General features: G+C 30.1%; 8 protein-coding genes and 1 long non-coding RNA gene across 13 annotated transcripts in view; 6 read left to right on the top strand and 3 right to left on the bottom strand.

The window, feature by feature from the left end:
* The window catches only part of LOC105635792 (uncharacterized), a 5190-nt gene extending 2322 nt beyond the window's left edge, over positions 1-2868 (top strand). Inside the window, exon 4 of the mRNA XM_012218897.4 lies at positions 2531-2868. Coding sequence (XP_012074287.1) covers positions 2531-2638 — 108 coding nt within the window. The 3' untranslated portion in view covers positions 2639-2868. The remainder of the gene's footprint in view (positions 1-2530) is intronic.
* Positions 2869-3679: 811 nt separating this feature from the next.
* On the top strand, positions 3680-5093 carry LOC105635790 (Glutaredoxin family protein). Its single transcript, XM_012218896.4, has one exon. It carries the CDS (start codon positions 3954-3956, stop codon positions 4692-4694), a length of 741 nt encoding a protein of 246 aa, XP_012074286.1. The 5' UTR covers positions 3680-3953; the 3' UTR covers positions 4695-5093.
* Positions 5094-13953: 8860 nt separating this feature from the next.
* On the bottom strand, positions 13954-18036 carry LOC105635789 (structural maintenance of chromosomes flexible hinge domain protein). The gene is made up of 4 exons (XM_012218894.3): positions 17185-18036; positions 16336-16491; positions 15500-16174; positions 13954-15269 (listed from the first exon to the last, which is right to left on the bottom strand). The coding sequence occupies exons 1-4, from the start codon at positions 17536-17538 to the stop codon at positions 14148-14150; spliced, it is 2307 nt and encodes a 768-aa protein (XP_012074284.1). The 5' UTR covers positions 17539-18036; the 3' UTR covers positions 13954-14147.
* Positions 18037-34030: 15994 nt separating this feature from the next.
* LOC105635788 (ubiquitin carboxyl-terminal hydrolase 8) lies at positions 34031-41909 on the top strand. Of its 3 annotated transcripts, XM_012218892.4 has the most exons (13): positions 34033-34401; positions 34865-35065; positions 36993-37140; positions 37442-37498; positions 37597-37689; positions 37900-38253; positions 38341-38481; positions 38636-38806; positions 39119-39376; positions 39834-39982; positions 40072-40617; positions 40736-41009; positions 41415-41909. In XM_012218892.4, the coding sequence occupies exons 1-13, from the start codon at positions 34085-34087 to the stop codon at positions 41523-41525; spliced, it is 2820 nt and encodes a 939-aa protein (XP_012074282.1). In that variant the 5' UTR covers positions 34033-34084; the 3' UTR covers positions 41526-41909. The 3 variants fall into 3 exon arrangements, with proteins under 3 accessions (XP_020535657.1, XP_012074282.1, XP_012074283.1); XM_020679998.3 differs by lacking the exon at positions 41415-41909 and having other exon boundaries at positions 34031-34401; positions 40072-40652; positions 40736-40888; XM_012218893.4 differs by lacking the exon at positions 37442-37498.
* Positions 41910-44914: 3005 nt separating this feature from the next.
* LOC105635787 (protein YABBY 6) lies at positions 44915-48038 on the top strand. 2 transcript variants are annotated; one of them, XM_012218891.4, is made up of 6 exons: positions 44915-45073; positions 46265-46393; positions 46480-46597; positions 46742-46790; positions 46937-47012; positions 47716-48038. In XM_012218891.4, exons 1-6 carry the CDS (start codon positions 45002-45004, stop codon positions 47758-47760), a joined length of 489 nt encoding a protein of 162 aa, XP_012074281.1. In that variant the 5' UTR covers positions 44915-45001; the 3' UTR covers positions 47761-48038. The 2 variants fall into 2 exon arrangements, with proteins under 2 accessions (XP_012074281.1, XP_089573972.1); XM_089717846.1 differs by having other exon boundaries at positions 46739-46790.
* Positions 48039-51246: 3208 nt separating this feature from the next.
* Positions 51247-52912, top strand: LOC105635786 (dihydroneopterin aldolase 2). Its single transcript, XM_012218888.4, has 3 exons — positions 51247-51489; positions 51716-51919; positions 52420-52912. The coding sequence occupies exons 2-3, from the start codon at positions 51723-51725 to the stop codon at positions 52622-52624; spliced, it is 402 nt and encodes a 133-aa protein (XP_012074278.1). The 5' UTR covers positions 51247-51489; positions 51716-51722; the 3' UTR covers positions 52625-52912.
* Positions 52913-53213: 301 nt separating this feature from the next.
* On the bottom strand, positions 53214-57655 carry LOC110009660 (uncharacterized). Of its 2 annotated transcripts, none has more exons than XM_020679994.3 (7): positions 57499-57655; positions 56908-57042; positions 56517-56599; positions 55619-55783; positions 54408-54518; positions 53752-53818; positions 53214-53672 (listed from the first exon to the last, which is right to left on the bottom strand). In XM_020679994.3, the coding sequence occupies exons 2-7, from the start codon at positions 57029-57031 to the stop codon at positions 53392-53394; spliced, it is 831 nt and encodes a 276-aa protein (XP_020535653.1). In that variant the 5' UTR covers positions 57032-57042; positions 57499-57655; the 3' UTR covers positions 53214-53391. The 2 variants fall into 2 exon arrangements, with proteins under 2 accessions (XP_020535653.1, XP_020535654.1); XM_020679995.3 differs by lacking the exon at positions 57499-57655 and adding an exon at positions 57350-57492.
* A 713-nt stretch (positions 57656-58368) lies between these two features.
* Positions 58369-58833, top strand: LOC105635785 (agamous-like MADS-box protein AGL61). Its single transcript, XM_012218886.4, has one exon. It carries the CDS (start codon positions 58369-58371, stop codon positions 58831-58833), a length of 465 nt encoding a protein of 154 aa, XP_012074276.1.
* Positions 58834-63813: 4980 nt separating this feature from the next.
* On the bottom strand, positions 63814-65982 carry LOC149498115 (uncharacterized). Its single transcript, XR_016319454.1, has 3 exons — positions 65663-65982; positions 64789-64873; positions 63814-63985 (listed from the first exon to the last, which is right to left on the bottom strand). It is a non-coding gene; the product is annotated as an uncharacterized LOC149498115 (long non-coding RNA).
* Positions 65983-71312: the final 5330 nt, after the last annotated feature.

Below are 71312 nucleotides of genomic sequence, written 5' to 3'. Positions count from 1 at the left end.
ATAGGTAAAATTACCGAGTGAATATGAAATAAACATAGAAATACATCCCAATGTCCAAAAGTACCGCAATCCAGGCCTATGCATTCAGGATTGTGGTGCTATGAGGGGTCTAGTGAATTAGGTAACTGTGGTTGGACTAGTAAGACTGAAATTGCAGTGAACTAGTAATACTACCTAGTCTTCTTCTAGGTTCCTTTCTTTTTATGAATATGTGGAAGTTTAGAAAATGATTTCCTAATGGGAAGATACTTTCCTTGAAAATGTCTCATCATCTATTTGGTTTAATCATGATGAAGAAGTAGATGTTGATAGCTAGCAACCAATATTGAGAGGCCAAATTTTAACAGTTATGAATATTCGTTTTGGACATGTGACTTGTTAAGAATCGCACATCGACTAAATATCAAATCCACAAAGGGCATATAAGGGTGGCAGATTAGCTACTAATTGGTTAGTACTAATCTTTTACCGTTAGTTGACCTAAACTCAAGTAAGTTCACATCGTACATTTTCACCTTATGGTTCTGACCTCTTACTTAATTCATCTCTATCCTTTCAATTTGTAATATGGTATTAGAGCAGGTCCAACCAGGTTCAGTTATTCCTCAGTTCATGGTGTTGCCATTGCATTTCAATTTGGGCTCTCGTCTGGATGTCCAGCCCAGCGAAGCCCATTGAGGGCAAAAAGCCCAATTTAATTTAGGGGGAGGATTTCAAGTTTCAAGTGTCAACCGAAAGTCCAATCACGGTTACACTTAAGAAGGAGTGCTAATAATCCCACATCGACTAAATACCAAGTCTACAAAGAGCATATAAGGGTGATAAGCTAACTAGTTAATTGGTTAGTACTAACCTTTTAATATTGGTTGGTTCAAGTTCAAGTAAGCCCACATCATACGTTTCAGCTCATGGTTCTAACCTCTTATTCAATTCACCTCTACCCTTTCAATTTGTAATATGACTTATTAATTTTAAAGCACCTATTGCTAGATTTTAAAACAAACACTAGTTCGACCATTATATTTATCAAACACTTAAACCGGCAATTAAGAGCTCAAATGCCAACTGGTAACTACTCATCCAAATGGATCCTCACTTGATCTTGAATTAATAAAAGTCTTTTATTGGCCAATTTTATTTACTATAAAGGTGAAATATTTTTCAAAAAACAAATGGTCTTTGTTGCAGAGATAATGAACTTGGAATTTATTGCCCATTGGTAATTTATTATGAAGCATGGCTGATAACCTTAGTTAATTTATCACTCTCTTAATGAGTGTTTCTTATAAATTTCCGTTTTTATCCACACAGGCAAAGAAATACAGATGCATAATGTAATTTATGTGCATGCACATTAATCGCACTGGTTGCTTTGTGTTTAACAGTCATGATGTGCAATCAGTTTAGCTGTAAACTGACGCTGATGATTTTAGGCTTAGTATGCTTTATAAACTTTATTCCTCTTGGAAAATTAGCTAAGTGTGATGTGAACTGCGCAGAAGATCTAATTATTAGGGTTTAAATAAGCCAAGTGACTGGTCGGTCAGCTGTTTAATTTTACTTGCTGTTCAATTTTACTTGCAACATTGATCAAGTAATTTATCACGCCAGTCTTGAGAGACATGGTTTCTTAAGGGTGAAACCCCTAGGCAAGCTGGAGAATGTATTGCTCAGGATTGGCATTACCAGTCAAATATCCTTTGCGAAAAGATCCATTCTGTCCCTTTTCTTTTACCGAGCAAATTCCAGATACATATACAATTACCATGGTTGGTTTAACAGCCTCTCTTGTTAGCTTAAGATTCTTATGGCTCACCATTACTTTGTGATGTCAACTAAAGAGTGGTAGCGAGGTTCATCATTTTTTTTTGAGTTCTTGTTCTTTGAGTCTTGTATTGATCCTATATATGAAGCTTTGCATTATTGTTGCAAAATCCATATCTTGTCCGCAATTATATATGAGTAGACATTTCAGTTTGTCCATTTAGTCCGTCCAGAAGCCTGGCCCATTTGATAACAGTTTGATTCTCCCACATCCAGAAATTGGAACAGTTTTTAATGGTGAAGACGCACATAATATCCTTGCCTTTACTCTTGTTGTATATATTTTTTTTCCTGGTTAATTAATTGAACATCTATACTGTGGGAACAGCTAAATATAGACTATTATCATTCTATGTAGTGAACATTTCTTTTGTCCATCTTTGACTTACTTGAATAAGTTATTGGCTTAAGTTACATACAGAAAGTGTAGGTTAATATTTTGCTTGAAGCAAGTATGGTTGCAGGTTAGTTGCATCAATCATTATTAAGGAATAAATTGAACATGAACTTCACCAATAGCCTATTGATTGTGCCCTAGATGCTTTTCAATTTGACTTTAGTAACTGAAAGTGCAAGCAACGTTTGACATGTTATATCTTCGATCTATGGACTATAGATTTAAATATTGTATAGTTTGTGTACTTTACTGAAAGAATTTTACTTCTCTCTACCTTGATTATTGTCTAATGGTTTTTGTTATCTGCAGGGTTCATACTCCCTTACTATGAAAATGTTCGATGGTAACAAACGCCAGTTAACTTGCATTAGCTTCGATTTTAGCATTGGGTTTGCATCACCCATTGCAGATAGTTAGGTTTCTGAAGATGTGATTTAAAGTCTATTTACTATCACTGTATGAATAGCATGTACAGAGAAATCTTTATGCGATGTATGTTACAAGCACAGCTACTTTAACTTTGCTGCTATGGTTCTGTCTGTAAGTTGTGAGTTTTAAGCTTTATCAAGACGAGGAGAACTCATGGCTCTTGCTATATGTTTATTTTAGTTATCGTTGATATGTTATGACTGCAATTTGCATGATAATAGGCTGTCTGATCACTCTTATAATTTCAACTTTGGTCTTTCTTTTCTTGAGAAGATTGCAATTGGTAATCAGATGAATTATAATGTGCGCCACAAATAACAATATGCTCAATAGTAGGCTCCATAATGTTTATGATCTTGTTCGCTTTGATTAAGTGAAAACTCTATTTCCTATTAATCGTACGGTTCAGTAACATAATATAGTTTTTATAATAGTTTATCAGAGGATGGAATAACTTTTTATGAAATATTAAACACGCTAATACTTAGCATTTCATAGAGATAAATTATATTTTTTAATAATTATACATTTTTTTTTTTTCATATTAAACACTTTTAATTTAAAGTGTTATGTAAATAGTTACTGTATTAAATCAGTTAATACTGCTAAGAAGAAATTATTTTTGCCTGAAAAACGAAAACATTAACTACAATTGAGACTTGACGCAACTTTCCAATTGATAAACATACATAATTGATGTCTAGAGGACTCGATTGTTGAGAACAAAAAAGTGGTAAAGCAAAAGTCTATTTCTCTCAAAGCTGCTTTTTCATATTCAGATTAAACTTTGACCTTTGGCTCTCTTTGTCCGAATGGATTCAATTCTGCTCCTCCAGAAACCACTCCATTGTTTCCACACCACCAATCAAACTTTTGCCTAATTAAGGCATTAAGGGCATTAAAGACAAGATAAAAATTAAAGGGGTAATTTTGGACATTCCAATTAATCATTTACACCTTCTTTAAGGTATTGCCTTCCATTCCTTACAGTGGTGAGGCACCAAATTGTTGGTATAAGGTCAGTGCATTACAATGGGACACAAATGGAGACCACATTAGCCTCCCCCACAAAGTTATGCATTGATCAATTTCATATATAACTTTAAAAAGCAACCAAACAAAGAGCTTTTCAGTTTTTCATTTTATTTTTTCTTTTTTCCACTTTTATGCTATTGGAAACCAAAAGAGAAAACCTTCTCAACCTCCCTGTCCTCTAGACTCCTCAGTAGTCAATTCTCAACTAAGTTTCTTTCAACCTTCTATCTCTACAACTGAAAATTTTTTTTCTTGTTATTCTTATCACATGCTATCCAATTCTTTTGTGACTCAACAAACACACAAAATGAAATCAATGAAGGGTACTTTACTCCTCAAGAAAATGAAATTCATTCAAAGCTTAAACACACTAAAACATACCCTAGTTCCTCACCACCATCAAAACCCAGAAGTCATAACCAGTGCTCTCAGTGTATCAGAACCTATTAAAGATTTCAAAGACAAGGAAGAAGAAGAAGTAGGCGCAGAATTTGAAGACAAGGACATAAAAAATAATCCACTTTTAAACTTTGAAGAAAAATGTCCTCCTGAAGGAAAAGAATGTGTAGTTCTTTACACAACAAGTTTGAGAAGTATAAGAAAGACATTCGAAGATTGCCAAGCAATTAGATTCTTGCTTGAGAGTTTTAAAGTGAAATTCTATGAAAGAGATGTTTCTATGGATTTGGAGTTCAGAGAAGAATTATGGAGGGTTTTAGGTTGCAGAGTAATCCCACCAAAGCTTTTTATTAAAGGAAAGTATATAGGAGGAGCTGATGAAGTTGTAATCTTGCATGAACAAGGTATGCTAAAGAAACTTTTTGAAGGTATACCATTAGTCTTGAATAATACTCTTTGTGCTTGCTGTGGTAATAAACGGTTCGTCGTTTGCTTCAATTGCAATGGTAGTCGCAAAGTCTTCGTTGATGGAGAGAGTGGTAATGAATTGTGTATTAGATGCCCTGACTGCAATGAAAATGGATTGGTCAAATGCTCTATTTGCTGCTGAGCAAAAATCTTGGTTGTCTATTACTAATCAGTTTGGCATAGTGGTATTACAGTTGTTTCCAGGATTGTAAGTTTCAAGTATTTTTTTGGCTGGCTATTAACTTAAAAAAAAAAGGAAAAGAAAGAAGAATTCTTGGCTGGCTATTAGAAATATACATATAAATATGTTTCCTTCTGCTAATTAATAGCTCCGTTTCTTTATTTTGTAATGCATTATCATCTTCTTTAACTATTTTTTTAAGCTAATTTCAATGTTAGGAATGATCAAATCTTTGTTGTTTTTTTTTTTTTTAAGTCGTTAGGTAAGTGAGACCATGGGCAGTGTACATTTTAAGTGCAAAGAGTTTGCTGCTGAAAATTCCAGCTATATATATATATTGGTCCCTAATTCTGTTTTCAATCTTTCTTTGTTTCTTATTTTTATTTTTGGCATTCAATATTTAAAATCTAGCTTCCCCTTTTTATTGTATTCTAATGGATGAAACATCTCTTAAGGGTGTGAGAGTAAAAGTTTGATGAAGTGCACTTTCTTAGAAAGGCAAAAAGCCTTTATGTTTTATGGTGTGAAAAGATTGCACCTACCAGTTATACATACGGTAGGTTATACCTTTTTATTATATTCTAATGGATGAAAATCTCTTAATTGAGAAAAAAAAAAATGGAAGGGAAAACACAAACGCAAACCTCAATAATGATAAAGGGTTAAGGATGATAATAGTTGGTAGAAAGAATCTATTCAAAGGATTATAACAAGAATATGTGGAGCCTAGTGAAACTGATATTGAAATAGAATTATTATTAAGATAAGTATGGAATAATGAGTTATGAAGAAGATGCACATGGCTGATGGCTCTTCCTTCCTGAGTATAAGAAAAAGGTTACTGATTGGCATCAAAAAAGGTTGAAGGAAGGTGTGAACTCATTATGAAGCATCCATTGCCAAAACCTTTTTCTGGAGTCAATGCAGCTTTTTTGCATGGTTAATTAGGGTAATATCGTAATGTTTTCTTTTCTTTTCTTTTCTTTTTATAATGTAGCTCAACTACTAATTAAGGTGGTATTGATATTCTTTTGAAACATATATGCTTCAAACAACAAAGAAAGATTATGCTTTAAGCCAAACGAAATTAGCAATAAGAACTAATTATCTTGAATTAAAAAACTAGTTGAGTACACTATATATATATAAAAGTTGAGTCCTAAAAACTTACATGGCATCATTTTAGAGTATTAAGATGCTTATGTGGCAATGTTAATCTATTGAGTTGGAAATAATTTTTATATTTTAAAAAATTATTTTTAATATTATTAATAGAAATTTTAATTAATATTATTAATATTTTTAGTTTTTAAATAATCAATAAAATGAATAATATCATTAATATTTTAAAAAAATTTCACTTTCTTTTTATAAATAATTAAAAATATCATTAATATTTTCTCTTTTATTTTCCTTTTTTTTTTCTTTTCTATTTTTACGGAATTTGTATAAATATCTATTTCAATATAAATGAAACTATATAAAAAAAATCACATTATACTTTCAACAAAAAAGAAATGAATTCCTTGCAAACAACACAAGACTGTTTTCATGGCATTTAATAAATTTGAGCTTGATCAATGTGGTGATTGCGGTAAAATTATAAAATATATTCAGTTCTCAATGATCAACTAAGGTATGATTAAATTGATCTGTATGTTTTCTTTTGTGAAAGGAGATGATAGTATTTCTCACCCTATTTCAAATCAGGGAAAACTTTAATGAAAATTTTTTTTATGTTTTTAATCTTTTTTGGATTTATGCACGTATTTTAGACTATTTATTCAAAATGAATTCAATAATAAAAGATATTTATAAAAATATTTTAAACGTACTATAATATTTCTAGAAAAGAAAAAATTCAAGATTAATTATAAATTTGATTTATGTATGTATATTTTGATATATTAATCATTTGCAAGAATCTCCAAAAAATATTTTTTTTTATTTTATTTCTTTGGAAATTAATAAGTGTAATATATTTTATATTTGTATTATTGAAAGTGATTATTTTTTATAATAAAAATAGTATTTTTATTTTTAAACATCGTATAACATCCGCCTGCGAAACATGAGAAGAAGACTAGTATATATATATATATATATATATATATATATATATATATATATATATATATATATATATATTTGGAAATATATATATATATAATACTTGATGAAACCCAAATTATGGCGACCACTTGTAAACTGATTTCACATGCCGTTAGGTTAAAACAACAATTTCTGAAGTGATAATAATAATATTTAACATGAATATAAATAAATAATATGGTATATAAATATTAAGGGATTTTACTATTTTAGTTTAATTGTAACAGTGTCACAGTTAAGTATCATCATGATTCTAACAAATGATTATATATGTCTTTATACATGATTGATTGATTGATTGATTATAAAAATAAAAATATTGTTTTAGTTTTTCAATATGTTAGTTATTAATTAATGCAATTGTTAATATTTTTAAATGATAAATTGTTGTTTGTTTTATAAAAAGAAATTTTCAAATATATATAAACCCAACCGAACACAACAACTACGCTTAATGAATTCTATATTCCTAAACTCTAAATCAAAAACACATCTCTCTCAAGTCTGACTAAAAGCAGCATAATTCATACGGTTGTGAAGTCCGTTGGCTGGCAACTTCTCCTGATAGGTATTATCATGGATGGGTTACGGCTTGAATTTTGCAATATCCATATCCAATTTTACAATAAAAAATAATATTTCGGATAGCCACCCGTCTTAAATTGAATTAAATTCAAGTCATATTGAAATAATATATATGTATATAATCAATAAAAAGAGCTTACTTTTCACATAAAAAGAGAATAAAATTAATCAGATCAGGCTCGAGTTTAGTTCGAGTCGAATTTATAGATATTTGTACCACTCTATTTATAAATTGATGAAGTTTTATTGGGTACTCAGATCGGGTTGAAATGAGTATCCCTATCCCCCGGTTCCATAGAAGTTAATCAAACAATTCAATCTGGGTCAATGCTCGGGCTGATTCACTTGCAAATTTTGCCGAGAGTTTTTTTCTTAGGATTCATAATCTCACGTCCCTTTTTGCACAGTAGTTATCTTGTTGGGTTTTTTGAACTTTACTCTTCCTTATATACATAAAAAAAAACTTTCGCATTACAACAGAATTAGCAAAAAAAATCTATTCGGAGCTGCACGATACATAAAAATTCAGGAAGTCGCTAGAGAAATTTCTAAAACAATTGCTAATTAACATGTTGATGGCACAAACTTTTAAAGAAAATCTAATTTGTTCATAAAAATTTAATTAAAGTATCTAATAGTCAACTTTGGGTGCCTTCAAAAGCTCACTTGCAAAACCCTAAACTTCCGTGAGAATGGTCTGACTTGTGGCCAGCCTTGGACGGAAATTTGGTTTTGGCTTTTGGTCTGGGAAGGCAGAGCAATGTTGTGGATGGGTAGAAGATTTGGTTCAATTTGAGCCTACTTTGGATTCAACGTGGAAGCTAAGGACTTATTATGCCTTGTAAAAACTGAAAACCAACTAAAATTCATGTTGAAGTTGTTTTATTGAAAGATTGGGTTTTTCTTTTTCAATTCTTTACAAAGAGAGTTAATATAACCAACTAAAATTCATGATGAAGTTGTTTTATTGAAAGATTGGGTTTTTCCTTTTCAATTCTTTACAAAGACAGTTAGTATAAATAAATATTATTAATGATGTTGAGTGTCACTTAATTAACGGTGAATTCAACCGTTATTAAAGTGTTAAAAAGGTATTCCTGTGCCATTGAAACATTTTCATTCTAGCACCTGGAAAGATATTGTTTGCAGTTTGTCTTCTTTCTTCTCATACTGCCTAGCGTATTGGTAATGGGCAGCATATTAGTTTGTGGTATGATTGTTGGTGAAGAGCATTTTCGTGTTGCTTCTATTATAGTTTATGGTGTTTGGGATTTTTCAAGTTTGCATACTTTGATTCAGGATCATATTCGCCTGCTCATTCAGTCTATCCCAGTTTTGTCTTTTGTTTCTCTTGCTGATTCTATGATTTGGAGTTTTTCTCCTAATGGTGGTTTTATGGTTAAAGTTGCTTATGCTGCTCTACTTCATGAAGAGTTTTCTTCGGTTTCTTCCAATGTGGTCTTATGCTTGGATTTAGAAAATTGATGGGTTACCAAAGTTGAAGCATTTTGTTTGGCTAATTGCTCATAGACGCCTCCGCACTAATGTTTTGTGTTTTGCTCGCGGCTTAGTTGCTGAGGATTTGTATGGTATTTGTCATGGTGGTTGTGAAACTTGTTATATTTATTACGGGATTGTTCTTTCATTCGACCTTGGTGTTATTTTTACAGGTGCATAAGGATTTCTTTGTTATTGATGATGGGATCTTATGGCTCTGTTCTAACTTGGACTGTCTGTCTGTTGGACCTTTTAGCTTACAGTAGAAGCATTGATTTTTAGCCAGTCTTTTGGTGGTATTGGAAGGCTTGCAATTTGAGGTTCTTTACGAATGAGACTATGACTTTGCCTCGGTTGACTAGCTATGTTTTTAAAGTGTCTATGGACACTTTGGCTTCGATTAATTCGATCTTGTCCAAAAAGTTGCTACAAGTCGTGTTCTTGTTGCTTGGATTCCACCTCCTGAGGGTTGGGTGAAACCTAATTATGATGGTAGTAGTTTGATAACCTTGGGTTGGTGGTGGCCTATTTCGAAAGCATCTGGGCAGGTCGTTTACAAAAAGAAATAAACTTTGTAAACGTGCAAGAATAATAGTATGATTTGGATTCATTATCTAACTTTTTTTTATGCATTGATTATATAACTTCTCTTTCTTTTTTTTTTTTTTTTTTTTTGTTTAATTCCTATGTCCATGGTATCCATAAATTTACAGTTATTTTTATTAATTTTTCTAATAGGACAATTGATTTTGTTTTTATTAATTAAAATTTCCCAATAATAGGAAAGAGGAGAATTATAATTTCTTTTTTTAAGTAATTTTTATCACACAAGAAGGAAAAAAATACTATTACCTATGTCCCAAAATATAAATCGTCTTTAGGTATTATTTTGTTTCAAAATACAATACGTTTTGAGTATTTTAAGGAATAATAAATGACTCTTTTTCAATATTAACCTTATTTACATTATATATAATAACTACATTCACAAATCATTCTTGATTTTGATATAAAAGTAATTTAATTAAATTATCATTAATTTTATTATAATTTAAAAAAAATAATAAATTTCTTAAGCCGTAATTTAAAAATATTAAACTATTTATATTTTGAAAATATTAAATAAGGAGACACAAATCCAGATTTTGCTGTAATCCTCCAAAAAGACTTATTTTATGATCAACGAACGCGCAATGCCAAGAAACAGACAGAAAGGAAAGGAACATAACATAATGTGCAAGTAAAATAACTGGACCCAAATGGAAAGCAGTGAAAATGGGACCAGAAGTTTAAAAAGCCAATCCACAGTTCTCATTGTAGCCAGCCTTGCAGGAGGCTTATTTTACCTAATTCAACATTCGTTCAAGTGGGTCCTTGCTTCATGTGCTATTGGCTTAACTAGCTTAAAAGGCTAAAACTTTTCTAAACAAATTAATTTTTAATTCTTTAATTATGTACTTTTAAAAATTAATTCAATAATTCTTCTAATTATTATTTCATTAAAATTTTCATTCAATAGTCTTAAAATGTTAAGGGGTGTCTTGTTGTCAGAAACTCACGGGAAAATAAATTGAGAAAGTTGAATTCTGATATTTGGTTGATGCTTTCTCAGAAAAGAAAATTGAATTTCTGAACATGTAATCTCTATTTCTACTTTTCCACATAAATAAAGAAGTACTTTTATGTTTCAAATGATGGAAAAATTAAATTCTTATATATAATAAGACATTTATTTTATAATAACATTTACAATTATAAATTAGATTAATACTTGGAATATAAACCATGGATTTGAAAATATTTAAATGACTTTCTACCTTTGAAGCAAGTTATATTTATTATTATTATTATTGAGATTTAAAGAGACACATCAATTACTTTTTAATGAACAAATGAAGAATAAATTTATAGAAATCAATTAAAAATTTAATACCTATTTATATAATTTTTTTATTGTACATTCATTTAAATTATTTTAAATATTAATTTTATGCATCTAATAAAAATTTTAATTAATTAAACTATTTAAATAGTTCAAAATATCAATTCTTAATGTGAAACTAATTTTACTTGCAGTTCATAAAAAAGAGTTGTATAATTCTAAAATTTCAATTATCAACTTTCTAAATCTCTCTTTATATATACATATTTCTATTTCTATATTTTTGTTTAATCTATATGTTCTGTTAAAGTCCTAATTTTATGGTATTTACATCGAATTTTCCAATCATATAATTTAAAGTGAAATTGGTTATTTATATTTTCATATATTATTATATAATTATAGTGCATTTCATAATCTCACTTTTAATATTGTATATGATTTTTTTAATAAAGAATAAATTTAGAATTATATATGTAGTTCCAAAGATAAAGAAAAGTTACTCTAAAAAAATAAAAGAAAAAGTAATAACATAAAAGATTATTTTGTTTTAACAAAAAAGAAAAAAAAAATCAATGGCCTAACTGTTAGTTTATATGTTGAACTGTAATTTAAATAGAATTCTGTATCGATATATTTTTTAACATCTGTATATTAGTAAAAGCTGAAAGTGAAAAGGATATGTGTTTGATGATTAAGTAGAAGCATTGTTTTATAGTGGAAATTTAGGGGTAGTTTGTTATTATTTTTTGTTTTTTGTTTTTCATTCTTGAAAAAAAAAAAAACTATTTTATTGATTGATTTTTAATTTTTGAAAATTATTCTTTTTTTTAATTTTTCTATAAACATTTTTATATACAAAATCAACTCATATATATAAAAGAGATAAAAAAAGAGGATACGATAATAAAATATTTAAAAGGATATCATTTTTCATTTAAATATAAAAAATTTATCTAAAAGAAGAGACGTTCAGGAAAGGGATTTGTAGAAGAGAGACTTGTAAGAGAAAGAGAAAGAAGAGAGAAGCGTATCAAAAAAAAATTGCGTAAACTATAATTTGTAGTTTCATAAAACACTTTTTTTATTTTTTTTAAACGATTTTGAAAAAAGTTAAAAAGTAAATTTAAACACTTTTACAACCAACATATTTCTTTTTTTTTTAACTAAAATTTTACGAAACCTATAAATCACGACAGTAACAAACATGACCCTAGTTATTGAGATTGCTTTTTATTATAGGAAAATCAAAATTTTACAAATATATATCTGTAAGACAATTGTTTTGAACAAAACAATTTGATTATATTTGTAAGAGATCCCCTCATCTGATGCCAATTTGAATATTAATCAACATTAAACCGAACCACTTATTAGGTTCGGTTTTGATTAGGACCGACTAATGCACATTCCTATTATAATTCTTCCAATGGAATTAAAAAAGAAGAAGAAAAGCAAAGCATTAAAAGTATTCTCTGTCCTGTAAATGGGTTCCTGATGTACCATCTGATATGTTTAAAATATTGTATTCGAAGTTTGTTTGAATCGCAACATTGCCTTGTGCAAATTGCAGATTTGTAACATATCCTACATCCACAGAAACTCATCTGATGGTCAAAAAAAAAAAAGAAAGCACAAAAGATAGCATGTCTAGAAGTGAATGCAAATATTAAAAAATGAAAAGATTAACATTTGCAAGATTTAAATAACTTTTTAACAATGATTTCAAGTTTTCAGTATTTACCATTCTCTCTTTTTGAAACTTAATTGTATATTTATGATTGTCCTGGAAGTGACCTTTTCCTAGTTTTCTCACAGAAAAATAACCCAATTCTGCTTGTGGAAAACTACAGTGTATCCTGAACTGGGGTAGGCATTTCATGGATGATAACGTCAAGTTGCCCTACATAAAATGATAATGCTTATTCTAGTACCACAGCGGAATTCCATTTTTAAAAGATTTTGTAAATTGTCTCAATTTTAATACTTAGAGAGTGATTGCCTCTTGGCAGTTAATGCTTCAAGTAAGGATGTTTGTGATTTTTCTTATATTGAAAATTTGATCGCAGATTGTAGGATGCTTATTTCGAGTATTACTCTTATAGATGTTAAGTTTATTAAGAAATCAGTGAATCAGGTTCCTCATACGATATCGTTGAAGTGAGGTATTGTCCCTCCAATTTTAATTGATGATGTTCTTCGGTTTGATATTAATGATAATACATAAAGCATTTGATCTTGTCAAAAAAGTAATAATAATAATAAAATATTTATAAAATGGATTCCACTTAATCCATCCAAATTCAACTTGTGAACACAGATTTTATTCAAAGGTAAGTTTGCAGCAACCTCATGAAGCCCTGAACTAGAAAATTCTCTTACGTCAGTATATGGTCCATCCAGTGCACAAGGCAATAAGGTCGCACAAGGCAGTAAGGTCTCACCAAACACAATCTTCCAAGAAAAGATTATTTTTCACATCCTGCAAATGGTCTCTAAACCAATCCAGAAATGGTCTCTAATACATGCAGTTGGTCCTCACTCCTCACTATGAGACATGCAAACCATACACGTCTCTGCATCCGCTCATTGTCAGTTAGCAACCCAGATAATGACCAGCTGCTTACTACATGTTCTGTAGCAATGGGGGGAAAGTTTTGAGCGTGCAAAATTGGGTTGGAATTTTTACTCAAAAAGGAAGCAGTAGTTGAAAGATTCTTGTCATGTCGTAAACAACTGCTTTTTGAAGTTACTCTGCACAGCTTACACATTATTATAGGAAAGGAATATGGGATCCTAAATTTTAAGCCTCTTAGATTCTCACTACACAATCTTAAAGGCAAAAAGAGAGAGATGACATTATTGCCCTCGTATAGGAACTTGAAATCTGAAAGGAGCTGCAAAATGCTTGGATGCATATGTATTATCCGCATACAAGTCTGCAAAAGTAGTGAAAATCTTAAAGAGAATTTTTTGAGAAATGTTAAAAAGTGAGAAAATTGGAAGGGTGAAAAGGAAATTACAGTCTCTGTTCAAAAAAGAAAAAGAAATTGCAGTGCTTTACAGAACAGCACCTTTTACCTGGAAATTAGATATCACAACTAGTCACTGATATTGACAAACAGATGTAGACAATAAGCCAACTTTAAAAAAACAAGAAAGGCAAGTTCCATTTCAGCAACAGCTTAGAAGAAAAACAACCTTTTTAATGTCACACTCCTCAAAAAGCTGAAATGGGTTCCTCTTTGTTAATCCCATTCAAATTTCAACATCATATGAAGTCCAGTAACAAATTAATATGTTAGGCTAATCACACTCGCTAAATTTACAGAAAATCTTTATGCCTGTGCATGGAGCTCAGTTATAGCAACATCAACTGATTCTAGTAGTGCTGTCATTGCATCTGTCGGAGGAGTTTTGGGAAGTGCTTGTAAGTGCTGGGTATAGTGGAACTCAATCTGCAAGCGGTGATGAAGAGGCGTTGATGCTAGTAAACCTTTCTTAATATCTGCTTGCAATTCCCGGATTGGAATTGCAGCCAAGAAACTCTTTATATATTCCTTGCAAGAGTCCTTACCTCGGCAGAACACCTCCCCCTCTTCGTCATCACTCTTCATCGGTTCCTCATTTTTGATTACTAGTGCCTCTGATGTAGAAGCCTCCTCCTTTGGATTCACCTGCTGATTCTTAGGTTCAGCAGCAGTTGCCACAATATGTTGATCAGCAATCGTTTTCTCATCAGATGGCTGAGGAACATTTGGCAATTTGCGAATTATTGTGTTACTATCAAATTTCAAAATGTAGGCTTGATTGCATCCTTCGTACAGCCTCTCGCCTAATGTGTCAATGATGTAGTAAGCTTCTGGTTCAACTTTGAGAATGAAAAAATGATCGTTCCAACTAACAATGTAGACCTGAGATTCATCGTTGCTTGGACGTTCTGATCCAGTGCCACTAATCTCATCCCAAATGTTATCAAAAGACATGGCACCCTGCAAAAAGTCAAATCTTCCCTCGTCCATCCCATCTGGATGGAAAAATCCAATAAAGGACTTGCCAGGAACAACAGAAAGAGAGCGTATTTTGGCTTGGAGGACTGTTTCCAGGTCAAAATGCTTGTCAGGGAATTGCTCCCTGTAGGTCTCATTCTCACAGAGGTTCCTCCATTCAAGTGATCCTTCTCTGATCAGACTATCAAATTGGGATTTGATTGGCATGACATTTTGATTGTTCTGAAACCAATCGGCAATAACAGCAACAAGAGCTGTGCATGCACTTTCACCTGCTGCTTGTTCACTTCGCTGATCAATTGAAGCAAAGAAGACGTCTGTTTGAAGCTTCATGTGTCCATCACGGCTTATTATTTCTTTGTGTTCCCAACTGCCTATGGCAAAATTGTCATCTCCAAAATCAGAAACTGATGACCGATTTGCAGACAAATCCTCCTCTGCTTTGTGAGACTGCAAAATAGTTAACAGCATTTAGAGCTGGAACTTATTCTAATTGGATGCAAGGATTTAACAATCCAAAAGGCCAAGGAATAACTAATCATAATAATGACCTAATTTACATTCCAAGATGCCCAATGAGATTCACTTTTTTTTTTTCAAACAAAATAAGTACAACTAAAACCATAAAAGATATTATTAAATTAAAATATGAAAAACAAGACATGAATAACACTTCTTACCCCAAGAGCACCAGCATCATCCGAACTAAGTTGCCGACGATCGAAGTCAATATCATCCCCACCTTCTTCTCCATAAGCTTTTTTCAACAATGGTTCTCCTTTGGCCTTAGGAGACCTAAAGCTCAATTTCCTCTTCCTCCAAGACAGTATGGTGCGCTTTGAGCTTTGCAACAGAGATGGTTCAGAGGATTCATCAGTCTGTGAACAACCCACATCTGACTTGCGATTGCTGTAGTAAACCCAATCCTCATATTCACCATTTTTTTTTATATCAGAGTAAAATGACCCACCAGCGCAATTTGCATAAGCCAGTGTCCCATAACTGAATGACTTCCTAACGCTACAATCCTCTTTAAGGTCATCTGATTCTCCTCCTTCAAAATCATCGATTGAGTCCGAGTCAAATGGATAGTTATATTCACCATCCTCACTTCTTGCAGAGCACCTTCCTTCACTTCCCTCTTCCTCACGGCAAGCCTTTTTTGCTTTTCTAGTAGACACATACTCCGTAAAAATTTTAACCTTCCTAAGGCCAGCTTTAATTGCAGAGAGCTCATCCTTTTCAGTTGACACAGTTTCTCCTGATTGAGGTGGTGATGAGACAGGAACTATCGCTCTCTGTTCCAGCTCTGAGGTTTCAGGAGCCGTTCTCAATTCCAATAAGCTTAGTGATATCTGCATGGTTGATACAAAAACTACTAAGAAAGTGCAAATTCTGTGAAAGGGAAATGTAATCAGCATTCCAACAGAACAAAAGCTACAGGCACTGGACCTCATAATAAAAGGTACAAACTTTTAAGCTTAACCAAAACAATGAGTGGTGAATGGATACATACACAGAGCAATGGACGAGTCTCAGCAGCACCAGTAGGGAGCAAGAGGGGGAGGCTTAATTCCAACTCTTTTTGTTCGGCAGTAGTAGCAAATTCAGCAAGGTTCAGCAATGCAGTACCAACAGCAGGAACCTTGTTTTTTGGCCCTCGGTTCACACCCTGAATCAGAAAGAATCAGCTAAGTTCTCCCAGAAAAGGTTTTGCTATTTTGGCAGCAACCAAAAAAAAAAAAGGTTCAAAGTACATAAACTTCAAGGACTCATCACAAAAATATAAATACAATGCAACATAGAAATGAATTCCAGAAACCAGACCAGAATTAAGAACCTCTAATCAAGAACAATAAAGAATATAACCCAAATAACAGAATGAATTCCAGATCCAACCAACCAAGCGACAATAAGTCCAACCCAAAAAAAGCCCCCAAAACAGCAAAACCAATTGATCATCATGTCATAAAGTTTTGCATTACATGGATTCAATTTCTAATCTTCAACAATAAACAGGAAGATAAAACTATCTGTCGAACTAAATCCAAAAGGATAATAGTTCCAAGGCTTTACAAAGTCAATTGAGGAAAAATAATTCTACTAAATCCAAATTTTATAAATTAAGAATCATTCATCCATTCAAATTCAATAGAAAATATAATCACCAAAGAAATCGATAACTACAGAATCAAACACCAAATTCTTCAATCAAAATCCAAAAGGAAAAAAAAATTAAACCCAAATATTTATATATTTCCCATAGTTCATGAAAATAATAAAAACAGAACCAAACATCTTTTGTAGTTTGGAAAGAAAAATAAATAAAAGTAGTAAAAAATGAAAAAGAAAGTACTAAACTCACATTGAAGACGGTAAAAGCGATCTCCCAAGGGTGAAACACATTCTCCTTCTGAGGCGATAAAGTACACAGACTCTGAAACTCCTCATCCCATTCAACGACCCCGTTTTCTTCACCGGCAAACTCCACTTCTTTCGTGAAATTCCTCTTCACCGTCCGCCTTAACGAACTAAACGCAAATTTAGGACCTTTCCATCGAATCTCGACGGTTAATTTGTCAGACTTGTTTTCCTTGTCTTCTCCTCCACTCTCCCGCACCAGATCCCACCCTTCCATCCTTCGAACCACTAGCCTTACCTCGTACTTCCGAGGACCCAACAGCGGCCATGGCCGCCATCTCATCATCTTTACCACCATGCCTCAAAATCTTCAAATAAACAAAAAAATGCACAAATTACTAACCTCAAAATCTCCGAATCCTAAATAATTCCAAAAATCTCCAAAATTGGAGTTTTTTTTCGTCTATCTCAGTCCACTTGACACAGGCTAATGAAGAATGAAAAACCCAAATCAAAACCAAAAACAAAATCAGTAATTCACCGCTTGTTTCTCGGGATTTTAGAGAGAGTATGCCGTTATCTGTGGAATGTATTTTTAAAGAAATAAATGAGCTATACTCTGAGAGAGAGAGCGAGAGAAAAAATAGAAGGGAGGGTCTTTATCTAGGAGACAAAAGACTACAGTGCGCGATATGGGGTTAGAGAAAACTAAAAAGAAAGTTAAGAAGTTAACTAGGGTTAAAAGGTAACCGGGGTGGTGGTGGTGGAGGTGGTGGCCGTGGCTGTGGCAGTGGTTGCGGTGGCAGAGAGAGAGAGAGTAGGGTTTGAGTTTGAAGGTATTCCGAATGTAACGGCGTATCCAACAGCTACTTAGTTGACTTTGATTTTAGTCTTTATTTTATCCATTTCCTATTGTTGGATGATTTATTTTTTTATTTTTGGAATTGGACGGATAAACAAAATATTAGGATTTTAGGATCATATTAGGGAGTTAAATTTTGAAATTTTAGAAAGATTTTTATGATTCTTTCCTTAGAAGCACAATCACTTACCAGAATTTAAAATTTTACAAAAATCGCTTTCCGAAATAAAATTAATTTTAGAAAAATTGAATTATTATTTGTTGGATAAAAAAACAAATTTTACTGTAGAACAATATGAAAATAATATGTTGGATAATATATTACATTAATAATCTTAGCTTAAATAATTTCTTTTAATAAAAATACTTGCATTTTATAAATTACTCAAATCATAATGAAGATCATCAATAAAAAATGATAAATAATTTATACTACCTCAGTCTCATTTTGTTTGTTTGTTATTATTTTTTAAATGCCCTAAAATGTTTGTAAGGTTTCTAAATTTATACGTGTAAACAATCATTTTTCTTATAATAACATTTATGATCTTTCGCTAAATAAATGACTTTTATTAATATTTTAATAAATTAATAGTAAAAAATGGTAAAATAATTTTTATTGACTAAATTCTTAATATGCGTGTTTTATCAAACCATGCAAATAAAATGGAACAGAGGAAATATTTACTTAAGTTATAATAAGAAAATTGTAAATAAATATAAATAATATGTAAAATTCTCATATTAACTAAAAATGTCAAAATCTTAAAGGAAAACAATTTAAAAATTGTTTTCAAAATTTTAGTTAAATTTTGAAAAATTAAAAAATTATTTTCTAATTTTTCAAGTAGAAATCTGACTTATTTGAATACAAAACTTTATTTCTCAGTTTTCTTGAAAATTTTTTCTAAAGAACTACTCTAATTTTCTATAAATAAACACACCCTAAAAAGAAAAATATTCTAGAAAACTATTCCGGCTTTCAAAAAATAAAATGCTTCAAAGTGATATTTATGTCTGGTTGAAGCACTAAATCTTTTTTTTTTTTTTTAAATCAGTAAAATGAACAGGGGTGAGTATTCTAAACAGAATTAGTTCCATCTCAAGGGGTGAGAATCCTAAACAGATTTAGTTCCATTTCGATCTATCTAAATATACTTTTACGGTCATTGAATTTTGAACCAAATAATATAAAAATTGATCCAAACTGAATTAATTTAATTAGATTTGGTTTGATTTAGATTCAGTTATTTCAAATTAAATTAGATATTTTAAACTTAAAAATAAATATGATTAATTATATATATTAACCGATCAAAATTGAGAACCAAACAATTTTAGGTATCTAAACTAATTGGTAGTCAAAATTTTAAAATAATTATTCAAATTCGACTGAAATGAACTAATTTGATTTAATTATTGACTAGATACAGAGAATTGTCATTTATTGCTCCCCTTGTCTCAAAAAGATATTTCATCTTTTTTTTTCAGTTTGATCCAAAATATAGTCTATTTTTCCTTTTGCATTATAATTTATCTTTAAATTGTATATTACACCTTTATTAAATTTTATTTTATTTCCAATAACCCTCATTAATTCTTATTTATTATTCCAATATAATAATTATTGTATTATTTAAGATGAACATAATAGAAAAGTTATATGAATAAATGTCTTTTTAACTATAATAATCGATATTTTTTAATTTGTATGAAATAGAAAGTGGATTGAGACGGATGAAGTATTAGTATGGAAGAAAACTTTAATATAATTAAGCATAGACCATTGTGCCTCCAAACATCTAAACCTAAATCAACAGTATTGTTAAATAAAAAAAATTAAGTAAAACAGTAACATTAATGTGAAACCAAACCAAATCAACATCTAATGCTCCTCTTAGCCAAACCAACAGCAAAAGCTCTAGTCTTTGGACTATTAACATCTAGCCATTGGTCATTTTCAACCACTCATTAAAATTAACAATTAATCCAAATAAATCCTCAACTTTTTTTTTATTCAATAAAATTTAGTAGAGAGTTGTTATAATGTGAAATTGATTTTCTAAATTATAATAAAAAATAATTACTAGTATTTCATAATTTCAAAAATTGCATTGGTTAACTTCGAAGTATGTAATCAATCCATTTGACATCATTTAATGAAAAGAAAGAAAGTAAGACAGAAATAGTAAATAGTAAATGGTAATGATGACGAATGGGATTAAAAAGTGAAAGTGACAAATGGTGAGGGTTAGGTTTGTTGGAAACATAACAAAAAGGGTATTTTTGACAAATGCTATTTGCTTAGTTAGACTTGAGTATAGTATTTTTCATAATGACCTGGACAAGATTTTGTTTGGTAAATGACAAAATTAAAGTTTTTATCTTCTGCTTAACGCAAATTCTTTGTTTGGTAATTATTTTTATTCAAGGATCATGTTAATTCCCAATTTGTTAAATGAATTTATTATTATTTTTATTTTAAAATATGCTTATATTATTCTTCAAATTATTATTAATTATAGGCAAATAAGATTTGATAATGTTATTTTTGCAAATGAATATTACTTATAGTTTATTTATTTATTGGAGACTAAATGAATTGAAATAGTGGCATATTAGTAAATATTTGTATTTTTAAAAATAATTTATTAAGCCATTGCACGCAGAGTATGTGGTTTTTGTCAAATTAATATATTTGTGTAGTTTTAACATTAATATTAATATTAATATTTTGTTGACCAATTTTGAGAAAAAGTCAACAGTATTAATTATTCTGGAAGGAAGAAAAAAAGCTGAATTCTTTGAATCTACTTCAAGAAATCTTAATGTTGTTATGGATAAAAATTGGCTATTAATAGTGTTTAATGATTCCTAATTTCAGCCATCATAACTTATTTGGTGAACAAATTATTTTATTTTTGCCTTTATTTTTTAAATTTTTCGTGTTATTTTTGCCCATTCTACTAAATTTAGTTGAATTTTATATTCTACTCATGCATTTGTCACCAACCATCAAAAACTTCATGTTGTTGGCTGTATTATGTGTAAGTATCTATTATAGTCGTGTTTAACTATAAATTTTTAATTAATTTTTAGTATTTTGACCGGTCAAAATTTTGATATTGTTTGATAATATAATGTTTTAAATAGTTGTTAGAAATTAGAATAACGTTTTATGAAATAATGTGTAATTTTTAGCGTTTTATAAAAAGCTACTAAAATAACTATTAAAACAAACAATTAATTTTACAATCCTGTATTAGGGTGTTAGGATTTCTTTTTAATTAGTATTAATTATTACCTATTAGGCTTATATTTGTTTTTAATGGTTACAACTCAATATTCATCTTTAACCAGTTATTAACCAAATAATTAGAAGAGGGAAGTAAAAAAAATTAAAAAACAGATTGCAACTTTTTTTTTTTTTTTTTTGTCATTAGTTATTATATATAATAATTATTATACACTCTTCACTATTTACAGTAGTTATAACAGTCTCAACTCATCAAGGGCCGTAAAATCCATTATCAAGCCCGTTAAAAAGCATTACAACCGATAAAGGGAATAATACAAATTATATTTAAATCATTACATAGATAAGAATTGAACCTGAGACCTCTAAAAACATCTTTAAATTTATGTCATATCTTAATTCAGCGTTGTTCTAGTTTAAAGTTAAAAGTTAGATTCTTATTTTTTAGAAAAAAATCAAATTAAAAATTTCATTAAGATGAAACCATATGCATAAATGGATTATTAAGTCAATTTCATCGTCATTTTCATTTCTACCAGTAATGAGAGGGATTAATCACAAAAAGAACTGATTAAAAAGTCAGCTGGTCCACTTAAATTAAATTTGTTCCCACATACAAATTCAGAAAGAGAATGACTTGCTGGTAACGGGCCTTTGACTTGCACGTGCACCACATGTGAATCGTGTTGTATCCTGTGGATATTTTTGCTTCAAAAGTTGGGTAGGGATCGCTCATATAATAGGAGAAGATAAACCTCCTTTTGGGCAATTCCTTGTGTGAACATCATAAAGAGCTTAACACCCCATATGGGACTTAAGACTATTCCATTACCCAAGTTTTTCTTCATTACCAAACAATTTCCATGACAGCTTTTTTTGTTTTTCAGCTTTTGTAAGAAATTTGTTTTCCAAGGGTTGCCAAATAATGATTTCTTTCTATGTATAAATTATTTCGTGTTTGATACCAATAATTTATGTTTTGATCAAATTAGGAAAGTGATTACTAAATGAGAAAATAATTCAAGTAAATAATATTCAGATCTGATATGAAAATCAAATTAACCTATTTAGTGAATTTTTTTAAAGTTTGATTACTGATGTGATAACTATATCTAATTAACCGAATTAATTTTTTAGTCCGAAACAGGTGATTTAGTTCAAAATATATGATTAAATCAAATCCATATTCATTTTTGTAATATTGGATTATCATGAAATTGCATTGAGTCAAACCCGCCGTTGGCTCCTAACCTTTTTATGGAGGACTAAATCATCATCATTGTTCCTTTTTTTTTTTTTTTTTTTTTTTGAGGGGAGACATTAGTTAGGTTGAGTTTCTGGGCATTACCTAACTTATTTATTTTACCATAAGCCAAATAAATAATTTAATATCTTTTTTTTACTATAAAGTTTAGTTTCTTTTTTATATTGTAAGAAAATTGTGTTTCATGAAAAAATCAATTTTGAGCAGTGAGAAACAAACAATTTGACCATTAAATTGTTAGTGCATGACGTGAATATCAACCTATTTGCTTCCAAAATAGTAATAAAGTTTCAAGAAACAAGACAACTGCTCGTTGGATTGGACCTAATGATAAAAACATAAATGACATGTTCTACCAATCTTTTTTACTTAAAAATCGATGTCATTCGAAGAATTTATAATTACAGAAAAGAAAAATAATATATATATATATATATATATATATATATATATATATATATATATATATGTGTGTGTGTGTGTGTGTGTGTGTGTCATGAAACCTATTTTGACAAGGTCTTGTTATTTAAATTTATATATCATTATCCCATACATATTATACACATAACAACTTGCAACCTATGACGGTATGCGACCATTTTATTTTGAGATTTATAATTATTTTTTGCTTTGCAAAAATCATATAAGATATTATATTTTTTTTATCACTTTTTAAAATTCAACAACTATGTATATCGATTTTAAAATTTCAAACCTCAATAGCAATTTCTCTTTAAAATATATTGCATTATGAAATTCTTTAGTTTGCAATTTTGCACTAACTATGTACCAACATCATTGAGTTATCAATTTTGAAAATAACGAAGAAAAAAAAATACATATATAAAATGTTAGAGTTAATGTCATCTCAAATTCTAATTAGGAAAGAAATCTTTGAAATTGTTAATGTTTTTTACTTGATATAAGTAATTAATTTGGTTAGGGTAGATGACTTTTACCATGATTTTTTAGCTTGATTCCTTCTAGTTTGGATAGAGCTATGTTAGAAAGATTTTAGAATATTAGGTTGCAGAATATAATTAATCGAATTTCTAATTTTAGAAAATAATTTATTGTCAATTATAAATCTCTATATTATAGTGAAATTATCTTATCATTTTGATTAATCAACATGGATTAGACTTACCCAAATAATGTCAATGAGCTCACCATACACTCAACCAATAAAATTTTTTTTTTTTAAAAAAAAATTATTCATATTTTTTTTTTCCTTCGTCACACGTATCATTATTTTAGCAAAATGCCCATAGAGCAGGTCTAGACAAATTACTCATAGTAGACATGGATTATAAAGGCTGAACTGTGTTAATTTTTGTATTATTTTTATTTACTAATTTCTTCACATGATTTTTCAACCTTATATTTGCCTAACATAAACCAGCATTTTAAGAAACCTTTGCAAAAGTTTTTTTTTTTTTTAAATTTTTGCAAAAGTTATTAAATGTCATGTTAAGCTCTCAGATTTGAGGTGTAGTAAATTGTGAATTAATCCGTTCTTACGGTAAATTAGGAGTATATGTACTAGATTCAAGATAATCGTGTTAGGATAAAGATTACAAATCATATATTATCTGCTAGTTAGAATTTATTTCGGAGTCTAGTTGTATTATTTTAATATATTTTATTATGGTATGTTAATAGTAGACACTGATGTGTCTTCTTTCATCTTTTTAGAGTAATAGAACTGAATTTGATCATCCTGTCCTCTTACCCAAGACAATATTTTTGAGTGTCGTCTGTTTAAAGAGATAAATTCTCAGTCTTATTGCGATCGTCCTCTCTTGAATATCGCGTTCTAACAGAGTAATTGGTTTGTGGGAGCGGATGTGCGATCTTTTTCAGGGCAATCGTCTCCTTATTAGGGAGGGATGTCCTGTGTCTATACTTCTCTTCCTTAGGCGATCTACGCTGTCGGGCCTCATAAGTTTCGTCCAATTTTGTGTATTTGTGAGCTCGCATCATAAGTTTGGCGAAGGTTAGGGAAAGGTCTATACTTAAACTTTCAAACAGTTTGTTGTACCTTCAATTCTTTGCCATATCATTGACGGCCACCTCATCATTTAGGTTTGTTAGTCTGGTAAGTGGGATCGGTTCGCCGCTAAGGTGTGGAGCCTCCGGGATGCGCTTCAACACGATAGTGAACTGAGAATAAGCTTGGGCCAAGGCAGCCGCTATCTGGGGATCGGTAGCTGGCGAAGGGGCGAATGTGGATTGTTGGTTGGCCTCGCCATAAGTGTTGTCTTGACCTTCCGTGTTAAGGCATTCAGTGGAGTTTTTAGCCATATGAATTGATAAAAACTGTGGAATTTTTAGGGTTGGAGGTGTGTTTTACACCCACCGCACCAATTGTTAAGCTCTTAAAAATTTAAAGTGTAGTAAATTGTGAATTAATCCATTATTGGGATAAAAATCAACAATAATCTAAAATATTTTGAGGGAAGATGGTGATCAATCTTACCCAAGACCTTATATCCCGCACCACCTACACGCAATAATGTCCAGCTAGTTAGTTATTTATGAGTCTAATTTTATTATTTTAATACATTTTATTATTGTATGTTAAGATGTGGCAATAGCAATAACTATTTTTGAATTCTAACCACAAATTATAACCATAAACCAAAGAAAGGGACAAACAACAATTGACAAGTTACAAATAGTAGTAAGAATTTTCAAAATTTATTCTTAAAAAATAACTCATGAATATATAATGCAATTAAATGTATTAAATTTAAAAAGAAAAATCAAATTTAATCTCGACAGATATGTTATTAATATATAAATTTCAATCAAGAATACCCATTTTTGTCACCTACGCAAATAAGTTGCAATTTTCCTTTTAGGGGAAAAAGATTAAAATTAGCACATAAAAACCCTATGGAGTGTGTTGGCGTTGTAACCTCCATCACAATCACTATATATTTCAACAATATATTCCAATTAAGGATATCTATCCTTAATAGTATCATATTAATCAAAAAAAGATTCTAATTTTTATTTAAATTTCTAATTATTTTAATCAATTCATAAAAGAATTAATATTTCTAAAAAAGCAACAATGTGACAGCTGGATGTGATTCAGAATGGCCATGGAATCATCCCTTCCAATGTTTTGACCAATTCCTAATATATTATATTATTATTTTATAAAATATTTTCTGTTATAAGTAATTTTGTTACCTTCTCATTTCCCCCTGTCCTTTTCCTTTTGATACCCTCACCAATGAGTCCAAATGTGGAAATTCCAATTGCCATTTTGTCAATAAAGTGCAAGTGAGACCCTATCAAAGTTCTATTTGTATAGTGTTTTTTTTTTCCCCCTAATAAACAAATAAAAGCAAAAACCAACAACCAATTTCATAAAAATTAATTTTGTACCCTTTTCAAATTTAATGTAAGATTTAAGTATTAATAAATTCGATTTATTATAAACATAAATTTATAAGTTATTAGTTTAATAATTATATGAATAATATATTAAAAATAATTGTAAGTTATTTTAATATAATTTTAAGATTTAATGGTTTACAACCTCATTTTTATATGCCTTTAAAACCGGATAACCAAACTGAAAAATCAAATTGAACCTGTATTATTTTGGATCGATTCGGTTTGAGTTCCAGCTAAATTGGGTTTTCTTTGAAATGGTAAAAAATTATGTTTTTATGGATAAGTTCGGTTCACTTTTCTATGAATAAAACTCAATTATATTATTGGATTTGATTCTTCATGCCTATTTGGTTCGATTCAATTTTTGCTTTTTTAAAGTTCAGTTTTTTAGGGGTGACTGGGTTGATTTAAACTGAACTTTCACCTCTACTTATAAAAGTTCAATCTTGTAGTATTAATTAATAGAAAAAAGAAAAAAAAATAATAGTGGTATAGTCAAGCCCCACGTGGCACCACCATATTTTAATTAATTAACTAGCACTATCAACTTTTTTTAGATAAACAAAGTCCTAAACTTTTGATAATTAACTTTAAAATCAGGTGCACCTTTATGAAATATACAATGTGTGGCTGAGAGCCATGCTATTGGTTAGAGAAAAAAAAAATGATAATGACTTGAGATACAACCTTCAATTCAATTATAGTCAATGTTTTATATATATTTTTTAATTCGTTAAAAGATTTAACGGGTCACTTTGGATTATATAAAAAAAAAAATAATTCTCCTCTTGATTTATAAAATTAATAAAAATTATTTTAATTGAAAAAAATTAAACTTAAAATCTCTCACTGTTCATGTAATAAAAAATCAGATCACATAATTCAAACCGCCAAACTGATAATTTTATGCTATTAGTTAAATATTTTAATGTTAGCAAAAGAGTTTGTTATTCCTAATTTACATATGATTTTTGTTTTTTATTTTAAAAATGACTTGTTCTAAAATCAAAAGTGGCTTAAAATACCAAAATGCATAGACAACGTATTAGAAAGGGACAAAGTTGGAGGACAGCCACATACATGAAGAAGAATGCGATCCAACCAATATCCATATGCATATGCACTGTATCTGCACAATAAAAATTTCAAATTAAAATTACGGGGGGTATATTCTCTATACATTAGCCAATTGGAAATAGACACGTGTACTACAAACCTTTGTAGCAATGTTCTCTTTCTCCTCCTCATTCTTTTGGGAAAGAAATAAATTGGTGTATGAGTTTGTCAAATTAATATATGAAGGCTCCTATTTTTAAAAATTAACTATTAGATCTCTAATTTATAATTTTAACACTTTAGTTCTTCCACTCAAAATAGAACTTTTAACCGTCAATTGACTGAGAAATTGATTCACAAATTATAGTCAAATAGCTATAAAATTTTTAATTTGTTATTTCCGCTAACACTTTGATTCTTTTCTTGTGATTTTCGTTAATACTTTGGTAATCTACTTTAGATAAAAGACTAAAATGTTAATAAATTCATAATTTAAGGACTTTATAATTAATTTTTGAAAATAAGGATGTCATACATTAATTTGACTATAACACAGGTGTCAATTTATCTTTTTCCCTTATTTTTTTTCCTTTTTTTTTATTACCGAGTCCTGGGTGGCTTTTTATATCTACCAAATTATCCATATTTTTATAATTAGTTGTTTTTTTTTAAGAAATGTTTTGTTTTTTCAAATAAGAAATACAAAATTTAGAATTATTAACTTTCTATAATACACCCACAAGTTAATTTGGTAGGCAAATGAATTTAATTGAAACAAGTTAATATTTTTTGATACAAAAGGAAAAAACAAATAAAAAAACCACTCGATTGCAAACATAAATCATACCTAACTTGATTTCAAAAAAAAAAAAAAAAAAAAAATCATACCTAACTTGGTTTAAAAAAAAAATCATACCTAATTTACCATGAAAGAGCCAACAATGAAGATCAAATGAGAATAATCAAGATAATCAAAACCCATAAAATATCAGTATTTTCATTAATTTCCTGACGAATATGAGTGAGCAAAACATTCCAATTAATAGCTAAAACAACTTCAATTTCCATTTCTACGATCTAATCTTCCAATTATTTAAATTGGAGATCTCAAATTCTTGTCACATTCAAAATAATTAATGTGTAATCAAATAATTACATATATAAAAATATAAAGGGATTTAATCTAAATATTATTCAGCAAACTTGGAAGATAAGATCATTAGTTGTGATGATCTAGAATTTGTTCATCAAAAATTAGTTTAGCACATAAAATTAAACCGACTATGAGCTCAGCCTATTTCTATATTAGATGATTGCGGTCAGAAAAATTGTTGTCTCTATTTTAGACTGTAGAGCATATTGTTCACTTTGGCTTTGCTGAAAAAACAATTCCAGGAACAGTATATAAGGTTCCCAAATCTTAAATCACTTCCTTAGATTACATTTTGCATGCAAACAAGCTAGAAACTGTCAACTAAAAAACCTGAATTGAAGCAAAACGGTCCCATAGAAATTTCCTGACACAATATTCCTTTAAGCAAAGGGAATATTGCTCAGCTCTATGATTTCAATTTTCTGTGATTATAATTATTTGGTTTTGCAAAACAAGCTCAAAATATTGACAAAATACAAAATTCTCAAAATATAATAAAAAATATTGACAGGCTTAATTAATTTACGTAAATTAAGAAAACGTTATATTAATAGTTTGGTTTGCTTTGTAATGTCAAAGATGATGATTCAAATCTTGATAGTTTTTAGGGGAAATAACTATTTTGTCATTCAGGTTTGGTCATAATTGTAATTCGTTTCTCTTTTTTGGTATATATGATATTTAACCTCATTAAATTATTTATTTCTTTTGTTTAAAAAGTATTCTCTTTATCCCAAAATATAAGTCTTTTCGGGTGATTATTTTATCTCAAAATATAAGTCATTTAAAATATTTTAAAGAGTAATAAACGATATTTTTCTAATATTATCCTTATTTTACATTAGATACAACAACTACATTCACAACTACATCAACAACTGGATTCAATCAAATTTTATGAAATATATATATTTTTTTATGATACGTACTGTACAAATGGTGTGATTCGATTTTTTTTTTTTTTTTATTTGCTGCTCTTGCGAGAATGTGAAGATTTTTTTGTTGGGGGGAAATTATGGCTGGAAATGATCAACTTACATAATGATTTTGTGGCTATATTTCTTCACTATGTTTCTCATTTGTGGTTAATATTTTAAAATGGGTTGACAAACAGGAGAAGGTGGTGGGATTTTTGACCTTGAAATGGAAGCCATAATTAGAGGCAATATTAGTGGGGAGCTAGAATGGCTAATAGGGCCACACCACACATACATTCCACCTTGGTTAGGAGTTTGAAGGGATCCCATGAACACATAGACACGTATTTCTTTCATTTGCTACAATTGTAGGCCAAACATTAGGGCACCATTTGCCATATCAAAGCTCCACCATATATATACAATTAAAGTAAAGTTAGTGCATTTGCCTTTTCCTATTTCATTCAAAACCAAGTACAACCACTCTTGATTTATGCATTTGTCTAATCAAACTCGTATAAGTTTTGATTTGCCTAATAAAGCTCATATATAGTTTTATGTCCAAGTATATTCTCTCTTTTTCTTTCTTTTCTTTTTCTTTTTTTAATATCGGGGCGGTGTTCAGCCCTTATAACTGACTAGCGGATAGACATAGTTCTTAATCTCCACCTCGGGTCCAGGCAAATGTCCTCTTCATATGAATTGGGCAAATGTCTAATACTACATGGGGGTTATGATCAATGAACATTATATTCTCTATTAGTTAATGCACTTATTTGATTAAGAATAATTTTTCATGTTGGTATCTTTTCATTGTGTTTTTTAAAGACTAGATGCATATATTCACTTTTGTACTTTATTAAAAAATTTTAATATCTTAAACTTTGTTAGAGACCTATTATACCATTGAAGTTGCGAATTTTGATAATATCTTAACTTTTATATGTAATAATAATTTTTTAGTGTTTTTCACTTTTATATGCAAAATATTAATTTGATGTGTTAATACAACTTTTAGAACAATAAATTTTATAATTTTCAACTATCCAATAAGTGTTTAATAATAAATTTGATTATATTAATGAAATAATTTTACACATTGAAGTGTTTAATTGATAAAAAAAAAAAAAATTCAGAGCGTCTCAAAATTTTTTACGTAAATGATAGAAGTAAAATTTATGCACTTAACCATTTTTCTAACGTGCAATGAAATGTGAATCTCATATATAAAAAGTTGAACCCAAAAAACTCCATTTTCTAAGATTATTTTAATAAATTAGATTATTCATCTCTTCAAAATTGGATTTAATTATAATAATTTTTTACAAATTAAAATTTTGGAATTTAGAATTCTAATTTTTTTAACCACACACTTAAAATATAGAATTCGATTGAATTTTGCCATAGTGTTAATTTGCACTATCCTAATAATAAAATGAGATCAATGGGTGAGTGCTAAAATCCGATCCTCACCAATTATAAGTCTCCCTCTTTAATGTTTAAGAATCTAGTAATAACTTATTTTAGATTTTCTTTCTATAAATTATTAAATGATGGTTGATGTAGTTAGATTTTCTTTCCATGAATTGTTATAATTTAGTTGTTAAGAAGGTGGCAGAGGACAAATTTGGTTCTAGAAATTTGCAGAAGCATGCATTTTTATTAAAGAGACATTAATGCAATTCATGACAAGCTTCTTCTCCTACATAAATTGTCTTCCAAGTTCATATACCATCCAAAAGTGGAACATACACAATGGTCATGGAAAAGATAGGGCAAACAAATGAAAAGTGGTAGGTTTGTGAAAGGGGTGAACAAAGCATGTGCTATTCACTGCCTAATTGCCTATTGTTGCCTCCCAAAGGGAAATGGAATCGAACGAGGAACATGATTATTGAGTTTTAGACTCAATTACACTCCATCTATATTTGCTACTAATATAATAAGAAGTACTGGCTTATTGATTGTAATTTATATTTGAAGACATAAAAGTAGTTGATTAATAGTTGAATGAAATAGTAATTTAGTAGAAATTCTTAGGTAGATTCGGTCCGTCCACCACGTCAGCTATAGACCCACTCAATAAAATAAAGTCACATCAGCAACTTATTTTTTTACTTATTCTCTGTTAATTCTTTTACATTTTCCATTTGATTAGAGATAGAAAACCTAGTTGCTTGGTTTAGGAGTTACTCATGTGGAAGGGAAAAAAACAAGCTATTAATGTGATTTTATTTAATTGGGTGGATATATAATTGACATGGGAGACCGAGTCTATCTAAGAATTTTTCATAATTTAGGTTTCGCAAAATTAGTTGTTTTAATAGTTGTTAGCTGTATGAGTAGCTTTTTATAAAATATTAAAAGCAAAACATTACATGGGTTAATCTTTTATAAAACACTACCTTAACATCTAAAAGATAGTTCAAACGCTATGTTACTGAATATTATAAAAAATAACGTTAGACAAAACGTTAAAAGCTACTTAAAAAGTTACCCGGAACACAATCTTAATAAACTAATATATGTCTTATAATATAAGAGGTTTAAAGTTTAAATTTTAATGACCACCATATTAATGCATGAATGTATATATAAAATATTATAAAGTTCTGGGATTTCTGGATAAATTGATCCAAGTAATGATGGATGGACTTAATTATTGATTTTGACTATGATACATTAGTCTTCAAGCTAAGTTCATGGCATATATGGAAGAAAACAAAATTTGAAAGGAAAAAAAGAAAAACAAAATCAATGCACATGCGCAAGAATCTGAAAAGAATCAAGACCATACAACACAGTTTAAGTCAATTGCGTTACATCAATGGAAATTGTTGTATGATTTTCAAATATCACAAAAGAAATAAAATCTTTGGGTAGCCCATTTTACATACAGGAAGACAAGAACAGCAACAACATAATCACATATGACATGTCCATTATTATTACATGGGGCAGGGACTCATAATTCAACTCATTCTAGATGAAGGATATTCCATCCCTAATAAGGGATTTAAATTCAAAAACATTCATATATATAAATTATCAATTAAACAACCTTTTTAGCTTATTGTTTTTAGTTGTTACCAAAAAAAAAAAAAAAAAAAAGGACAAATCATTAGTTGGGTTGGGATCATTTGGGCTTGCTGGAGTTGGATTTTCATAGGCCCATTAAACATATGGGCTGGGGTTATTATCCCCAATTCAGGTTCACAACAACAAACTCTCTTCTATGCTTCTAAGGTGAAAATGGAGGCCCAAGTTTATGTCAGAGATGAAGTTTCTTGTCAATAAAACTGTAGGGAAGATTTTGGTGAATGATAATCAGTCTTTTATCCTTTCCATCAAACCAATAACATGGAGGGAAAAGACCACTTAACATTTAAGTGTTTCAAATTGTACAGTTGGAATCTACCATGGTACCAAACATGCACATTTGTCTATTTCATTTGCCACGTTAGAATGGTTATATTTCATACTTCCGTGTCTCGTCAAATAATGAGCGTAACAGTTACAAAAAATGTAAGTTAAGATATATAATAAGTCTTTTGAAAAATTTAAAAAGAAAAACGGTTACAATAAAAAAATTTATGCATTGGCCCTGAAAATTTAAATTTTAGCTTTTCAAATGTTAAAATTAGACACTCATTTTTTTTTTCTTTTTTTATTTGGCTTTCCAAATGTTAAGGTATAAATTTATATTCTCAAATAATGAAAATGACACTAAAATCTGGATAATGCCACGAAGGCCTGGATTGTAAGGATAAAATAAGGGTATAAAACAAGCAATTGCAAAAAAGCTACGTGGTGGGCCATGACTCCAACTATCCAACATCTACGTTGGCCTTTTAACCTCTGTATAGTCACGTGTCAACCATCTATTCAAGCCAAGTCTATGTGGAATTGGAAAAGAACAACGAACCAGAAGGCTAGAACCATCTACAGAATCCACCTCCCCCAGTTTCGCTTTCAGAGCGTGACTCGAACGCACTCCTCTGTTCTCCATAAATGCTAATTCCCTCCCCTATGATCAAAACTCTAGAAGGTTATAGTTAAAGGTATACAAATTTTAAAGCAATAAAATAAAATTACACTTCTAAATGAACTGCACAAACTATTTTTCTAAATTTAGTATTTACTACCTTCAATTTATTATCATTTTTTAAAATTTTTTATAACTAAGTTTTTTTTATAGTATTTAATTTTAGATATTTTAATTTAAAATCTTAAATTATATCAAATTATTCTTAAAACATTTATATAAAGAAATAAAATTTTCAAATACAAAATACATAAAATTATTCTTTTTTAAGAGGCATAAAATTATTTTTAACATTTGTAAAGATGAAATGTATAATATAACAACCTTAAATTCCAGACATATGCTATGCCGGTTGTGCAACAATTCTATAGTATTTAGAGTTTGATAAAACAGTGACAACTATCAAAATAACTAACACTTATTAAAATAATTAATTTTGTAAAGCGGCCTAAATTAAACTTTCTAACTAAGTCTTACTAGAAAATAATTGAAAACACATTTTGATTTTTCTTTTTTTTAAAAAAATTTCAATAAATAATACTTCAAACTTAACAATTAAGTAATATTTAAAAAATATATTTTTTTTTGGTGTATACACTATAGATATATAGATTAATTCGTGGAAATTAAACGGATTAAATAAATTATCACGACTTTATAAAATTCTTATAATTATAATTTTATAGATAAGGGTGTCATGTGTGTGGATATCTATTGCATTATCAATTTGTATATTTTTTTTTATGAGTTTTAATTTTTAATAAAAATAAAATAGAAAATGTTGATTTTTTGTTGGATAAAAAACTATCCGGTATCCGGAACTACAAGGATCGTAAGTGATGATTTTAGGAGAAAAAAGACAGGTTTTTTAATTATAATCGCACGCACCTCTCACGCACAAATACACACAAACCCAATAATAGATGTCGTCTCCTCCTCTATGAGCCGTCTCTCAGAGAATCTTCGTCTCTCGGTAATCACCAAATCTACCCGTTCTCTCTCTCTAAAGTTAGCTAATTTTTCTCTCTCTACAATTCGTGTCTGCAAATCTATCGCTCGCGTTTTCTTCTTTAAAACCCTAGCTTTGTTCCCCTCCATCATGGACGATGAATTTTTCCCCTCCACCTCCGAGGATAAGTTCCTCGACCTCGAATTGGACCATCGTTCTACTAACTCTACCGCCAACAACCGCCACCTCCGTCTCTTTGTTGACGATGACGACAATGACGTCGAAAAGCTTTACTTGGTTCCCTACAGGTTGGTCGATTCCGGCTTTACTTGTTTTTTCCTTTCGTGTTTGGCGGCTGAAGAAAGCAAGCGGAAGGAAATGAACATGGAATTTCATTTTCTTTTAACGATTGAGTGCTTAACTGGATTTCATTTGTGAAGTTGCATGCATGCTTAGTTTGTTTCGAGCCCTATAGTAAAGTATGTTTACCAGTATTAATAGATTTAATTTGTTATCGGTGGATTGATAATGAACTGCATTATTGGTGGAATTTTGGGAGGAATATAATGTTATGGTGTTCAATGCGGTTATTTATTTAATATTTAAGAGACTTGGTGGAAGAAAATTGTATCTTACTTGGGTTGTTCTGTTGTTTTCTTAAACAGTGTCTTGGCAGTGATTGAGCGCGTAACCTTATAGCTATGTTGATTTGTTTTGCAAATTGAAAATGGAATGTTTATGCATTTCTGTTATGTTTATACCAATTTTCAGGTGGTGGCGGCAGACCCAAATTGGTGCTAATGAAACGGGAGTGTTGTATGATGTGTCAGCAAGAGAAGTTGGTGGGGTGGGTCTTCTTCTGGATTTAAGGAAGGTAGACGATTACAGGAAGAGTGATAATAGTAAGGAAATATTTTCGTGGCATGAATATGCTTTGCTATCTGGTACAATGTGGTTGCAGGCACTGAAATGGTGAGGGGAATTGATTTATGTTACTGTAACACATTCCACCAGTGTTTTTTAATCCTATGAGTTAATTATTGTTATGATTTGCAACGCCTCATGGTCAAGCATGTGAAGTTGCCAGTTTGGGGCTTTGTAGGTTGCTGTTACTAAGCCATAATGCTTTAGGGAAGATGTTGTCTGAAAATAAATTTATGAGTTGGAAAGTAATATAATATTATTTAGTAAAACTTATTGCTGCATGCGGCATCTCGGATTAATAGAAAACTTGATTGGTCACATGTTTCCATGTAGAACTTAGGCATACGAGGTTGAAAGGGAAAGACAAGACAGACTTAGATCGTTATTTCATTGTGTGACATATTTCCCAATTAAGGTCTTTGAAAAGTGCTGTGGTTTAAAACCTTACAATTAGATTGTGATTATATGGTGAAATCTGATTATCTTGTGAGAAAATATCATATTTTTGTTGTTACACCAAAGAATACTTACCTGGCATGAGTTCAATACCAAGGCCTTACACCCCAATGAACCAACAAAAGAAAACTATACTATGCTGTTGTTAGAACATACTTTTTTGCTTAAGCATGGAATAATTGATGAGTTTCTGATTTTCATTCTTGACAGATGTCACAATAGATGCTTTTTGCCCTTTTGCAAAGGGTTCTGCTTTGATATTTTCTGTTAACTGAATTACTAGTCTATCATTATTTCTGCTTTGACTAATAAGACCATAGCAGATATTGGGGACTGTGTAAGCTCACAGCACCTATTGTAAATGATCGAACTTGGATATTTTGTGTGATAATATAATTAAACCATTATATGAAATGGTCTATGCTACTTGGCCTTGCTAGGAGAGTTGTATGCAATGGGAGAAATGAGAGTGGTTGGTATCTGCTGAAATAAGGCGAATGTGATGTGAATTTCCTGATTTATTTGAAGCCTGCTGTTTAAGGCTAAGTGAGCAGCAAGAAACCCTTGTGGTCCCTCTCAATAGGCTTGAATGATGTATAAGCACAGAATTCTAACCATGAAAAATAGTCCTTGCGCAAAGAATTCAATGAGCAATGACTGCTCACAAACTAAAAGACAAAGTCATGGCTAGTTAGCGACATTCTTCAGCATGAAAAGATTCCATAGGGTCTACAAATTTGTTTTTGTGATCTTAATTCTTTATATGAAAATTTCAAGGAGGAAAGGTGGCATGATGGGGAAATGAATGAATGACCCTGGGTTATATGAACGATCATATCTGTTGATTCATGTTATTGCACCTATGGACCATGGAAGATCAGCTACAAGAGCTAGATAGTTATTTTGTGAACAGTTTATATGGAGAGTAGGATAAAGGATTACATGTGGTGGTTATTATACTGGAGAAAGCTTTGATTAAAATTAAAATTATTAAATGTTTAAAACATAATCAATATTCATTATCAGATTGATGCGAATATCTGTTACATTGCCGTATCCATAACATATTATCTATACGTTTTCCAATGATAATATTTCTTAATGGGGATAAGATCAAACTGTTATAAAGAATTCATAAAATAAATAGAAATCCTGTTGAAATTATAAATTTTTGAACATTCGAAACATTTTAATTTTTCATGATAAGATTAATGTTAGTTACGCATTTCATATGGATTTAAGGAATCCTGAATGACCAATATTAGTAGAATCAAAGTGCAGCGGGGAAATTTTTGTGTAATTAGTAGCTCAAGGAAATCTAAATGATATGAAATTGTAGAAGTCCTCTTTTGTCTATATTGTCATGGTTAATTGTATCTTTTTGTCCTTACAAAGGTGTCAAAGGCATTCATAGTTTTATAATGTTCTAGAGATGGCACTGTTGCAATTTAAAGCAAAACAGAGTTCCTTTTGGAGTTAATAACTCCCTATTTTGCATTGATTTGTTCAACTCGTACAGGCATAGTGATTCTAAAGTAGCAGCGAAGGAAGTTCATAACCCTTTGCTTGCAGGAGGTGTCGGTAATTCAGAAGATGTCTTTCCCATACAAATCAGGCTTTCAGTCTCCTGGGAAACAAATTCTTTGATTGTGAAAATCAGTTTAAAGGTAAACTATTTCCTGGGCCTTTTTCTCTTGCACTTGCTGTCATTTTATTATTAAAGCTGATGTCGAACAATGATTGGTTAATGAGCTGCATACACATAGCACAATTGGTAGTAATTGGGACTTAAGAGGCCTTTAGAGGATAAAATTCCGTGAGGCCTCGATGCCATGGCTGTCAGATTAATTATATTTTCTGTATATATTTAACTTTTAGTGCAATAACTGAAAAACATATATATATTAGTTCAGATATTGATGCTGAACTCTTTTGTGTATGTATTTGACAATATACTGCAATTCCCAGGACAATATGCTTGATTTCTACATGAGAACCTGCAAAGTTTTTATTCCAGGGGCTGAGGTGATTGGTTTATTGAGGATTATTTAGTCTCCCTCGAAGAAATACTTTTATGTTTTTGGGCCAAAAGAATTTTGTCATTCAGTTCATCTGTTGCGCAGTTGCAAATTTGGGACATCTCAGGGCAAACAACCCAGTTCTTCGTGAATGATAGGATTAACTTGCCAAATGGCTCTATGGGACAAAGTGAAGAGGTGAGTGATTTACTAATCACTATATTTATTTTGTTCAATTTCACGTTTTACTTGTATTTTTTCTATTTTTGGTTTTTGGGTCTGAACTTTCTTGAAGAAGATGGTAGGTAACCTTTAATACTTCAATGGTCTCTGTTATGTACAACTGCCATGTCTAGCAGTTGCTGTTCTTTTGTTTATCTGACCTTGTGATGCATATTATATGTGCAGATTCCCCTTGAACTCCTAATTCATGGATTTCCAAATTCCATGAAAGGTAGAAATATCAAGATAGATGAGTTAACAGAATATGATGAGAGAGATAGTTCCTTCAGCATTGGTTCAGTTAAAATGAATGGAAGCAGTGATCACATTAGCTCTTGTTCAACACCAGCAAGCGCATCATTTTCTGGTTATGGCTATGGAAAAGTTGGTCTCTTGGGTTTGACAGGACTACAGAATCTTGGGAATACATGTTTTATGAATAGCGCAATTCAGTGCTTGGCTCACACTCCGAAGCTAGTTGATTATTTTCTAGGAGATTACAAAAAAGAAATAAATCGTGAAAATCCACTAGGGTTGAATGTGCGTGACAATGCACTTGCCATCTTATATTTTTTGCTTCCTTTACATTGCTCAACCTTTTTTAACAAATGCCTGCTTCATGTCCAGGGTGAGCTTGCTTTGGCATTTGGAGACTTGCTAAGGAAGCTTTGGGCTCCAGGATCAAACCCAGTTGCACCTAGAATGTTCAAGCTAAAACTTTCTAACTTTGCTCCTCAATTCAGTGGTTATAACCAGCATGATTCTCAAGTTAGTATTACTAGTGGATTCAAGTGCAGTTCTGGCTCCTGATTCATCTTCTGCTAGTGGTTAATTTTCAATTTTGTTTCATGTGGAAAAATTCACTTCTTAGATGTCTTTTGGTTTTTAAAACTCTCACGTGTCTCCGCGTCTGTGCATGCAGGAATTTCTTGCCTTTTTGTTGGATGGACTTCATGAAGATTTGAATCGCGTGAAATGCAAGCCTTACATAGAAGTTAAAGATGCAGAGGACCGTCCAGACAAAGAAGTGGCAGATGAATATTGGAAGAATCATCTGGCTCGCAATGACTCCATCATAGTTGATTTATTTCAGGTGAGTCCTCTGTTTTATAAGAGTGCTGTGTTTTACAGGCTGAACCTCTTTTAATTCTCTAGTCCTCTGTTAGTCATTTCAGTGATACACATTAAGTCATTAACCATTGTCAAAGTCTTCATGGATAGAGCCAGAAGTGCCAGTAGGATCTCTAATTCTTAAAATATGAATTTCTTTAATACTTTGGCTATTTGTGATTGAATGTTTAATTGATATTTGTTTGTTGTTGTTTTTCTCGAAATTAGTTGAGGGTGAATCTCCTTTTTTTTTTTTTCCTCCAGAGTTGATTTTATTCTTTTATCAACATTATAGGGTCAATATCGTTCAACGTTGGTTTGCCCCAATTGCAAGAAGAAGTCTGTTACATTTGATCCATTTATGTACCTATCGCTGCCTTTACCTTCAACAAGCATGCGAACAATGACTTTGACAGTGGTGAGCACTGACGGCTTTACCTTGCCTTATCCTATTACTGTATCTGTGCCAAAATGTGGAAGGTTGAAGGATCTTATTGAGGCCTTAAGCACTGCATGTTCCTTGAGAAATGATGAAAGGCTGTTAGTTGCTGAGGTATGCTTCTACATTATGTTCTTAAATATTCTGACTGCCACTCTGCTAGTGGCATGAGCTCTAGACTATATTTACCATTATCATAAACTGACATATAAAATTATATATTTTTGCTTTGCAAAATTTTTTCTAATGAAATGCACTGAATTACCTGAAACAAAACTCAAAAACTAATCTTGAAAACATACTTAATTGCCAATGCTCAATCAAGGCATTGTTTCTTTAGCCAAGTGAACTTGTATATCTATATTATATCTGTCATTTAGATATCTCCAGTGCTTTTTATTTTCCCTTTATTTCAGAAGATTTAATATGGATGCTCTCATTTTATTTTTAGTTGATAAAGTAGGTTGGCAATTTAGATTTTGTATGGATGTATGTTTGGATTTAGAATTTGCATATGTATTACTCTTTTCGTGAATCATCTTGAGCTCTGAACTGACTAAGTGGTGTGTAGATATACAGGAATAAAGTTTTTCGTTTCCTGGAGGAGCCATCTGATTCGTTAGCTCTGATCAGAGATGATGACAAACTTGTTGCTTATCGGTTACCCAGAAATAATGACACATCTCCCTTAGTTGTGTTTTTGCATGAAGTCATGGACAAGTAAACTGATTGAGATCTTTAGTATAATCTTTTTGTATTTCTGCCATTTCTTTCGCTTATTTACTCTTTTATTTGACTTTTGGTTTTAGGCCTTCTGAATTGGAGAAAGCAGTGCCGAGTAGGAAGTTGTTTGGCATTCCTCTTGTAGCAAGATTGTCTAATATTTCGAACGGCTTTGATCTCTGTAAACTGTTTCTGAAACTGCTCAATCCATTTCTGATGTCCTCTGATGATGAATTAAATGATCATGATTTGGGAGCTGCAGCTGATGAAGCTTCTGCAATGGAAGAAGTCCCTAGCCCTACTGTTTCAGGTAGTAATGCAGTCTCAGACGGTGAAACAGATGATGACCCAGATTTCAGTACTGATTTTCAATTCTGCATCAGAGATTATTGCGGAGCAACAGAGATAAAGATGAATAAGCCATTACTGGTCTCAAAACTTTCCAATAAATTAGAAGTTCATGCTTTCTGGTCTGAGAAGATGATGGAAAAGTATGATACATGCATTCTAAGCTCTCTGCCAGAGGTTTTTAAGCCACAGTTGTACACAAGGAGGCCTCAGGAGTCTGTTTCTTTGTATAAATGCCTTGAAGCATTTTTGAAGGAAGAACCTTTAGGACCAGAAGATATGTGGTTAGTGTGTTCCCTTCTACACTTGGAATTTAGGGGTAAAAAATATTATCTGTAATTGTCAAATGAATCATGTTCTCTTGCTGTCTCTGATTATGGATGTTTCAATATCTAATTTTAGGTACTGTCCCAGTTGTAAAAAGCCACGGCAAGCTAGTAAAAAGTTAGATCTTTGGAGACTACCTGAGATATTGGTTGTTCATTTAAAGAGGTTCTCATATAGTCGAATCATTAAGAACAAGTTGGAAACATATGTTGACTTCCCTGTTGAGCATTTTGATCTTTCAACTTACATTTCTCATGAAGATGGCCGGTTGTCCAATTGTTATCAGCTGTATGCAATAAGTAATCATTATGGAGGCATGGGCGGTGGTCATTATACTGCATTTATTAATGTAAGCATTGATGCTTTTTTTTTATCCAACCAAGGCTTTGATCAATTTAGTATTTTTTAAATATTAATGTTTTCCTCATCCATTTGACATGGCTTCTTCATAAGTTCTATGCATTTTAGAAATACAAGCATGGAACAACTGATCCAGTACTTGAGATGAATGGGTTTTGCTGCTACGAATCTGAGCACATCTTTTCTTTGTAGTGACATTTTTATTTCTGGGGCTTTTGGCGAATTGTTCATGATTGATGCTAATAATTTCATGTCTTGTGGTGTGTGGAATTAAATGTTTGTGCATGCGGTTGATTTAGAATAAGCAAATAAGTCTCAAGATATGGTATTATTACAAATTTAAATACTTGCAGAAAAGTACTGTTTAACTCAAAAGTTCTCTGTTTATATGCAGCATGGCCATGGGAGGTGGTATGAGTATGATGACGACAATGTCTCTCCTGTTAGTGAGGACAGGATCAAAACATCTGCGGCTTACGTCCTCTTCTATAGAAGATTTACTTGATATTGTATATATCTGTCTTGGTTAGATAAATCTGGGGAAGGCCAATACTGCCACAGAAATGGCTTTGCTTTTTCTTTTTGTTGAAGCATCATCAACCTTTTGCTCACAGATTGGAATTGGTCAAGGCACATACATATGGGTTATTGTACAGTTTCTGGAAGGAATCTGCTGGTGAAAGAAGGAAATTTTATTACAAATTGATCAAAGTAACTTTACCTTACATGTATATATTTTCAGGTGAAGAATGAGAGAGACAAATTTTTGGCAAATGGGGCAAGTTAATTTCCCCTCTACTTTGAATGCATATATTGTTTCAGTGATTACTCTGGATTAACTTATTTTTGGAAAAGGAAATATGATATAGCTGGACTTGTGGTTGGTTTACTTAGGGTTGGCCTTTTGGGTTTCAAGCTTGTGTGATTAAAATTTAATCTTTGATAAAGTTGATATACGTACATGAGATTTTCCGAATTTAATTATGAGCTTGTGAAGAAAGCATGGTGATATATACCCGAACCGATAGCACAGGATTTGTTCGTACCTAGTCCTTAGTGGGTCTCAAATGTTACCTATATTGGGTAATAACGACAAGTTGCACAGACGAGGGTACGAGTCTGCCTTTTTGCTTTTTTCTCTTTCCTTTCTTCTATTGCACTTTTTTTATATATATTTGCTTTAGGACACAACTGATTTAAAATTTTAATCACTTTAATTTATTAAATTATATTTTTAAATATTATTATTTGTAAAATTATTTTATTGAATATTTTAATTTATAAAATTCAATATTTATAAAATAGTTAAAGTATATAAAAATTATTGTTTTAAAAAGTTGTACTGTCAACGTATTAAATCGATGTATCAAATCAATTCTTTGTACAGAAAAACCAAAAACACGGAAAAAAAAAATCAATTTTTTATAAAGAAAAGCCAAAAACACCAAAAAAAATGTTATTTGATGCAAAGAGGTGTTGAACATTACTAAAATTCATAATCTTGAGGCCATAATAATATTCTTTTACTCGTAAGGTGGTGCATGAGTAAAAAATTCATATATTTAGTCTTTTTTCTTATCTAAACAAAAAAGAAAATAAAACAGTGATATAATCACAGACCATGAGAGCTAAACTAATTAAGAGTCCGCTATGTAAAATTTTTTATTCCTATTCCGGTTATGTTCCATAATAATAATAATAATAATAAAACAATGATATTGAAAAAGCAAGTAATTTTGGTAAAAAATTTGAAAATTTGTAAAATCATATCCGTTAAGTGGTATGGAGTAGTAACTGTATTAAATAATTACTGTAGAGTAAATAAGGAATATATACTACGTTGATTATTTCTTATATACAGCATCACTTAAAACACATCATTATAAAATAAAAATTACTTAAAAAGTTATCGTCAAATGCGGTCTACGCAGCCTGAGCGAAGTTTTTTACTGTAATAGTACATGGTGGAGCTAGAAAAAGACTAGTGCATCTGCATATATAGGGCTCGGGTTTGATCCATTGAAACAGTTGAACCCACAGAGCTATGAACTATCATATCATATGCAACTTGCGTAACCTGTTTCTCCTTTTTTTTTTCTTTTTTTTTTTTCTATTTTTAAATTTTGAGATCTGTCAAGGTAATTAACAATCAGAGAAATGCATCTTAATTAGTTTCATTTTTAGGTTTGCACTAAAGGCAATTGGGGACTTCTATTTGCAAATTTCTCCTAACATGGTGCTTTCTTTCTTTCTCTCTCTCTCTTTTTTTTTCTTTGAGTACTGAAGAAGGAGAGTTCGAACATTTTATGTATTGTAAGATTGCACATGCACTTTCCGTTAAATTATGTTTTAGTATGCATAACATGGTACTTTCTTTATTTGAATGCAATCAACTCGTAAGATTTTTTTTTTTTTTTTTTTTTGAGTGAAAAGGAAAAGGAAAATAATGATTCGTAAGGGTTACTCCATGACCATACTACATAATTATAATTAAATGAAATAGCTGATAAAAATTAAATGGTTGAAAAAAAAAGATTAAATCATTAATGATAAAATTAGACAGTAATGTTTTATGAATAATTTTAGATTTACCAATCAGATCTTGTTAAAGACAAATTATTAATACATGAATTTAAAAAATGCATAAATATGGTTTTATAGTTTAATTCCAAGAAATAGTTTATTTCTCACAATAGATATCTGTCAAAATAAATTAATTCAAAATTTTGGATCGAAATTTAGTTATTGTTGATGTTGATAATTCATTCCTCTTTAGTGCGCACACCTCTTCTTCTTCTTCTCTTTCTCTTTTATTAGAAAAAGGAAACCCCACTTCCTTGAAATAGAGGTTGAAGATTCCCACCACTCATTCTATTTATCATAGTTACGTTTCTCTAATAAATAATAATTTGACCTGCGGGCTGTGACTCAATTAGCAATACAAACGGAACATGTGTAAAGAGCTTTCGGATTTGATCTCTACTAAACATATTCGCAAGAAAAAGCGAAAAGTCTTAACTATGACTAAGCCTCGAGCCGAATTAAGGGGGTCTCTGATAATAGAATCTGGATACCGGTAATTTAAAAAAAAAAAAAAAAAAAAACTTCATCGACCGGTATCTCAAAATCAACCTCTTTCATGAAATTGATAAACCAAAATTATAAATCTTATATGGTTACGTTTGCATCAATTAGTAAGTGAAGTTAAACAAAACACTCTAGTTTTCTAGTTCCAATTTCATTTTTTTTTTTTTTTTAATTTGGGCTATTAGCGGTAGCCTTTGATTGACTTCTTTGCTTTATTTGCATCAATAAGTTAGATATATTTTTTTTAATATATAAATATGTTTATTCTTCGTTTTAATTGCGATTGTTATCTCCAATTTTAAAGTTTTTCTCTCTTTTACAGTGAGGATTTTAGCATTAGTTATCTCAAAGAAAAAAAAAATTATGATTTGGAGATTTTAGATATTAGTTATATTAATTTGCGAACATGAATTTTTTTGCTAATGGATTCGAGTAATTATTCTTTATTGACATATAGTGATTAGAATTCATTCATGTATGTGTAATAAATTTTTTAAAAAACACATTTAAATATAGATGTTATTCAGATCAAATAAAGAACTAATAACCATTCACAAGATATTATTTTTAAATAAAAAAATCTAATATTAATAATATTATTTAAAAGATTCATTTGTTAGAAGATTTATTAATTACTATCATATGACAGTAACTTCTATGTCTTGTCTACGTAAACATTTGCAATGCTTCAAACTTTGATATTATTAATGAATTCCTTTCCTACTTCCAAGTTCCAATCATTTAAAAGATTACATTAAATAAAAAAATAAAAATAAAAACTGCCTCTGTCAAAAAAACAAGAACACGTTGTTTCTTTATAAATATAGCACTCTTATCTCTCTCTCTCTCCCCAACTCTGGAACTGTCATATTTAATCTTGTGATTTGCTTTAGAATGTCTCTGGAAAATATTTCTTCTGAATGCTTCTGTTATGTGCACTGCAACTTCTGCAACACAAATTTAGCGGTATTATTAAATTATTTTAGTTTTATCTGTCGTGTATTCTTGATTTACTATACTCTTTAGCCTAACTTGATCCATTTATATTTTAAGTTTCTTACTTGAAGGCTTTTCAATTTTCATTTACTTGCAAAAGTTCCAAGTTTAGATTTATGAACTTCTTCTTTTATTACTCACAACTCAAACCTTTCAAGTGATTTCTGCTGACATATCAAAATCTAATTAAATTAGCTTTTTCTTGAAAGTTATGGAAATATTTTAACGAACCCATGTATATAATTTAGTTCAATAATTAAAATTCAGATTTATTCTTCACTATCTACAACAGATTACTATATATTGCCAGATCCCAAGACACTGAACTGTGTCTAAAAATCTAGGGTTTCTTATATGAGCTATATATACATCTGGCTTTGAAGGCCTTTTTTCTATATTCTTCTGAAGAAAACTGCCAAAAGAATAGATCTTGACATGCACAAATTCTTTACTTTATCTTTCCTTAACAAAGTCTTATATGTAATCTTTTATGAAGCTTCATTTTCATATACGTTGCTTTAATTTTAATTTATGTTTTTTCCTTTTTTTCTTTATAAAAAAAAAGGAAAAAGGAAAGAAATTGTGGATACATAGATTTCATGGCAGAATGAAACAAGAAAAGCAGTAAAGATAATCTTTTGATGGATTCATCTCTTTATTCATAGCTATGTTTCAGAGATCTGCTCATTGCTTGCTGGTTTTCTATGTTGGTTATGTCCTTTTCTTTCCCTTACTTTTTACATTTCATTGCCTAAGAGTGTCAGACGCACTGAAATATAGTGGAATCGTGATTTCTGTCAAATACTTTTACATAATTATATGCATATAGCTCCAGTGAGAACAATCTCTTTGTCCAAGATTCAACATATCTTCAGGCACTTCTAGTGTTTGATTATATACTTACTCTCATTGTTTGTGTATATGTAATTACTTTCATTGGTAATTTTATCTTTAATTTTATTTTAAATGCGAATTGACAGTCATATTATCTTTAATTTTGCTTTGAGTGTACATTTATGGGTCAGGTTCTCAGTTTTCTGTAAACAAATTGGCCATAGTTGTTAGTATTGTGGCTTTCATGTTTGTTTAAAATTCAATTTATACAATCAGTCTTGATCACATCATTTTTGGATACTTTAATAATTTCAGTTTGCTATTCAGGTGAATGTTCCAAACAACATCGTGTGCAACGTTGTAACAGTTAAGTGTGGACATTGTTCTAATTTATTATCTTTGAACACAACTGCTATGCAACAGACTACCACTCATCATCATCTCCAAAATGTTCATGTAAGTATAAGAGTGTGTGTGTGTATATAGATATATATATATATATTTAAACTCTTATATAATGTATTAATTATGAATTTTTGCAGAAGCAAAACGTCCTACATCAAGATTTAAATGAGCGTTCTTTGTCATCAAAGGACAATGAAGTTTCTGTATTAGTCTTTCCATCACAAAGTGAAAGATCAAGAACACTTTCTGCACATGGTAAAAATATCAAGAACACTACTTAAAAAAATCTTGAATTTTAATTTAAGTTTTTAATAATATGCGTTAATTTTCAAAGTCTTTATTTAAGAAATGAAACTAATTAACCCTAATTACACTCGATATATTTAATCAATTAAGCAGCCATAGGGAAAAGACAACGTCCTCCTTCAGCATACAATAAATTTATCAAGTGAGTATTATATTATTCAAGATTTGGCTTTCAATTAGATGGAACTAATATGTATTTCTGTGTCAATGATTGTCTGTTGCACCAAAAATTTTGTGTGATCATGTGTGTAAATGTGCACATAAATATGTTCTATGCTCGTATTGTAGGGAAGAGATTCGAAGGATAAAGGCAAACAATCCTAAGATTAGCCATAGAGAAGCTTTTAGCACTGCAGCAAAAAATGTATGTTGCTTAATTTTTCATTTTCCTTTCTTTATTTTTCTTCTTTTTTATAAATTAGATGTAAATTTTACGGGCAAATTAAAGCATAACCCAGTGTAAGTGGATGTACGATCTAACGACGAATCAAGGTTCAAAAAAAGAAAAGCAATTCTATAGGTTCAGACACTAAAATTTTAATTTATAATAGAAATGAAAAAATGAGTTAAACTTGTCTTGCTTGAGTTACTCTTTACCGGGCAATGTCATCAGAAAGTAGAAGACGCACACCTGGATATTAGGTTAGCAAGTTTCCATATAAAATAAGCAGTTAAAAACTTTTAGTTATGGTTTGTAATTGGTTAAAGTCTGTCTTTATGATATGTGCAGGTCAGGAATTTAAACCCTAAATCTCATATATACATTAAGTTCTGATTAGGTTTTGAACTAAATATTGTATTTTCTACCTGAATTAACATCTAAATTTTAGATTCTTTATTTGTGTCAATGAAGTTTTCTTTTTCCCTTTGTTTACACTTCCTGCTTGGATTGAATCATATAAGTTTATTTCCTCTGCTGATATACGAGGATGTAGAGTAATTTTATAAGCTAGATAAGAGTAATTCAAAAGAGTTTCTTCTTGATCTTTATATATAATAAATTACATTATTTAAAGAAATTAAGAACAATAATATGACACCATATATATTTCTTTATAATAATGCAGTGGGCACATCTCCCTCACACCCAATTTGGGTTAACACTGAAATAGGAGTATGAAGAAGGACACAACACACAGTGTCAAGGAACTAAATAATGGCTGCATGCATTTGAGTTTCTATTTATATGTGGTGTGAGTTCAATTCTAGTTTATTTACTGTTTTCGGTGCCCTAAAAACTGTACCAATTGTAGGTATAAGCTGTTCAGATTATCTTGTTGTATCATCATAATTTTCTTCTATGAATCTTATAAATGTAATCTGTTATTATTTTTCAAACTTATGTTGTAATTGTTAACTGTCTTTTGAGTATCGACTGTGAATTTCTTTATTTGATGTTTTACTTCAAAGGTTTCTTGTTTGTAAATCAATTAGAACGTGGGATTAAAGAGTTAATTTGGAAATTGGTTCATAATTATAACATGAACATGCAACCTTGTTTGAAAATTAACAAGGTTAATTATAATTTAATTTGTCATAAAATGCTCTTAATTTGATTCTTACTCATTATTTTAGTACTCAAATTATGAATGTCTTGTTACATTTTATTCTTTGATTTTTATTTAAATTAAATTGTCTTTATCCTCTGAAAATCTCTTAAAATCTTTTATTGTGACTAAAATTGCTGATTTTTTTTTTTTTAATATAATTAACAAACTTTCTATTGATGACCCCAACTGTTTTGTGGGTTAAGGTTTATGCTAATTGATAAATCATCAAAGATTGTCTGTAAATGTTGCTGATGGGTCAATTTCAAAATTTCAGGTCTGAACACCTGAGCTGCTAACAAAAAATATTGGGATCCGTAAATTAATTGATTGGAAACAAACGGTTCTTTGTCAAGCAAACATCACAATTACTACTGACAAAAAAAAAAAAAAAAAAAAGGAAAACAAAATGCATTAAATATTAAATATAAAGACAAGATAGATAAGAATCTTGAAAGAAGACATCAAACTTAGAACAAGCAAAGGCAAGCATTCCAAAAACCCCCGGATTAATGGGCATTTCTTCTTATGTGATTCCTATGGGAGGGAAAGCAGTAACCAATCATTGTCCTATGATTTTGGACAAACTATCTTATAGAAGTAAAATATTTAAGTTCAAAGAATATCAGAAGTTGATGTTAATTGTAATGTGTCCTCTAATGCTATTGAGATACAAGTATTTATAATATCTTTCTTATTTTAATTGAAAGAGTAAATGCCGAGCATGAATCTCAATTATAAATATCAAGCGATAATTTTGATCATTAATTACATAATTGAATGACTCTTTGACCGAGCGTTACCCCTATTTAGATCATCGCTCAATCAATTTCTTACTAACTATTCCATCACTAACCATTCTAAAACTTTAATATGAATAGCCCAATAATAAAGGTTAACTATTCTATCTTATTTGCCAAAAAAATACAAAAGATTAAGTATTGTATCATATCAAACCTTGAATCACTGTAATGAAGGTTTTAAATGGATATCACTTTTTGATGGGGCATGAATATCAGATACAAACCAGATAAAAAAAAAAATGATAATATGATGAAAGATTAGAGATTTTATCATATGGTTTTAGATTAAGAATCACATATGGAACTATATACCGAATTAAGAGAATTACCTTTTACGTGATTTAAGGTAATTAATTACACTCTTTTGATGTTTAAGTCAACAATTGTCTAGACTTGGAAAGTAAGTGTAGAGTATATATATATATACATATAATAAGTCAAATTTATCCTTAAAAAAAAGGTCCATTTTATCCTATTTTAAGGATTTATGATTTTGTATGATTGGTCTTTGACCAATTGATAGGAAAACTAAAAAAAATATTAATAATAAAACTCTCAAAATTGTCCAATTAAACCTAAATAATTTAAGATTAATTTAGGATAAATTTTGCAATTTTGAACAAGTTAAAACAATTTTTTTTTTTTTGTGATTATAAATACTATTCAATATAAACTTTAAGCTAATGAGTAATTAAATTAAAACACGTGCTAAGTCTTCTTACTAACTAACATATGTATAATCACTAGATTGACAAATGTATTAGACTCTAGCAATCACAACAAACCACACATTAAGAAATACATGAACAGACTCCAATACCATGTTAAAAAAAATTATTCAATAAAAAAACTTAAATTAATGGTTAGTGAGACTTGAACACTACATAAAAATTTTAACTTTAAATTTGATATTTTAACCAATAAAAATAAAAATAAAAAAGCTAAAAACTCCACACAATGGTATTTTTCTTTTATCTTCAAAAATGCATAACAAAATTAGAGAAAGAAAATAAGTTGTAACTAGACTCACACTCTCTGTTGATACTGCCTGGTGCCCACCATCCTTACCGGCCCAAAATCCCCAGCCCAACTCACATATGGGCTTAAACATTCAAACCCAAAAAACAATTTATGCACAAAAATATTTTATAAGAAAATAACTTTTTTTTATGAGAGGGAAATGATGAATTTGTATTTGATCCCTTAATTTTCATTGGCTACTTAAATTGATTTTGAATTAAATTTTTACAATATAAACTTTGATTTTATGTTTGATTTGCTCTACTTTTGGCAAAAATAATAAAATAATAAAAATAAATTGTTTACCTTTAAAATGATAAAAAAATTTTAAAATCAGAAATCACAACATGATAATCACATGATTTATAATGATAACATTTATTTTCATAAAGTTAAAAAATGATAAAAACTGATATTATTATTATAAATAAAGAAAGAATACATATTAAAATCTTAAAATAAAAAATTACTATTATGATATTTTTTTAATTATAAAAATTACATTATTTATTATATTAATAAGTTAATGTAAGTATTTTTCTTTTTATTTTTTTATTTTCTAAGAAAATTATTTCCATAAAAATAAATAATAAAAATTAAACCATAGGAAGCTATTCTTTAACAATAAATATGTGTATATTCGGTTAAAATGGATTGGGGAATGACTCTATTTCAATTATATTCCATTTCACTAAAATCTGATTTGAAAATATTGGAATTTCAGACTTTCAAAGTTTTCAAACTTAATAAATAAATAAAAAATCTCAAATTTTCAATAATTAATTGCTTTATGTATCATAAAAAAAGTCCAAAAATATCAAAATAACACTTTAATTATTATTTTTGAGAGAAAATAACACTTTAATTGTTAACAGAAAGAAAACATTAATATTTAAATAAAGTTGGATCGTTAAATACTCCATTTGTCTCGTTTTGTTTGCATGTTTGCAAAATACGCATTTTAAGAATTTAGTCAACAAATACTATTTTGCCTTTTTTTTTACTTTTAATTTATTAAGATATTAATAAAAGTCATTTATTTACTCAACAATAATAAATGTTATTATGGAAACAATAATTATTTACATTATATAAATAAAATTAATTATTAACCAAAAATTAATTTAAACATTTTCTCAATTTTTTGGCCTCTTTCCTTCTTTTTTTTTTTTTTTTTTTTTTTTTTTTTTGTCATTTTCTCATGCTTTCCTTACACGTTCACATCTCATCTAACACAGTGACGCACTACAAGCACCAAGAATCTTTTCTCTTCTAGTCTTCTTCCTCGTCTCTCTGACCCACAATCAGGTTTCAGTTTTTTTCCCTTTTATTCCCATTACCCAAATTTCAATACTACCAGACGAACCTATTTACTGTAAGAATTTGATTAGCAAGTAAATTTCGTTTTCTCTCCCCATTTTTGACAAATCTGAAGCTTTCTGTTCTTGAAGGCATTTGCAGTTCTACAGAGGTGACAATTGCCTTTCAATTTTGTTTGGATATGTAGTAAATATTGTAGACTACGTATATCAAGACCTATAATCTATATTGGATTGGAGCTTTTTGTATGATTTTATTGTGTATGAAAATGTTAGTATAATTTGCATGCACACAATGTATTTGATCTTTTGCCCAAATGTTACTCTTTTCTTGCCATCAATTCAAAGTGGATAGCTAAGAATATTTTCATTTAGCAGGTCAGTGATGGAAAACGATGAGATAATGGGGGGAGATAAACTTATATTAAGAGGATTGAAGTTCCATGGCTTTCATGGAGTGAAACCAGAAGAAAGGACATTGGGACAAAAGTTCTTGATTGATGTAGATGCCTGGATGGATCTTAGGGAAGCTGGTAAAACTGATCGGCTGTCAGATACGATTAGCTATACTGAAATTTATCGGTAAGCAGTTTGTTGGTCCTTTCTTTAGTTATCATTTATGAAATCATCTTCCATATCATGTTTTAGCTATAAGGGAGATGTCTCCTAATAAGTGCTTCTATTTATCCAAAGTTCACCACTAGAGTGTAAATGATCTAATCTGCTGGTGAGCTATTTGAACTTGCAAAATATTAAAAATCAACCCGGATTTAGTCGAATCGAGCTCAAATGTGATAGTTGTCGGTGATCGAACTAGGGTTGTTTGGTGGTGGTCGGCAATGATGATAACTGGTGATGGATGGACTGATAAATGAGTGTTTATAAGTTTTTCTCCTTTATTATAGTAAGTTTGTTAATGTTTAGAAAATGTTTTTTGTTCTTAAAAATGATAAATCATTTTCCTTTAAGACGAGTTAAGTTTCCTTTTGTCCAGAAAAATCTTTTCTATTAACTAATCTTCGTATGCTCCAAACATCAAAAAATTTGAAAAATGTGATATTTTTGTGATGATTATCCAACAGCATAGTCAAGGAAGTTGTGGAAGGAGCCCCTCATAATCTTCTCGAGTCAGTGGCTCACAAGATTGCTTCTACGACCCTGACAAAATACCCCCAAATATCTGCTGTTCGCGTAAAGGTTGGGAAGCCTCATGTTGCTGTTCATGGTCCTCTCGATTATTTGGGGGTTGAGATTCTCAGACGCAGAAGTATTGATGTTTCGAGCTAAATTACTGCTACATGTTTGTTGTTTTTGGTACTATGTAACCTCTGTTTTATCTGCAGTTTCAGTTTTTCAGTTTGGCAGTTTTTGGGACTTTTTATTTTTGAGCTTTTTTTTGTTTATTGTTTTTCATTAGCGTTTTAACTTCTATATGTGCTGGATTGTTTCAACAAGAAACACCATTTCTATGCTACACTATGAAGTGGTTCTTAAAACACTCAAACAGGTCTTCTTTTTTTTTTTTCTCTGTTTTTTGAAGGCTTGTAAAATATATAATAAACTGATCTTTTATAATCCCTATTGTAATTATCATTAAAACTGGTAAGGTTGGTCCTGAGTCCATTATGTTTACCACAATGTGAATACTGAAGCGACAAACTGGAAAACTTTCTTTAGACTTTGCTCTCAATTTTAAAAGTCTACATGCCTGTATTATATTGCTTTCATTATCAAAATTCATGAGCTCTTATCCCTACTCAATGAATTAATAAAGGGAAAGGCAAAAAAAAAATTTTAAAAAAAAAATCTTATTCTTCATCATAAATAATAATACTAAAATCCAAAAACATTTCAGTAGAAAATAAAAAATGGACACTGAAGAAAGAATCTGAGAATGCATGTAGCCATTATCTGAGATGAAAACAATATTCCTTGCTTTCTAGCAAACTGGCATCATATGCAATTCTACAAGACTTTCTCTATTAAGTTGCTAAAAAGGCATGAAATGGAGTTTTCAGAATTTCTACAAAACTTTCTGTTGCCACTTGGAGTTTTCAGGCAGCCACAGCACTTGGTTCACGACCAGCAGCTTTGCCTTTGCGGTTCCAAATTGGAGTGGTCTCAATAAGCTTGTGTGGCACAAGCTGCCTTTCCCGCTTACTGAGCTTGCGGAAATTGTGCACTCTTAGCCTGGCAATCTTAGCCTCCTCTTCAGGGGTTGTCTCTCTCACTACTACAGTCAGTCGACACTCTGGTCTCACTTTAATTCCAGCTCTCCCCTTTGCATGGTAAGAAGTCCTCTTCTTAAAAAATCCCTTTCCAACAAAGGCCTCAGCTACATATATCAAGGGGGAAATTTGGATAAGCAGAGTTCTAATAAAAGTCGAGGCAGCAAATTCACTTCCATTACTTACCAACAAGAAGACGATCTGGATCCAACCCATGATTATGAGTTGCATTTGCTCGAGCTGAATGAATAACCTGCACAAGGCAAAAATTTTAATTTCTATAATATCCAAAAGGATTATCATTCTTTCTTCCCAGAAATTCTGGATAAGCCATCAAAACTTAATGCATAAACACCAAGTTCTTCCTGGAACAGCATTTGAAATTCAGGCATGAACATGCCCCCCATAAATATTAACATGATTTCAATAACAAACATACTTAATCATCAAATATGATTGCAAGCTATTTGAAAAATATTTCACTAAAAGGAGAGAGAGAGAGAGAAAGAGAGAGAGAGGGAGAGAGAGAATGTGACTCTGTTTCATCAGGCACATTACTTTCTTTCCCTTTCCTGCTCCCTTAAGAGTCAATAGTTTTCTTCTTTAATTAATAAACTATTTCATCCAGATTCAAAAAGACTAATTTGAGACCTAGACTCACTCAGTATGTTATATGTTAAAAGCACATTTCTATGAGTTTATCCTCAAAAAGGCTTCTCCCCTTTCTTTCTTTCCAAGTAAGTTTTTCCAGGGGAATAGGAAAACAAACTATGGTTTAAATGAATCTATCAACATATCTTGCCACTCAGATAAAACAACAAACTGTAGAATGGTAGTATAACCTGGTATACAGTTTTTGAAGCTCGCTTTATTGTAAGTTGCAACTGCAACAATGCATCTTCAACCCGCATACCACGAACTAGTGCAGCAACCAAGTTGAGCTTCTTAGGACTCTGAAACCATCCATCTAAGATTAATCAGACAATTAAGGTGCACCCTGTCTGAGTGTCTACTGTCCTATCTTTAACATGCACTTAAATTTCAAATAGCGAAAAAACATTAGCATCTCGCTGTTGAAAGAGAGCTATAAGACTACATTTTTATCAGACCAAAAAAAAGAAAAGCTGTCCATAGTTCAAGTTGCTTCAGTTGAATTACAATAATAACTAGCAGTAACTTTTTCCGTGGTTATCGCTTTTACCATGTCAACTTGTTTTGTGAAACCCTTTATAAATATGCACATTTTTAATGGTAAATATATTCATATGAACTAGCAATGGCAGTATGAGAGAAAGCTATCATACTAAACAAAATGCATAACAAATATGAAACATTAACAACGTTGATACACAGAGGGACTACTCAACTGCTAACTTAATTGCATGAACTTGGTTGCTGGAGCAACCATCAAGGTTAACCTTCAATTGCAAGTTTTCAGCAAAGAAATCAAATTATTTCGGACAATTAGCAATTGTAAGCTTAACAAATGACCAGGACAATATTCTCATTCAAAGTAATAGCGAACAAGACAGGTCCCATTCATTTCCATGTTTTCTAAACTGCATGTATCCAAATACAGTATCTGTACTTAGACTACTAGTATATATGCTTGACTTATTCAGATCACACAGCTCAAATCAGTAACTTGAACGACTGCAAAGTTTAGACCATTCCCTTTCTTTTGTAACTGAGAAGTCCAAGTCTGCATACAAGGCATCAAATTTAGACACCATAAAACGAGATAATGTGCTTCCTATAGTTGCATCACCAGCAACGATACAATGATCTTTATCTGCTGTAGCAAACAAAGCAACCTCAGAGAAGTTGAAATATGAAGAAAGAAGGATCATCCTACCACGTATTTTGACAAATTTCAATAGTTTATGGATAATATATGAAAGACATGTCACCTACTTTAAATTTTGTGTTAGTTTTATAATTAACAATGATTTGTGGATTATGTAGAAATAATCACTCAGGACTTGAGCAGAAAAGAGGATTGCGCGAGAACTAAATCAAACATTGTGCACAAGAGTGATATAGCATCTCACACCTGTTTTATGCCCTTAAGCACTGCTTGAACCGTTGATGGTTTAGTTACAGCCCTCTGTTCTTTAGTTGTTCCACTGCTTAATGGAGTTAATGCAGGAGTCAATGGAGAATGAACTGGTGTTTCCTCTGAAGAACCTGCTAGTAATTTCCTTGAACTGGAGATGCCCTGTAACCATGAAAGACAGAGTGAACTTATAATTCAGTTATGTGCATCATCTCAATAAGCTATTGCAGTTAGGTGAATTCAAAAAACATCCATTTATATCTAACTGTGCAGCCGATGGCAAAATAACCTACTCCCATGTCAAAAAAATAAAAAAAATAAAAATCCTTAAACAACAGCATGTAGTTTTCATTTCATATTGGTGATGCATTATAACACTTCGGGCAAGTGCCCGTAAACAATTTCTTGGTTTGGCAAATGCCTCGAGCCAAGAATCCATTCTAAATCATAAAATTATAGTCAAAGATGCTTCCATCAAATAGTAAGCACTCGAGCAACCAATATGATGTTTCATAAGCAAGGATATAGGTGAAAATTATACAACATCAAGGAACAGAAGACATACAGACAAAATCATAAATGGATCCAATAATTGGTAACTTAAAAAGTATAGGGAAAATATAAGTTGACAATCATATTTTCTGCTCTCTCACATTTTCAATTTCTTAAATGTCAGCTCCAAAAATGTCCAAGGATGTATACCCATGTCAAAGCCATGCACAGTTTTATCAAACATGCTTTAGATTCTGAACACCTACCAACATTTTTAATAAAAGTTTTGGCATGCTGAGGTTTGTCCTGTCTAATAAGGTGACTAAGGGTATGAAGAACCTGAGATTCATATAAATAAAACAGCAGCCAAAAGACATGAATTGATCAGTGGAAATGGCATTACCGACTGTTGCAAATACTGATAGAAAGGCCTTGAGATGTTGGCAGAAGGTGATTTCCATAATCTCTGTAGATATGGTAATTTTCCTGCAAAGACAATCCATTTTTCTCCAACTCTGAATAAAAGTTTTTTAAAGCAGATAGAAAAATGTGAACACTCATTATTATTATTATTATTATTTTTGTGTCTTCTATGCCTGTTTGCATTTTTGAACAAGATTAATTAAGATTATAACATGTGTACTGATGTATGAATGAGCATATATATATATATATATATATATATATATATTATGCCATGTCCATAGGAGAATTATAACAAGAAAGCCTCAAACCCAGAGCTTACACACCAACAATTTACTGATAATCTAATGGGAGGTTTTAAACGAGCTAACCTTGTAAAAAAGCAGACTCCACACAGGAAGAAGAAGAAAATTTTGCAGAAGCAATGTAATTATGCTCCAGCCTTTTTCCAACCTGGCGAAGTAAGGATTGCAAATGTCTATGCCAGCCCACCATGACTCTAAACCCTGAATCACCAGAGCAACCTTTTCTATCATCAAAAAGAAAGTACCATACTTGCAAGCACAAATTGAGAGAAATGCAAGATGTAATTAAATAAAAAGGAAAGAAAATAAAAGATACTAAAATCATACTAACAGTGATTGTGGGTAACGAGAATAATTTAATCATAAACCCTAAACCTTACAAATGAAAAACAAAAATGCCAATTTAAATCAATAAAATTGACAAAATTAACTTCCCCAAACCATTAAAGAGCAAATTTAAACCAACTAAAGAAATAATCAAATCAAATAACTATTTAAAATTACTTGCCTGGATGTAATATAGTGAGCTTTTTGTTGTTAAGAACTCAAATATCATTGAAGAACAATCGTCATTTTAATTTCCTTTAGTTTTCCTCAGTGATTGGGAGAACAAACAACAAAGGGTAAGCGGCAGGGAAAGAAAAACGAGAAAATTACCTGATCGACGGAAGAAAATAGTAGAAGAGTTGGCTTCAGAGACCGTGTGCGCTAAGGCTAAAAGCCTAAAACCAGCGCCGCAGCAGATGGGTGTCTGTGTAGTGGGCTTATGGCCTTATTTTGATAGTAATTCTGGTACGGTTTATTTCTAAGGATATAAAACTTTATCGGTTCCAAAATATAAATTGATTTTACACGGTGATTAAACAGCAATTAATTTTTTAAATTATAATAAAATTAAATATAATTTGACCAAATTACTTTTATTTTATATCATTATCTAATCTCATATCTTTATATTGTATCTAGAAGAAATAAATGGTAATTCGGTTAAATTATCATTAATCTCCTACAAAGTCTTAAGCAATTTATATTTTAAGACGCAGAGGGTAATAAAATATTTATTAATTTGGTTAATTAGGGTTTAGAAAATTAATGAATAAAAAAAAAATTCAACAAATCAATTATTTGGTTAAACAATTATCAGATAATTAATATGGGCCGCGCCCAAGGCCCAAGGCGCTACACGCGGCCTAATGGCTGTTCAATTTAGGGCTGTAAACAGTTCGACCCAATCTAAAATGAGCAGAAAAGAAATATAACCAAGCTTTTTCTTTTTTTTTTTTTTTTTTAATTCAACCTAAATTCACCAGACAAGTTCAGCCCGATTTGTGTGTCTAAAAGATTCTAAAAATAAATCAAGTATTAATATCTGGATCTCTTTCATTAATGCTCAACGGCACTTTCTTCAGTTTTCTTCCCTATCTGAACTCACCAATTCGTCCTATTTTCAACAGGACTTGCTGCATATAAAGAAACTTCCTGTCTCCAAATCTTAGACCAACAATAATCGGTTTTCTATTACAAAACATGGCAGGAAAACGAGGAACAGGACGCAAGAAAATCGAAATCAAGAAAATAGAGAGCAAACACCACCTCAAAACCGCCTTCACTAAGCGTCGCAAAGGCCTTTTCAAGAAAGCCGACGAGTTCTGTACCGTCTGCAATGGCGCCAATGCCACCGTCATCACCTTTTCTCCATATGGAAGGCCTCATGCGTTTGGAAAACCTAATCCAGACACTGTAATCGATCGGTTTTTGAATGAAAATTCGAATTCTTCAGTTGCAAGAGACACACAGAGTAGTATTCTTGAAGAAGAAACTAGAGGAGATGAATTTAATTGGTGGGAGGAATCAGTGGAAGGAATGGACATGAATGAGCTTCTGAAATTCCGGATTTCTTTAATGGAATTGATGAAGAATGTGGTTTACCGGTTGGAAGATATGCAGATGAGAAGAGTTGCTTTGAGGAATTTTTTGTCGCAAGATTCTTGATCTTGTAAATCCTGTTCTTTGGCTCCCGGGTTTCTTTTTAGTGATTCTTGCAATTAATTACAACTAACAGTTTCTTTTCCTTATAGTTAGTGTATGGTTCAAGGTGAAGGAAGCCATTGTTGTTTTTTGTTCAATGTTATATATGAAATTATGAATTGAAATTGATAAAATTCTTCCACCTATTAGCAGATTCAAGTATGAGAATTCTCAGGCTAAAAGCTGAAATTAAGAAATTTTTAAAGAGGATAAAATCAACACTTATGACTGGTACTTGTTTAATTGTTAAAATAATAATTAAAGATATTATAATATGATTGACATTAATAAACAAATCAATAATTTTTTTTCTTTTGAAAACCATTTACTTTTTGAAAATGAGTGCTAAAATTAAAATTATAGGTTACAAATTATATCAATTTATTGGTTGAATTAGTGCGCAATTTCAACTTTTATAAAAATAAGAATATAATTTCCAAACCATAAATTAAACTTGCACCACCGACAGCCCCAAATCTTGAAACACTACTGTTTCCTAATTTTACTAAAAAAATAAAAATATACTGTACATTAAAAATATAAGTTGCCTGACACCCACGGAATGCAAATTAATGGAGGAAGACCACTCGTCCCATCTCCACTAAACACCACCAACCTGTCCATCAACATCTACTATAAATAAGGCTTAATATCACTTTTGGCCTCTCGACTGTAGACTCTGTTATATTGGTGTTCCTAAATTTTATTCGTTAATATATATTGATTTTAATTGACGTTTCAAAAAAATTAATTCATCAGTTTTGTCGTTAGAGATTTAACGGAACGCTGATGTGGAAGAGAAAGAATGGTTGTGACGGTAAAAATTATGCCACATAACCTCGCTCCAATCAACTTTTTGACTCAAAGTTTTTTCTCTCTCCTGACCTCTCTCTTCCTTTATACTTTGAGTCAAAAAGTTGACTAGAGTGAGGCGATATGACATACTTTTTACTGCCACAATTATTCTTTTTTTTCACGTCAGCATTCCGTCAAATCTTCAATGTCAAAACTGACGATTTTTTTTTTTTTTTGAAACATCAATTAAAGTGGATATATACTTACGTGGCAAACTAAAACTTAGGAATGTCAATTTCTTAGGTCCTATATTCGAGGTACCATGTGTGAAAGTAAGCCCTATGAATAAAAAGCATTATATCCAAAACAAAATTCTTTCCTTTTTTTTCCTTTTTTTGTTTTTTAAGAAGGTGATAGTTAAAAATTTCATTTATGACAAAATATTATAACAGTTTTATATAATATATAAACATAATTAAGAAATTTTAGTTTATTAATAAAAAATGGAAATGAGAGAGACAAAAATTTTGAAAAAGAAATTAATTGTTGTAATTTTTTTCTATTTATGTTCCTTTGTTATTTTCAAAATAAATACTAATATTTTTTTTTCTTTAAAAATTTTTTATTTTGTAATTCTTTTCTTCTCTTTAATACGATTGCCTATTATTTTCTTTTTGAAACTTTTAAAATAACCTAGTTTTTAACAACATGTTTTGCATGTCATTTATACTCACTATTGATAATTGTGATTTAATATTTTTAATAATAAATGTAAATATGATTTTTAATCTTTATGAATATCTAGTTGTGGATTTTTGTATTTATGAATATTTTCATTCAAATTTTATATAAAAAACATAAAATAGAAGAAATCAAATTGTAATAAATATTTTATATTACTATCAATTGGCTTTTTAATTTTATTTATCTTTATATTTTATTATATCCAATTGTTTTATTGCAAATTAAAATAATGATGAACATCATTATTGGTAAATAATAAAAATCATAAATTAAACAACAAGTACCTATAACGAGAAGCAACACATGCAACGCACATTCTTAAGTATTAGCATATATAAAAGTGAGAATGCAGAGGGAGAATATTATGATTGACAAAAGTAATCTGCTAAAGTTATGACTTGACGAGAATATTTTTAAAGCTTTTAATTTTATTAGTTGAAAAAATAAAGACAATTTAATTTGATTTGTTATTTTAATTTCTATTTAAATATAAATTCTATTAGCTAATAAATAAAATTATAAAATATCATAATTATAAAATTTAATTTAAGAAGTTGATTGTGCAGCATAAAAATTTATTAAATAAGTATTATATCTATAATTATATAAATACTAAGGCTAAATGATAAAAAAAAAAACCTGAACTTTGCTTGGTTTTACAATTTTAGTCTATTTTTTTATCTTAACAATATGATACAGTGAATTTACTTTTTCGTTGCAATTATAACCTCCATCTTATGTCCATTACGAAGTTGTTGATGTTGCCGGTGATGGAGTCCACACATTAGCAGCACATCACCAGGCCACATCAACAAAAAAACAAGGCTAAATGATAAAAAAAGCCTGAACTTTGGATATTTTTACAATTTCAATCTTTTTTTTTTTAACTTTTAAAATGTCATATAAGTTGCTTCATATAGTACTTGCATATACATACCAAGCATATAATCAATTATAATTTAATCATATAAAATTAGATTTTCTTGAATTATTCTTCAAATTATGGTCTATCAGTTTATCATGTAAAATTTATTATTTAATTATTCACTTAATTAATAATTAATAATATAAAAATAAGAATTTAATTTCAAAATATTAAAATAACATTATGACACAAAAATACATTATATATCCATGTAACTTAAATTTCTAAATTTTGAAAATAAAAGATAAATTATAGTAATCCGAAATAATTTATTTTAAAATAAATAAATTGTAAAAATTAAATATTTAAAAAAAGCAAAAAATTGAAAAATAACGGCATCAATTGACAAATCAAAAGAATTGACTAAAACTGTAAAGCTCTTTTAATTACTTAGCCTTCTTTTTCTAACATGGCTCTAACGTGTCAAAACGCGGACACATTAAAACGTGACCCAACGAACAAAGGATGGAGGTCATAATTGTAATAATAAAATAAATTCAAAGCATTATCGCTAAAATTAAAAGAATTGACCTAAACTATAAAAGTAGTTAAAATTTAGGAGGTTTTTTTTTTTTTTTTTTTTTTTTTTTTTTTTGCCATTTAGATTTTAGGCAAATATTAACATTAAAGTTTGGACATACATAAAAATTTATATATCAAATAAATTTTATTTTCTTTGGCTATCAAGAACTTGTTTGAATTTTACTAACAATTTTTGGACTCACTATAGATGATATGTTGAAGACTTCGTATTAGTTTTTTTTTTTTTTTTTTTTTTGCTATTTAAATGATAAAATTTTTTTATTTTTAATTAATTTTTAATATTTTATCAAATAATAATAAATAAACAGGGGTAGTAGATTTACTATCTCTTTGCACTTTGTAGAAGAAAGAATATCACTATGTGATGGATAATTGCTATATATGCTACTTATAGTAAATCTATAGACAATTAATTGATATAACTAATTCTTTCATTTAGAATTATCAAGTACAAGTTGATTTTTCTATATCTAATTGCAACCATTATTCTTTACTTTTGTAAGAAATTTAATAATCTTCAATTAGTAGCTTGATTTTCTATATTGATTACAAATTAAAATAAGTGAAGGTGAATTTAAAATCAAGACGTAAATGATATTTGTCTTGACTATTATGCTAAGACTCAATTGGCCTGTTAAATTATGTTCTAATTGTAATTCTATACAAAAAAGTATCATTCGTCATTTTAGACACAGAATGTCTCGTTTTTAGTAGTATTTGATACAAGTATCAAACTATGCTAGAAGTAAAGTGATTGTAAAACTCTTGCTTTGGAGTTTTCCTCATTATCCTTTGGTTTTGTTAAACGACCGGCGAACTAGGTTGCACATTTAATTTATTAGCTAGAGCAGCTGGTTCTATATCTGGTCCGATGAAATGGATTTACTACTCGTCCATCTTTTATTGATAATGTCCAATTGGAATGCAATTATTTATAAAGAATCTTTCCAGAAAAAAAAAAAACTCCAAGTTGCCTTAAATTGGACATAATATGGATTCTAACACATATAGAAGTATATTATTCTTTTAAGGTAGTTTCTTGTGAAATCTCGTTTGGCATACACATATTTTAATAACGAATTAATATGATTTGGTATAATATGGATTCTTATATATTAGGATTAGGATTTTATTTTACCCTTGTCACAATTGAGAAAGTATTATAATTCCAAATACGTGTAACAGATAATAAATTATTTTTTCATTTTACCCTTTGTATTTAACAAAAAATAAATATTTTTACTATTTGAATATTGTAAACTAAGAGAGTATAGTCAATTCACTTGATAATTTATAGTAATTTGAACAAATTAAATTATTTTTTTAAATGACGTGAAATATCCAGATGTGACTAGTCTTTTGAAATAAAAAGAATGTAGAACATATAATTATAATGGATAAAAATAGAATTAGAAACTTGTATTGTGGATGTAGCACGCGCAACTAAAAATATATCAACAGCTGATTTTGGTTTGTATTATTAATTCCCTTTCCATTTTTAGATTTTTAGTATTTTCTTTGGATAAATAAAGGGAAATAATGATATATATATATATATATATATATATAGAGAGAGAGAGAGAGAGAGAGAGAGAGAGAGAGAGAGAGAGAGAGAGAGAACGAACAATTACATGATCATGTTAGATTCTCAATTCACATCACTTGAATCATAGGAAGAATAGAAATGAAGGATCGGAGCTTTCAATTTTTTGTCATCTTTTTTGTTGTTCTTTTCCTTTTTAAAGGTAAAATTTCATGGTAGATATTACATCTATTTAGGTACAAAATATAATTATTTTTATTAATGTTTTGTCACGACCCATTTCCATGGACCGGACCGGCCCTAGGACCTGGGTGGGCTTAAGGCCCCCGAAGCCCGTAGTAAGCCTAACTTATTTAAATCTCACCTTCTATTCATAATTATAGATTCAGGCCCATTAACTCAAAATGCAGTTCATATATTTAATATGGACTTTTACTATTTATTTACAACCCAACTGGAATACAATTGCGGAACTCTACCTTTATATTTACATCGTTATTTCTATCATTAAAAGTCTTCTACAATAAGTGTCTCAACTCCACAAGGCTTTTATTTCTTTCTATTACCTGAAAAAAAATAGTAGGCAGGGGTGAGCGCCAAACTCAATGAGTAGGGTTAGATAACCCTCTCACCCCACACAATCACACAGAAGCTAAATATTTTTATCTAGTTACCGTTTAATTATATGATCATGCAGTTTGTCACACAAATGGCAATACAGCAGCAATCACAAGTATCATCACCTTCATATAATCACATCACGTGGAAATTAGTCAGTGGCACCACCTGAAACCCCAACGAGCCGTCCTCACACATGGCTCGCCCTCTCATACATGTGCACCGGGGAGCCGATCCCCCATACGGCCAACTGGTCTAATCCTCACTGACCAGTCCTCTCATTGTTTTTCTATTCTCTCTTTTCTTTTCCATACCCACAGGAGGCAACCCGGTGGTCTCCATCCAATCTAGATCATCAAGTGCTCACAACAGGAGGCCACCCTGCGGGCTACAATCAAATCTAGATTATCAGGTGCGCAACAACAAGAAGCCATCCTGTGGTTTTCCATACAATCCATATCATCAGGTGCACACGGGGGCGCCGATCTCCCATTTTCCCGGCCGACGGTCAATATCATATCATATTCAGGATCCATATCACAGACCGTCCTCACAAACCCATGGTGGTCCACTTCATCCCAATTCCACACAAACAAGGCACAGTATATTCATAGCACAAGTAATCAAACAATTTTTACTATCAACAAATAGTGCATCATAATATGGCACTTCAATAAAATAATGCATGATAACATTTAGCCGTGAATGCATGCATGCAGGCGGATGAAGCGAATTATCTAACACTACTCACATTTCTTTATTGTCCTTTAAAAGGACTGTCTTTATCACTCCATGCTTCCAGCTTTCGTCCTCGCATTTCGAAATTTTATAAACCTCTATAATAAACAATAGAATTCTAAGTAAGAATTTTAAATTTGAAGATTCTATTTTATATTCGTTTACTAGTTTTGGCAGTCATTTAATTCATTTATTAATTTAAACTATATATATATATTTATAGATACAGATATTGGGTTTCCTTATTTATTTATCACTCTAATAATCTTATTCTATATTTTTAATTTCTATAAATAATTTAATCTCTATTAAGTAATTTAATTTCTATAATTAATTTATTTTCTACCGAAATTTCGGCAGCATCTCCCCTAAAATTTAGACTATCTACCTGCTAAAATATCAACAATATTATTATATATTTATCAATCAAAACACACAGCCCATCCATCGGGCAATTAATCAAACAACATTTTCCCATCCTCCTTTAATCTCAACATCACCACACAATCCAAATTATACATTACAATAACATTATATTTAAACTACCTTAATTAAATCAACACTAAAATTATAACACTGTTAACTACTCACAATTATCAAATTAAATTAACCAAATTAATTAACTACAAATAATAAAATTAATTTAATTAACTAGCGTTACTAACATGAACTTAACTAAACTAATTGACTACAAGTAATAAAATTAATTTCATTAACTAATATTACTAAATTAATTAACTTCAAATAATAAAATTAATTTAATTAACTAATTTTACTAACATTAACTAAGTCAACTAAAATTATTAAAAGTAAACTAACTAAATTTAAGTAACTATCATTAATAAAATTAAATTCATTAACTAAAATATATTTAAATTAATTTATACCCCAATATAATTTTTTTTGTTGAATTTCTGCTAGATCGGAAATTGCCACGTGTGCCGGATCGGAGAGCAGTGGCTGTCGGTGGTCGGAGGCACGCTGGAGCGGCGGCAGAGGCGCAATCCGGTGGTCAGAGGCTTGCTGGAGCTGCTGCAGTCGCTGGCAGTGACGCAGACCCAGTTGCAGGGAAGAAGAAAAGGGAAAGAAAGAAAGAAAAAGGAAAGAAAGAAAGAAGAAGAAAAAAAGAAGAAGAAAAAGAAGAAGAGAGGGAGGTGTGGTGGTGCGGTGGTGGGCTGGAGGTGGCATAGAAATGGTGAGAGTGAAGGAGATAGGCGTTGAAGATAAAGGGAAAAGGATGTTTCTAGATGGTTTGGGTCGAACCGGTTCGATTCGGTTCGATTCGGCCCAAATCTTCGATTTTCAACCGGTTTCGGCTTTTTCAATCGGTTTTCGATTCGATTTCTCATAGTATTCGCACTAAAATATTAATAGCAATTTCCAGGCTGTCGGTTCGTTAAATTAAATTGGAAAATGTTTTGAAAATAAAAATTCGGGGTATTTCATGTTTTTAGTGCATCATTTACTTCCCTTTTATTTAAAAATAAATTCATAATAATTATAGAGTCAAAATTATTACTTTTATGAAAAATAATTTACATTTTGCTCAGTTTGTATGATTTGGAAGATAATAATTGGATTTAAAAGATATAATTCCAAGGAGGCATATGTGGTTAGATTTCATTTGTATACTCAGAGGAATCTTGCGTGTCTTAACCAACCTTTTGCATGATTTTTTTTTAGATATATAAGCTCTTCTAATACTTCAATCTTCGATTAGATACTAGGTCCAAGTTGTTACAAATATATATTTTTTGGAAATTTGCTGGAATTTGTTCTTAATAATATATTATATTATTAATATACAATAAATAAAATAACATAATATTATTAATATAATATTAGTATTATTAATGATATAATCTAATACAACTAGATTAAGAAAATATTCTGATAAATAATTACCATCCTAATAAACTCAAAAATATGTTTGTGTTTTCTGAGTAATTTAATCTATAAATCTAAACACAAACAAGGAGGTCAAAGGGATTACTAAATTGTAAGAAATATAAATAAAAATTATTTTATTAATTTGTAAACAGATAGAGTTAAAATTATACTTATTGCAAGAAGAAGATATAATTGAAAATTCAATAATTCCGAATTAGCAAAAAATTTGATATAATAATTATTTAGCAAAAAATAATTAAAACTAAACATATATATAATAGTATGATAAGACAAATTTCTAATTAGAATGATATTAAAAGACAAATTTCTAATTAGAATGAAAAAAAATTATAATATTAATATAATAAATTGATATCATAATTAAAATAGGATTAGATTAAAACTATAATAATAATTATCATACTATAATTAACACGGTAATTAAATTGCATAATTATCATATTATAATTTAAATTGCATATTATAATTTATGGAATCCCAACGTTAGCTAGGGTTCAACAAATTTAATTGCATAACTCAATATTTATTAAATTATATATTAAAAATTTTCTCAATTAAAATAGAATTAAATTATTCTTATAGATATTTTTAATCAACCAATAAAATATCAATAAAATTAAAAGTTTATTAATTAGAATAGGATTAAATTATCTTTATTGCCAATAAAATATCAATAAAATTAAAAAATTTTTAATTACAATAAAACTAAATTATTCTTAATAATATTTGTAATCAATTAGAATACGTAAGGGCATTTTTGGAATCCAATGTTCCCCTTCTTTAATATTATCATACCCAAAAAAGAGAAAAATGAGTATCTGTGAAAAAAAAAATAATAATCATAACATTATAATAATCTCTCATCTCTCAAATTCACATCACCTGAATAATAAAAAGAAAATAAATGAAAGTTTAGATCTTTCAAAGGTTGTTGTCATATTTTTTTTCTCTAGAGATAAAATTTTATGGTACAATTTTTCTTATATTCAACTATTTAAATATAAAATATAATAATTTTTATTTGGATTTGGGAGTATATTGCTTAATCAAGTTATGGATTTTTTTTTCTCAATATTATCTATTAAAAGGAATAACATAACTAATTTACGAACGAAACTAAAATTCTTCGGTTGCGGGAAATCCGGTGTCCGCAGCACGTGTACGTGTTTGTGTGGAGAAAAGAATCTATTCTAATTGCACGGAGAAGTCATGCAACGATTTGTGCAATAATAAATATGGTACAGTTCCTGGTGGATCTCCTGGACTTTGTCTTGTCCCAGCATTCTGTAACAGTACGTGTGTTTGTGGGCCAGGATTGCAGAATTAAAATATTAAATATGCAAAGGTTGAAATATAAATAAAAAGTTTTGAGAGGCTATTCTTAAATTTTTTTAAAAAATTAAGGATAGTTTAAGAATAAGGCCGTCATCTCTCAAAGATTCTCTTTGTACTTGTGAGTCTTGTAATGGAAAGAAGTTATATGAATAAATTTTAAAATCATAGTAATAAAATCATGAATCTTGAGCCCGAATGGGATAGCCGGCAAAAAACACTTGCGGTTGATTATTGTGGTTTAAACTATGGGTTGCAATGTAAACTTTCTTTGTGCCGGTCTCTTTTTGCTTTTTCGATGGTGAAATTTCATAATATTTATCATATTTGTAGTTTGAAGAAGTAATAAATTTTTTTTTCATGAGTAATATAGTTAATTTACTCAATAATTTATTGTAATTTAGATAAATTTAATGATTTTCTTAAATGACATAAAATTCTAAATATAATAAGTATTATGAAACATAGGTAGTATGTGATTCTATCATTTAATAAAGATTTATTTCTTTTAGTCTACATTGTATATAGCTGTTTTTATTAATATTAGTATTTTTATAACGTGCGATGCACATTGACTAACTCGCTATTCATATTCATTTATTGTTCACTTTTATATGTTATTTATACTCATTTTTATTTTTTATTGCTCATTTTTCTTTGTTATTTATACTCATTTTTATTTTTTAGTATTAAATAGTGATTATTTTCTGTCTCGTATTATTTAGATTTTTATAATGTTAAAATGAAATTTCATATAAGATTAATGTGAATATAACAATTAATGAATAAAATAGCAGTAAGTGTACACACACAAACATAATCAAATACTTAAAAAATAAAATATAAAAATATTCAAATATCTCATTATCATATATATTTATTAAAAATAAATTTAAAAATATAAAACTTAAAATTTTAAAATACCCAATTATCTATATGTATTTATTTAAAAAATAATTTCAATACATTATATTCGATTAATTAATAAAATATAATTTTTTAATTGGTCATTACTAAGATTGTTTTAGAATATTCAAAATTTCATTAAATTCTCTAATGCAAATCCCATTATTCCCCCATTTTCACATTTATATATAGTATATATTATATTATTAATATCTATAATATTTATAATCTATATAATATATAAAAGCAGAGTAATTTATCTTAAATGACAGTTAAGTCTAAATCTCTCAATTTGCCAAGTGTAAGGAGAGCAATTACTTAACTTAAGTATAAGAAAATAACTTGTAATGATAACAATTGTAAGAAATAAGTTATTTTATATTTTCAAATAATGTCATATAGGAGAAAAAAAAACTAAACTAATATTAATAAGTAAAAAATATTTTATTTGGAAATAAGAAAAGAATATAAGAGAAAAGAATTCCGATAATTCTCTTGAAATTAGAAGAAAAATAAAAAAATTATAAAAATAAATTTATAGAGAAAATTTAATTTAATTTTTCTTTTATATCGAAAAAATAAGTAACATAAGTTTTTTCCGAAAAAAATTTAGTTTCAAAAAATATCAGTGTTAAACAAATTGGCCAAGCCTTAAGAGAAGTTTATTTTAAATGACAGCGAAGTGTAAGTCTCTCAAATTGTCAACTGTAAAGAGAACAGTTATTTAGCATAATTGTAAGAAGATAAATTGTAATGACAGAAATTGTAAGAAAATAAGTATTATAATGAAAGTAATTGTAAAAAAATAAATTATTTTATATTTTCAAATAATTTATAGGACGGAAAAAGAAAGAAATCTACACTAATATTAATAAGCAAAACTATTTTATTTGAAAATAAGAAAGGAATATAAGGGAAAATAATTCCGATAATTTTCTCTTCAAATTAGAAGGAAAATAAAAAATTATAAAAATAAAAAGAAAAATTAATTTTATTTTTCTTTTATATTCAAAAAAAAGTACTATAAGTGTTTTCCAAAAAAAAGTTTAGTTCCTTTTTATTTTTTATTAAATTTAATTTCAAAAAATGTCAATATTCATCGAATTGGCTAGGCCTAATTTTCTTTTGTTCCCTATTCATGAGTTTTTTAATCTAATAAACTTTTCCTCCCGTTTAGAATTACACTTTGATGAAAATTGATCGTTGGAAGAATTGACTTCTACTCCCAACTCTTTACTCTCTGCGTTTTCTTTCCTCTATTTATTTTTCTTTTATATAAAAAAAAAGTAATATAAGTTTTTTTTCGAAAAAAAATTTAATTCCTCTTATTTTTTTCTGATAATTCATCAATAAAAAAAGGCGCAAAAAAATTAAAAAGAAAACACTTCATTTTTTCTTCATAATAAAAAAAAAAATCTTGGTTAATTAGCTTGGTATATAGAGTAGTCTCATATACCAAAAACTAGATTGCATGGACATGGTACACGAGATATGGGAATGTACGCGTGAAACAACCCGAATTTTTATTTTCAAAACATTTTCCAATTAAATTTAATGAACCGACAGCCTAGAAATTTATATTAGTATTTTAGTGCGAACACTGTGAGAAACCAAACTGAAAACCGATTGAAAAAGCCGTAAACCAGTTGAAAATCAAAGATTTGGGCCGAACCGAATCAAATCGAACCGGTTTGACCCAGACCATCTAGAATTCTCTTCTTCCTCTATTTCCAGCGTATGCCTCACTTTCCTCACCCATATTTTTCCTACGCCTTCGACCACCGCGTAGCACCACCAGTGCCACCGCCATCCTCTCCTCTCTTCTTCTTCTTCTTCTTCTTCTTCTTCTCCTTTCTTTTTCTTCTTCTTCTTCCATTCTTTCTTTCCTTTTCCCTTCACTGCATCTGCGTCCTTGGCGAGACAGAGCTGTAGCAGCGCCGCGCGACACCTCCAGCTCAATCGGACTCCTCCGCGCGCCACATCCAGCCGCTCCACGTCGCAGCGACTCCACCAGCTCCCTGGATCAGATCACGCGGCACGAGCAGACCCGGCCTCCCTCTGCCTTCGATCGCGCAAGCATCGCGCCGCATCCAGCTCGTCGCGCCATCGCCACTGCCCAGCCATCGCTCCAACGTGCCTCCGACCACCAGAAATGAGCCTGTCCAGCTCCTTCGCGCTGCCTCCGCCTCCCTCCGCCACTGCCAGTCAACCTCCGGCCACCAGCCTTCATTTCCGGTTAATCAAAATTCCGGTAATAATATATATTGGGTATAATTTAATTTTAGTAATATTAGTTAATTAAATTAATTTTATTATTTGTAGTTAATTAATTTAGTTAATTTAATTTAGTAATTGTGAGTAGTTAATTGAGTTATAATGTAAGTGTTG

Source organism: Jatropha curcas, chromosome 2, assembly GCF_041381405.1.
Source record: "Jatropha curcas cultivar XTBG-Jc1 chromosome 2, XTBG_Jcur_1.0, whole genome shotgun sequence".
NCBI classification, from domain to species: domain Eukaryota; kingdom Viridiplantae; phylum Streptophyta; class Magnoliopsida; order Malpighiales; family Euphorbiaceae; genus Jatropha; species Jatropha curcas.
This window is presented reverse-complemented; position numbering and strand designations above follow the sequence as displayed.

Bases quoted from the DNA above. Each gene is read 5' to 3' on its own strand.
- LOC105635785 (XM_012218886.4), top strand. From the start codon at position 58,369: ATGGCAGGAAAACGAGGAACAGGACGCAAGAAAATCGAAATCAAGAAA.
- LOC110009660 (XM_020679994.3), bottom strand. From the start codon at position 57,031: ATGGTGGGCTGGCATAGACATTTGCAATCCTTACTTCGCCAGGTTGGA. The intron at 56,600-56,907 runs GTTAGCTCGTTT...TTGTCTTTGCAG, and splicing joins GGAGTCTGCTTTTTTACAAG to GAAAATTACCATATCTACAG. The intron at 55,784-56,516 runs GTAATGCCATTT...TCATGGTTACAG, and splicing joins ATCAGTATTTGCAACAGTCG to GGCATCTCCAGTTCAAGGAA.
- LOC105635790 (XM_012218896.4), top strand. From the start codon at position 3,954: ATGCTATCCAATTCTTTTGTGACTCAACAAACACACAAAATGAAATCA.
- LOC105635789 (XM_012218894.3), bottom strand. From the start codon at position 17,538: ATGGTGGTAAAGATGATGAGATGGCGGCCATGGCCGCTGTTGGGTCCT. The intron at 16,492-17,184 runs GTGAGTTTAGTA...TTTCTGATTCAG, and splicing joins TCGCTTTTACCGTCTTCAAT to GGTGTGAACCGAGGGCCAAA. The intron at 16,175-16,335 runs GTATGTATCCAT...TCAACCATGCAG, and splicing joins AGACTCGTCCATTGCTCTGT to ATATCACTAAGCTTATTGGA.
- LOC105635787 (XM_089717846.1), top strand. From the start codon at position 45,002: ATGTCTCTGGAAAATATTTCTTCTGAATGCTTCTGTTATGTGCACTGC. The intron at 45,074-46,264 runs GTATTATTAAAT...TTTGCTATTCAG, and splicing joins TCTGCAACACAAATTTAGCG to GTGAATGTTCCAAACAACAT. The intron at 47,013-47,715 runs GTATGTTGCTTA...ATAATAATGCAG, and splicing joins TTAGCACTGCAGCAAAAAAT to TGGGCACATCTCCCTCACAC.
- LOC105635788 (XM_012218892.4), top strand. From the start codon at position 34,085: ATGAGCCGTCTCTCAGAGAATCTTCGTCTCTCGGTAATCACCAAATCT. The intron at 39,983-40,071 runs GTAAACTGATTG...TTTTGGTTTTAG, and splicing joins TTGCATGAAGTCATGGACAA to GCCTTCTGAATTGGAGAAAG. The intron at 41,010-41,414 runs GTAAGCATTGAT...GTTTATATGCAG, and splicing joins ATTATACTGCATTTATTAAT to CATGGCCATGGGAGGTGGTA.
- LOC105635786 (XM_012218888.4), top strand. From the start codon at position 51,723: ATGGAAAACGATGAGATAATGGGGGGAGATAAACTTATATTAAGAGGA. The intron at 51,920-52,419 runs GTAAGCAGTTTG...ATTATCCAACAG, and splicing joins AGCTATACTGAAATTTATCG to CATAGTCAAGGAAGTTGTGG.